Genomic DNA, 72,089 nt, shown 5'->3' with positions numbered 1-72,089 from the left:
ACACATACACCCTTTTTGGCCAACCAAGCAAGCTTGCAAAGGAAATCTGCACTACAATGAAGTCTCACTTCCCCCCGGTCAAAAGGGCCATCTGAAAAAAGTGTAAAATCCAGAAAGACAGGACAGGCCATGGAGAACTGGGAGCCTTGTTATGCTGATGGGCGGGATGTAAATTGCCAACAGCCACTCGGGAGAAGTGTATGGTGTTTCCTGAAACATCTAAAAAACAAAGCAACAGAGCCTAGGGCACTTCCACTTATGGTCCTATAGCTTAGGGAAATTAAAATCAAAAAGACACAGCCACCCCAAAGTTTGGGACGCCTCTGTTTACAAGAACCTCATTTACCGTACAAGTTCAATATCACAGAAAGTGAAAAATGGATAAAGAACTTGTGGTACTTACGTACAATGCAGTATCACTCAACAATGAAATCTATGTCATCAGGCCCGTAGCAGCACAATGAGTGGATTCAGGTATGATGATTCTAACTGAAATAAGTCACACAGAAAAAGAAACATCATAAGATATCACTAATACACAGAATGTAAACTTGGCTACACAGGAACTGAATTCCAAAACAGAACAGGGTCTCAAATTTAGAAAACCAACTTATGCTTGCTTAAGGGTAAAGGTGAGTTGGGGTGCTGCATAAAACCAGAGATTGAAATGAGCACAGATAAAGTTCCTTAAGCCAAATATGGAATAGACAAGAGCTACTCCTTGCTCAACGAAATGGACTCAACACCGCATATTAAACGACTAAGAATGTACCTGACTAGTAAGTATCTTAAAACCTATGGATTGCTATGTCTCCGAAAGAGAATCAAGCATGTGTACAGGGGCATAAACGCAGCAGTGATAGGATTGGAGAGGTTCGGTGAGCAAATGAAGACCCTTTGAAGTCATATTGCATGGTACCCATTCCAGGGGTTTCAACTACCCAGGTTTAAGGTATTCTTCCTTCAGCTAAAACATTCATGTGGAACCCAGAGTATGATCAACCATGTGAACGGGAGACGTGTTCAAATATGTCTCAGTTTTCGTACCCTGGTACTCGGGTGCAACATTCCAGACACTTTACTAACACCCTCCCGACTTGGAGAGTCAGTCACTTTAACCTCCTGTTTGGCCCAGTTTGCAATTTCTGCGGAAGATGAACAGGAATAGCGAGAACCAATGAGAGACTAGCTGGAGGTGTCTGGACGGGCAAATTTAACTCTCATTTCCCACCAGGAAGAGGAATTAACCAAAGGCTCAGCGTGCCGTGCCGGAACCAGATTAGGGCCTGAAGCCATCCTGCGGTGTTGCGGCCAGGTCACAAGAAAGCAAGTTGAAGAAAGGAGCTCAGGGGCACTGTAATTCACAAACCTGCAGAGTTATAAATGACAGCTATCGTCCAAAAATATACTGAAGTAAGGCTGCCAAGAGGACTTGAAAGCGGGGCAGAATTGCAGGAAACCGATTTCAGGAGGTAGACTGGAATTGCATTGAAAGCATAGGAAAAGAGGCAGAACGTCCACAATGATGCACTTGGCCAAAAAGGGTGTATGCGTTTTTTCCTGAATATATTCAGGAAAAAACGCATACGCCTTTTTTGGCCAACCAAGCAAGCTTGCAAAGGAAATCTGCACTACAATGAAGTCTCACTTCCCCCCGGTCAAAAGGGCCATCTGAAAAAAGTGTAAAATCCAGAAAGGCAGGACAGGCCATGGAGAACTGGGAGCCTTGTTATGCTGATGGGCGGGATGTAAATTGCCAACAGACACTCGGGAGAAGTGTACGGTGTTTCCTGAAACATCTAAAAAACAAAGCAACAGAGCCTAGGGCACTTCCACTTATGGTCCTATAGCTTAGGGAAATTAAAATCAAAAAGACACAGCCACCCCAAAGTTTGGGACGCCTCTGTTTACAAGAACCTCGTTTACAGTACAAGTTCAACATCGCAGAAAGTGAAAAATGGATAAAGAAGTTGTGGTATTTACTTACAAAGCAATATCACTCAGCAATGAAATCTATGTCATCAGGCCCTTAGCAGCACAATGAGTGGATTCAGGTATGATGATTCTAACTGAAATAAGTCACACAGAAAAAGAAACATCATAAGATATCAGTAATACACGGAATGTAAACTTGGCTACACAGGAACTGAATTACAGAACAGAACAGGGTCTCAAATTTAGAAAACCAACTTATGCTTGCTTAAGCGGAAAGGTGAGTTGGGGTGCTGCATAAAACCAGAGATCGAAATGAGCACAGATAAAGTTCCTTAAGCCAAATATGGAATAGACAAGAGCTACTCCTTGCTCAACGAAATGGACTCAACACCCCATATTAAACGCCTAAGAATGTACCTGACTAGTAAGTATCTTAAAACCTATGGATTGCTATGTCTCCGAAAGAGAATCAAGCATGTGTACAGGGGCATAAACGCAGCAGTGATAGGATTGGAGAGGTTCGGTGAGCAAATGAAGACCCTCTGAAGTCATATTGCATGGTACCCATTCCACGGGTTTCAACTACCCAGGTTTAAGGTATTCTTCCTTCAGCTAAAACATGCATGTTGAACCTAGAGTATGATCAACCATGTGATCGGGAGACGTGTTCAAATATGTCTCAGTTTTCCTCCCCTGGTACTCGGGTGCAACATTCCAGACGCTTTACTAACACCCTCCCGACTTGGAGAGTCAGTCCCTTTAACCTCCTGTTTGGCCCAGTTTGCAATTTCTGCGGAAGATGAACAGGAATAGCGAGAACCAATGAGAGACTAGCTGGAGGTGTCTGGACGGGCAAATTTAACTCTCATTTCCCACCAGGAAGAGGAATTAACCAAAGGCTCAGCGTGCCGTGACGGAACCAGATTAGGGCCTGAAGCCATCCTGCGGTGTTGCGGCCAGGTCACAAGAAAGCGAGTTGAAGAAAGGAGCTCAGGGGCACTGTAATTCACAAACCTGCAGAGTTGTTAATGACAGCTATCGTCCAAAAATATACTGAAGTAAGGCTGCCAAGAGGACTTGAAGCAGGGGTAGAATTGCAGGAAACCGATTTCAGGAGGTAGACTGGAATTGCATTGAAGGCATAGGAAAAGAGGCAGAACGTCCACAATGATGCACTTGGCCAAAAAGGGCGTATGCATTTTTACCTGAATATATTCAGGAAAAAACGCATACGCCCTTTTTGGCCAACCAAGCAAGCTTGCAAAGGAAATCTGCACTACAATGAAGTCTCACTTCCCCCCGGTCAAAAGGGCCATCTGAAAAAAGTGTAAAATCCAGAAAGGCAGGACAGGCCATGGAGAACTGGGAGCCTTGTTATGCTGATGGGCGGGATGTAAATTGCCAACAGACACTCGGGAGAAGTGTATGGTTTTTCCTGAAACATTTAAAAAACAAAGCAACAGAGCCTAGGGCACTTCCACTTATGGTCCTATAGCTTAGGGAAATTAAAATCAAAAAGACACAGCCACCCCAAAGTTTGGAACGCCTCTGTTTACAAGAACCTCATTTACAGTACAAGTTCAACATCGCAGAAAGTGAAAAATGGATAAAGAAGTTGTGGTATTTACGTACAATGCAGTATCACTCAGCAATGAAATCTATGTCATCAGGCCCGTAGCAGCATAATGAGTGGATTCAGGTAAGATGATTCTAACTGAAATAAGTGACACAGAAAAAGAAACATCATAAGATATCACTAATACACGGAATGTAAACTTGGCTACACAGGAACTGAATTCCAAAACAGAACAGGGTCTCAAATTTAGAAAACCAACTTATGCTTGCTTAAGGGGAAAGGTGAGTTGGGGTGCTGCATAAAACCAGAGATTGAAATGAGCACAGATAAAGTTCCTTAAGCCAAATATGGAATAGACAAGAGCTACTCCTTGCTCAACGAAATGGACTCAACACCCCATATTAAACGCCTAAGAATGTACCTGACTAGTAAGTATCTTAAAACCTATGGATTGCTATGTCTCCGAAAGAGAATCAAGCGTGTGTACAGGGGCATAAACGCAGCAGTGATAGGATTGGAGAGGTTCGGTGAGCAAATGAAGACCCTTTGAAGTCATATTGCATGGTACCCATTCCACGGGTCTCAACTCTCCAGGTTTAAGGTATTCTTCCTTCAGCTAAAACATGCATGTGGAACCCAGAGTATGATCAACCGTGTGAACGGGAGACGTGTTCAAATATGTCTCAGTTTTCCTCCCCTGGTACTCGGGTGCAACATTCCAGACGCTTTACTAACACTCTCCCCACTTGGAGAGTCAGCGCCTTTAACCTCCTGTTTGGCCCAGTTTGCAATTTCTGCGGAAGATGAACAGGAATAGCGAGAACCAATGAGAGACTAGCTGGAGGTGTCTGGACGGGCAAATTTAACTCTCATTTCCCACCAGGAAGAGGAATTAACCAAAGGCTCAGCATGCCGTGCCGGAACCAGATTAGGGCCTGAAGCCATCCTGCGGTGTTGCGGCCAGGTCACAAGAAAGCGAGTTGAAGAAAGGAGCTCAGGGGCACTGTAATTCACAAATCTGCAGAGTTGTAAATGACAGCTATCGTCCAAAAATATACTGAAGTAAGGCTGCCAAGAGGACTTGAAGCAGGGGCAGAATTGCAGGAAACCGATTTCAGGAGGTAGACTGGAATTGCATTGAAGGCATAGGAAAAGAGGCAGAACGTCCACAATGATGCACTTGGCCAAAAAGGGCGTATGCATTTTTACCTGAATATATTCAGGAAAAAACGCATACGCCCTTTTTGGCCAACCAAGCAAGCTTGCAAAGGAAATCTGCACTACAATGAAGTCTCACTTCCCCCCGGTCAAAAGGGCCATCTGAAAAAAGTGTAAAATCCAGAAAGGCAGGACAGGCCATGGAGAACTGGGAGCCTTGTTATGCTGATGGGCGGGATGTAAATTGCCAACAGACACTCGGGAGAAGTGTATGGTTTTTCCTGAAACATCTAAAAAACAAAGCAACAGAGCCTAGGGCACTTCCACTTATGGTCCTATAGCTTAGGGAAATTAAAATCAAAAAGACACAGCCACCCCAAAGTTTGGAACGCTTCTGTTTACAAGAACCTCATTTACAGTACAAGTTCAACATTGCAGAAAGTGAAAAATGGATAAAGAAGTTGTGGTATTTACGTACAATGCAGTATCACTCAGCAATGAAATCTATGTCATCAGGCCCGTAGCAGCATAATGAGTGGATTCAGGTAAGATGATTCTAACTGAAATAAGTGACACAGAAAAAGAAACATCATAAGATATCACTAATACACGGAATGTAAACTTGGCTACACAGGAACTGAATTCCAAAACAGAACAGGGTCTCAAATTTAGAAAACCAACTTATGCTTGCTTAAGGGGAAAGGTGAGTTGGGGTGCTGCATAAAACCAGAGATTGAAATGAGCACAGATAAAGTTCCTTAAGCCAAATATGGAATAGACAAGAGCTACTCCTTGCTCAACGAAATGGACTCAACACCCCATATTAAACGCCTAAGAATGTACCTGACTAGTAAGTATCTTAAAACCTATGGATTGCTATGTCTCCGAAAGAGAATCAAGCGTGTGTACAGGGGCATAAACGCAGCAGTGATAGGATTGGAGAGGTTCGGTGAGCAAATGAAGACCCTTTGAAGTCATATTGCATGGTACCCATTCCACGGGTCTCAACTCTCCAGGTTTAAGGTATTCTTCCTTCAGCTAAAACATGCATGTGGAACCCAGAGTATGATCAACCGTGTGAACGGGAGACGTGTTCAAATATGTCTCAGTTTTCCTCCCCTGGTACTCGGGTGCAACATTCCAGACGCTTAACTAACACTCTCCCCACTTGGAGAGTCAGCGCCTTTAACCTCCTCTTTGGCCCAGTTTGCAATTTCTGCGGAAGATGAACAGGAATAGCGAGAACCAATGAGAGACTAGCTGGAGGTGTCTGGACGGGCAAATTTAACTCTCATTTCCCACCAGGAAGAGGAAATAACCAAAGGCTCATCGTGCCGTGACGGAACCAGATTAGGGCCTGAAGCCATCCTGCGGTGTTGCGGCCAGCTCAAAAGAAAGCGAGTTGAAGAAAGGAGCTCAGGGGCACTGTAATTCACAAACCTGCAGAGTTATAAATGACAGCTATCGTCCAAAAATATACTAAAGTAAGGCTGCCAAGAGGACTTGAAAGCGGGGCAGAATTGCAGGAAACCGATTTCAGGAGGTAGACTGGAATTGCATTGAAAGCATAGGAAAAGAGGCAGAACATCCACAATGATGCACTTGGCCAAAAAGGACGTATGCATTTTTTCCTGAATATATTCAGGAAAAAACGCATACGTCCTTTTTGGCCAACTAAGCAAACTTGCAAAGGAAATTGGCACTACAATGAAGTCTCACTTCCCCCCGGTCAAAAGGGCAATCTGAAAAAAGTGTAAAATCCAGAAAGGCAGGACAGGCCATGGAGAACTGGGAGCCTTGTTATGCTGATGGGCGGGATGTAAATTGCCAACAGACACTCGGGAGAAGTGTATGGTGTTTCCTGAAACATCTAAAAAACAAAGCAACAGAGCCTAGGGCACTTCCACTTATGGTCCTATAGCTTAGGGAAATTAAAATCAAAAAGACACAGCCACCCCAAAGTTTGGGACGCCTCTGTTTACAAGAACCTCGTTTACAGTACAAGTTCAACATCGCAGAAAGTGAAAAATGGATAATGAAGTTGCGGTATTTACTTACAAATCAATATCACTCAGCAAAGAAATCTATGTCATCAGGCCCTTAGCAGCACAATGAGTGGATTCAGGTATGATGATTCTAACTGAAATAAGTCACACAGAAAAAGAAACATCATAAGATATCAGTAATACACGGAATGTAAACTTGGCTCCACAGGAACTGAATTACAGAACAGAACAGGGTCTCAAATTTAGAAAACCAACTTATGCTTGCTTAAGGGGAAAGGTGAGTTGGGGTGATGCATAAAACCAGAGATTGAAATGAGCACAGATAAAGTTCCTTAAGCCAAATATGGAATAGACAAGAGCTACTCCTTGCTCAACGAAATGGACCCAACACCCCATATTAAACGCCTAAGAATGTACCTGACTAGTAAGTATCTTAAAACCTATGGATTCTTATGTCTCCGAAAGAGAATCAAGCATGTGTACAGGGGCATAAATGCAGCAGTGATAGGATTGGAGAGGTTCGGTGAGCAAATGAAGACCCTTTGAAGTCATATTGCATGGTACCCATTCCACGGGTTTCAACTACCCAGGTTTAAGGTATTCTTCCTTCAGCTAAAACATGCATGTGGAACCTAGAGTATGATCAACCATGTGATCGGGAGACGTGTTCAAATATGTCTCAGTTTTCCTCCCCTGGTACTCGGGTGCAACATTCCAGACGCTTTACTAACACTCTCCCGACTTGGAGAATCAGTGCCTTTAACCTCCTGTTTGGCCCAGTTTGCAATTTCTGCGGAAGATGAACAGGAATAGCGAGAACCAATGAGAGACTAGCTGGAGGTGTCTGGACGGGCAAATTTAACTCTCATTTCCCACCAGGAAGAGGAAATAACCAAAGGCTCAGCGTGCCGTGCCGGAACCAGATTAAGGCCTGAAGCCATCCTGCGGTGTTGCGGCCAGGTCACAAGAAAGCGAGTTGAAGAAAGGAGCTCAGGGGCACTGTAATTCACAAACCTGCAGAGTTATAAATGACAGCTATCATCCAAAAATATACTGAAGTAAGGCTGCCAAGAGGACTTGAAAGCGGGGCAGAATTGCAGGAAACCGATTTCAGGAGGTAGACTGGAATTGCATTGAAAGCATAGGAAAAGAGGCAGAACGTCCACAATGATGCACTTGGCCAAAAAGGGCGTATGCGTTTTTTCCTGAATATATTCAGGAAAAAACGCATACGCCCTTTTTGGCCAACCAAGCAAACTTGCAAAGGAAATCTGCACTACAATGAAGTCTCACTTCCCCCCGGTCCAAAGGGCCATCTGAAAAAAGTGTAAAATCCAGAAAGGCAGGACAGGCCATGGAGAACTGGGAGCCTTGTTATGCTGATGGGCGGGATGTAAATTGCCAACAGACACTCGGGAGAAGTGTATGGTGTTTCCTGAAACATCTAAAAAACAAAGCAACAGAGCCTAGGGCACTTCCACTTATGGTCCTATAGCTTAGGGAAATTAAAATCAAAAAGACACAGCCACCCCAAAGTTTGGGACGCCTCTGTTTACAAGAACCTCGTTTTCCGTACAAGTTCAATATCACAGAAAGTGAAAAATGGATAAAGAACTTGTGGTACTTACGTACAATGCAGTATCACTCAGCAATGAAATCTATGTCATCAGGCCCGTAGCAGCATAATGAGTGGATTCAGGTACGATGATTCTAACTGAAATAAGTCACACAGAAAAAGAAACATCATAAGATATCACTAATACACGGAATGTAAACTTGGCTACACAGGAACTGAATTCCAAAACAGAACTGGGTCTCAAATTTAGAAAACCAACTTATGCTTGCTTAAGGGGAAAGGTGAGTTGGGGTGCTGCATAAAACCAGAGATTGAAATGAGCACAGATAAAGTTCCTTAAGCCAAATATGGAATAGACAAGAGCTACTCCTTGCTCAACGAAATGGACTCAACACCCCATATTAAACGCCTAAGAATGTACCTGACTAGTAAGTATCTTAAAACCTATGGATTGCTATGTCTCCGAAAGAGAATCAAGCGTGTGTACAGGGGCATAAACGCAGCAGTGATAGGATTGGAGAGGTTCGGTGAGCAAATGAAGACCCTTTGAAGTCATATTGCATGGTACCCATTCCACGGGTCTCAACTCTCCAGGTTTCAGGGATTCTTCCTTCAGCTAAAACATGCATGTGGAACCCAGAGTATGATCAACCGTGTGAACGGGAGACATGTTCAAATATGTCTCAGTTTTCCTCCCCTGGTACTCGGGTGCAACATTCCAGACGCTTTACTAACACTCTCCCCACTTGGAGAGTCAGCGCCTTTAACCTCCTGTTTGGCCCAGTTTGCAATTTCTGCGGAAGATGAACAGGAATAGCGAGAACCAATGAGAGACTAGCTGGAGGTGTCTGGACGGGCAAATTTAACTCTCATTTCCCACCAGGAAGAGGAATTAACCAAAGGCTCAGCATGCCATGCCGGAACCAGATTAGGGCCTGAAGCCATCCTGCGGTGTTGCGGCCAGGTCACAAGAAAGCGAGTTGAAGAAAGGAGCTCAGGGGCACTGTAATTCACAAATCTGCAGAGTTGTAAATGACAGCTATCGTCCAAAAATATACTGAAGTAAGGCTGCCAAGAGGACTTGAAGCAGGGGCAGAATTGCAGGAAACCGATTTCAGGAGGTAGACTGGAATTGCATTGAAGGCATAGGAAAAGAGGCAGAACGTCCACAATGATGCACTTGGCCAAAAAGGGCGTATGCATTTTTACCTGAATATATTCAGGAAAAAACGCATACGCCCTTTTTGGCCAACCAAGCAAGCTTGCAAAGGAAATCTGCACTACAATGAAGTCTCACTTCCCCCCGGTCAAAAGGGCCATCTGAAAAAAGTGTAAAATCCAGAAAGGCAGGACAGGCCATGGAGAACTGGGAGCCTTGTTATGCTGATGGGCGGGATGTAAATTGCCAACAGACACTCGGGAGAAGTGTATGGTGTTTCCTGAAACATCTAAAAAACAAAGCAACAGAGCCTAGGGCACTTCCACTTATGGTCCTATAGCTTAGGGAAATTAAAATCAAAAAGACACAGCCACCCCAAAGTTTGGAACGCCTCTGTTTACAAGAACCTCGTTTCCCGTACAAGTTCAATATCACAGAAAGTGAAAAATGGATAAAGAACTTGTGGTACTTACGTACAATGCAGTATCACTCAGCAATGAAATCTATGTCATCAGGCCCTTAGCAGCACAATGAGTGGATTCAGGTATGATGATTCTAACTGAAATAAGTCACACAGAAAAAGAAACATCATAAGATATCAGTAATACACGGAATGTAAACTTGGCTCCACAGGAACTGAATTACAGAACAGAACAGGGTCTCAAATTTAGAAAACCAACTTATGCTTGCTTAAGGGGAAAGGTGAGTTGGGGTGATGCATGAAACCAGAGATTGAAATGAGCACAGATAAAGTTCCTTAAGCCAAATATGGAATAGACAAGAGCTACTCCTTGCTCAACGAAATGGACCCAACACCCCATATTAAACGCCTAAGAATGTACCTGACTAGTAAGTATCTTAAAACCTATGGATTCTTCTGTCTCCGAAAGAGAATCAAGCATGTGTACAGGGGCATAAACGCAGCAGTGATAGGATTGGAGAGGTTCGGTGAGCAAATGAAGACCCTTTGAAGTCATATTGCATGGTACCCATTCCACGGGTTTCAACTACCCAGGTTTAAGGTATTCTTCCTTCAGCTAAAACATGCATGTGGAACCTAGATTATGATCAACCATGTGATCGGGAGACGTGTTCAAATATGTCTCAGTTTTCCTCCCCTGGTACTCGGGTGCAACATTCCAGACGCTTTACTAACACTCTCCCGACTTGGAGAGTCAGTCCCTTTAACCTCCTGTTTGGCCCAGTTTGCAATTTCTGCGGAAGATGAACAGGAATAGCGAGAACCAATGAGAGACTAGCTGGAGGTGTCTGGATGGGCAAATTTAACTCTCATTTCCCACCAGGAAGAGGAATTAACCAAAGGCTCAGCGTGCCGTGCCGGAACCAGATTAGGGCCTGAAGCCATCCTGCGGTGTTGCGGCCAGCTCAAAAGAAAGCGAGTTGAAGAAAGGAGCTCAGGGGCACTGTAATTCACAAACCTGCAGAGTTATAAATGACAGCTATCGTCCAAAAATATACTGAAGTAAGGCTGCCAAGAGGACTTGAAAGCGGGGCAGAATTGCAGGAAACCGATTTCAGGAGGTAGACTGGAATTGCATTGAAAGCATAGGAAAAGAGGCAGAACGTCCACAATGATGCACTTGGCCAAAAAGGGCGTATGTGTTTTTTCCTGAATATATTCAGGAAAAAACGCATACGCCCTTTTTGGCCAACAAAGCAAACTTGCAAAGGAAATCTGCACTACAATGAAGTCTCACTTCCCCCCGGTCAAAAGGGCCATCTGAATAACGTGTAAAATCCAGAAAGGCAGGACAGGCCATAGAGAACTGGGAGCCTTGTTATGCTGATGGGCGGGATGTAAATTGCCAACAGACACTCGGGAGAAGTGTATGGTGTTTCCTGAAACATCTAAAAAACAAAGCAACAGAGCCTAGGGCACTTCCACTTATGGTCCTATAGCTTAGGGAAATTAAAATAAAAAAGACACAGCCACCCCAAAGTTTGGGACGCCTCTGTTTACAAGAACCTCGTTTACCGTACAAGTTCAATATCACAGAAAGTGAAAAATGGATAAAGAACTTGTGGTACTTACGTACAATGCAGTATCACTCAGCAATGAAATCTATGTCATCAGGCCCGTAGCAGCATAATGAGTGGATTCAGGTACGATGATTCTAACTGAAATAAGTCACAAAGAAAAAGAAACATCATAAGATATCACTAATACACGGAATGTAAACTTGGCTACACAGGAACTGAATTCCAAAACAGAACAGGGTCTCAAATTTAGAAAACCAACTTATGCTTGCTTAAGGGGAAAGGTGAGTTGGGGTGCTGCATAAAACCAGAGATTGAAATGAGCACAGATAAAGTTCCTTAAGCCAAATATGGAATAGACAAGAGCTACTCCTTGCTCAACGAAATGGACTCAACACCCCATATTAAACGCCTAAGAATGTACCTGACTAGTAAGTATCTTAAAACCTATGGATTGCTATGTCTCCGAAAGAGAATCAAGCGTGTGTACAGGGGCATAAACGCAGCAGTGATAGGATTGGAGAGGTTCGGTGAGCAAATGAAGACCCTTTGAAGTCATATTGCATGGTACCCATTCCACGGGTCTCAACTCTCCAGGTTTCAGGGATTCTTCCTTCAGCTAAAACATGCATGTGGAACCCAGAGTATGATCAACCGTGTGAACGGGAGACGTGTTCAAATATGTCTCAGTTTTCCTACCCTGGTACTCGGGTGCAACATTCCAGACGCTTTACTAACACTCTCCCCACTTGGAGAGTCAGCGCCTTTAACCTCCTGTTTGGCCCAGTTTGCAATTTCTGTGGAAGATGAACAGGAATAGCGAGAACCAATGAGAGACTAGCTGGAGGTGTCTGGACGGGCAAATTTAACTCTCATTTCCCACCAGGAAGAGGAATTAACCAAAGGCTCAGAGTGCCGTGCCGGAACCAGATTAGGGCCTGAAGCCATCCTGCGGTGTTGCGGCCAGGTCACAAGAAAGCGAGTTGAAGAAAGGAGCTCAGGGGCACTGTAATTCACAAACCTGCAGAGTTATAAATGACAGCTATCATACAAAAATATACTGAAGTAAGGCTGCCAAGAGGACTTGAAAGCGGGGCAGAATTGCAGGAAACCGATTTCAGGAGGTAGACTGGAATTGCATTGAAAGCATAGGAAAAGAGGCAGAACGTCCACAATGATGCACTTGGCCAAAAAGGGCGTATGTGTTTTTTCCTGAATATATTCAGGAAAAAACGCATACGCCATTTTTGGCCAACCAAGGAAACTTGCAAAGGAAATCTGCACTACAATGAAGTCTCACTTCCCCCCGGTCAAAAGGGCCATCTGAATAAAGTGTAAAATCCAGAAAGGCAGGACAGGCCATGGAGAACTGGGAGCCTTGTTATGCTGATGGGCGGGATGTAAATTGCCAACAGACACTCGGGAGAAGTGTATGGTGTTTCCTGAAACATCTAAAAAACAAAGCAACAGAGCCTAGGGCACTTCCACTTATGGTCCTATAGCTTAGGGAAATTAAAATCAAAAAGACACAGCCACCCCAAAGTTTGGGACGCCTCTGTTTACAAGAACCTCATTTACCGTACAAGTTCAATATCACAGAAAGTGAAAAATGGATAAAGAACTTGTGGTACTTACGTACAATGCAGTATCACTCAGCAATGAAATCTATGTCATCAGGCCCGTAGCAGCATAATGAGTGGATTCAGGTAAGATGATTCTAACTGAAATAAGTGACACAGAAAAAGAAACATCATAAGATATCACTAATACACGGAATGTAAACTTGGCTACACAGGAACTGAATTCCAAAACAGAACAGGGTCTCAAATTTAGAAAACCAACTTATGCTTGCTTAAGGGGAAAGGTGAGTTGGGGTGCTGCATAAAACCAGAGATTGAAATGAGCACAGATTAAGTTCCTTAAGCCAAATATGGAATAGACAAGAGCTACTCCTTGCTCAACGAAATGGACTCAACACCCCATATTAAACGCCTAAGAATGTACCTGACTAGTAAGTATCTTAAAACCTATGGATTGCTATGTCTCCGAAAGAGAATCAAGCGTGTGTACAGGGGCATAAACGCAGCAGTGATAGGATTGGAGAGGTTCGGTGAGCAAATGAAGACCCTTTGAAGTCATATTGCATGGTACCCATTCCACGGGTCTCAACTCTCCAGGTTTAAGGTATTCTTCCTTCAGCTAAAACATGCATGTGGAACCCAGAGTATGATCAACCGTGTGATCGGGAGACGTGTTCAAATATGTCTCAGTTTTCCTCCCCTGGTACTCGGGTGCAACATTCCAGACGCTTTACTAACACTCTCCCGACTTGGAGAGTCAGCGCCTTTAACCTCCTGTTTGGCCCAGTTTGCAATTTCTGCGGAAGATGAACAGGAATAGCGAGAACCAATGAGAGACTAGCTGGAGGTGTCTGGACGGGCAAATTTAACTCTCATTTCCCACCAGGAAGAGAAAATAACCAAAGGCTCATCGTGCCGTGACGGAACCAGATTAGGGCCTGAAGCCATCCTGCGGTGTTGCGGCCAGCTCACAAGAAAGCGAGTTGAAGAAAGGAGCTCAGGGGCACTGTAATTCACAAACCTGCAGAGTTATAAATGACAGCTATCGTCCAAAAATATACTGAATTAAGGCTGCCAAGAGGACTTGAAAGCGGGGCAGAATTGCAGGAAACCGATTTCAGGAGGTAGACTGGAATTGCATTGAAAGCATAGGAAAAGAGGCAGAACATCCACAATGATGCACTTGGCCAAAAAGGACGTATGCATTTTTTCCTGAATATATTCAGGAAAAAACGCATACGTCCTTTTTGGCCAACTAAGCAAACTTGCAAAGGAAATCTGCACTACAATGAAGTCTCACTTCCCCCCGGTCAAAAGGGCCATCTGAAAAAAGTGTAAAATCCAGAAAGGCAGGACAGGCCATGGAGAACTGGCAGCCTTGTTATGCTGATGGGCGGGATGTAAATTGCCAACAGACACTCGGGAGAAGTGTATGGTGTTTCCTGAAACATCTAAAAAACAAAGCAACAGAGCCTAGGGCACTTCCACTTATGGTCCTATAGCTTAGGGAAATTAAAATCAAAAAGACACAGCCACCCCAAAGTTTGGGATGCCTCTGTTTACAAGAACCTCGTTTACAGTACAAGTTCAACATCGCAGAAAGTGAAAAATGGATAATGAAGTTGTGGTATTTACTTACAAATCAATATCACTCAGCAATGAAATCTATGTCATCAGGCCCTTAGCAGCGCAATGAGTGGATTCAGGTATGATGATTCTAACTGAAATAAGTCACACAGAAAAAGAAACATCATAAGATATCAGTAATACACGGAATGTAAACTTGGCTCCACAGGAACTGAATTACAGAACAGAACAGGGTCTCAAATTTAGAAAACCAACTTATGCTTGCTTAAGGGTAAAGGTGAGTTGGGGTGATGCATAAAACCAGAGATTGAAATGAGCACAGATAAAGTTCCTTAAGCCAAATATGGAATAGACAAGAGCTACTCCTTGCTCAACGAAATGGACCCAACACCCCATATTAAACGCCTAAGAATGTACCTGACTAGTAAGTATCTTAAAACCTATGGATTCTTATGTCTCTGAAAGAGAATCAAGCATGTGTACAGGGGCATAAACGCAGCAGTGATAGGATTGGAGAGGTTCGGTGAGCAAATGAAGACCCTTTGAAGTCATATTGCATGGTACCCATTCCACGGGTCTCAACTCTCCAGGTTTCAGGGATTCTTCCTTCAGCTAAAACATGCATGTGGAACCCAGAGTATGATCAACCGTGTGAACGGGAGACGTGTTCAAATATGTCTCAGTTTTCCTCCCCTGGTACTCGGGTGCAACATTCCAGACGCTTTACTAACACTCTCCCCACTTGGAGAGTCAGCGCCTTTAACCTCCTGTTTGGCCCAGTTTGCAATTTCTGCGGAAGATGAACAGGAATAGCGAGAACCAATGAGAGACTAGCTGGAGGTGTCTGGACGGGCAAATTTAACTCTCATTTCCCACCAGGAAGAGGAATTAACCAAAGGCTCAGCGTGCGGTGCCGGAACCAGATTAGGGCCTGAAGCCATCCTGCGGTGTTGCGGCCAGGTCACAAGAAAGCGAGTTGAAGAAAGGAGCTCAGGGGCACTGTAATTCACAAACCTGCAGAGTTATAAATGACAGCTATCGTCCAAAAATATACTGAAGTAAGGCTGCCAAGAGGACTTGAAAGCAGGGCAGAATTGCAGGAAACCGATTTCAGGAGGTAGACTGGAATTGCATTGAAGGCATAGGAAAAGAGGCAGAACGTCCACAATGATGCACTTGGCCAAAAAGGGCGTATGCATTTTTACCTGAATATATTCAGGAAAAAACGCATACGCCCTTTTTGGCCAACCAAGCAAGCTTGCAAAGGAAATCTGCACTACAATGAAGTCTCACTTCCCCCCGGTCAAAAGGGCCATCTGAAAAAAGTGTAAAATCCAGAAAGGCAGGACAGGCCATGGAGAACTGGGAGCCTTGTTATGCTGATGGGTGGGATGTAATTTGCCAACAGACACTCGGGAGAAGTGTATGGTTTTTCCTGAAACATCTAAAAAACAAAGCAACAGAGCCTAGGGCACTTCCACTTATGGTCCTATAGCTTAGGGAAATTAAAATCAAAAAGACACAGCCACCCCAAAGTTTGGAACGCCTCTGTTTACAAGAACCTCGTTTCCCGTACAAGTTCAATATCACAGAAAGTGAAAAATGGATAAAGAACTTGTGGTACTTACGTACAATGCAGTATCACTCAGCAATGAAATCTATGTCATCAGGCCCTTAGCAGCACAATGAGTGGATTCAGGTATGATGATTCTAACTGAAATAAGTCACACAGAAAAAGAAACATCATAAGATATCACTAATACACGGAATGTAAACTTGGCTACACAGGAACTGAATTACAGAACAGAACAGGGTCTCAAATTTAGAAAACCAACTTATGCTTGCTTAAGGGGAAAGGTGAGTTGGGGTGATGCATAAAACCAGAGATTGAAATGAGCACAGATAAAGTTCCTTAAGCCAAATATGGAATAGACAAGAGCTACTCCTTGCTCAACGAAATGGACCCAACACCCCATATTAAACGCCTAAGAATGTACCTGACTAGTAAGTATCTTAAAACCTATGGATTCTTATGTCTCCGAAAGAGAATCAAGCATGTGTACAGGGGCATAAACACAGCAGGGATAGGATTGGAGAGGTTCGGTGAGCAAATGAAGACCCTTTGAAGTCATATTGCATGGTACCCATTCCACGGGTTTCAACTACCCAGGTTTAAGGTATTCTTCCTTCAGCTAAAACATGCATGTGGAACCTAGATTATGATCAACCATGTGATCGGGAGACGTGTTCAAATATGTCTCAGTTTTCCTCCCCTGGTACTCGGGTGCAACATTCCAGACGCTTTACTAACACTCTCCCGACTTGGAGAGTCAGTCCCTTTAACCTCCTGTTTGGCCCAGTTTGCAATTTCTGCGGAAGATGAACAGGAATAGCGAGAACCAATGAGAGACTAGCTGGAGGTGTCTGGACGGGCAAATTTAACTCTCATTTCCCACCAGGAAGAGGAATTAACCAAAGGCTCAGCGTGCCGTGCCGTAACAAGATTAGGGCCTGAAGCCATCCTGCGGTGTTGCGGCCAGCTCAAAAGAAAGCGAGTTGAAGAAAGGAGCTCAGGGGCACTGTAATTCACAAACCTGCAGAGTTATAAATGACAGCTATCGTCCAAAAATATACTGAAGTAAGGCTGCCAAGAGGACTTGAAAGCGGGGCAGAATTGCAGGAAACCGATTTCAGGAGGTAGACTGGAATTGCATTGAAAGCATAGGAAAAGAGGCAGAACGTCCACAATGATGCACTTGGCCAAAAAGGGCGTATGTGTTTTTTCCTGAATATATTCAGGAAAAAACGCATACGCCCTTTTTGGCCACAAAGCAAACTTGCAAAGGAAATCTGCACTACAATGAAGTCTCACTTCCCCCCGGTCAAAAGGGCCATCTGAATAACGTGTAAAATCCAGAAAGGCAGGACAGGCCATGGAGAACTGGGAGCCTTGTTATGCTGATGGGCGGGATGTAAATTGCCAACAGACACTCGGGAGAAGTGTATGGTGTTTCCTGAAACATCTAAAAAACAAAGCAACAGAGCCTAGGGCACTTCCACTTATGGTCCTATAGCTTAGGGAAATTAAAATCAAAAAGACACAGCCACCCCAAAGTTTGGGACGCCTCTGTTTACAAGAACCTCGTTTACCGTACAAGTTCAATATCACAGAAAGTGAAAAATGGATAAAGAACTTGTGGTACTTACGTACAATGCAGTATCACTCAGCAATGAAATCTATGTCATCAGGCCCGTAGCAGCATAATGAGTGGATTCAGGTACGATGATTCTAACTGAAATAAGTCACAAAGAAAAAGAAACATCATAAGATATCACTAATACACGGAATGTAAACTTGGCTACACAGGAACTGAATTCCAAAACAGAACAGGGTCTCAAATTTAGAAAACCAACTTATGCTTGCTTAAGGGGAAAGGTGAGTTGGGGTGCTGCATAAAACCAGAGATTGAAATGAGCACAGATAAAGTTCCTTAAGCCAAATATGGAATAGACAAGAGCTACTCCTTGCTCAACGAAATGGACTCAACACCCCATATTAAACGCCTAAGAATGTACCTGACTAGTAAGTATCTTAAAACCTATGGATTGCTATGTCTCCGAAAGAGAATCAAGCGTGTGTACAGGGGCATAAACGCAGCAGTGATAGGATTGGAGAGGTTCGGTGAGCAAATGAAGACCCTTTGAAGTCATATTGCATGGTACCCATTCCACGGGTCTCAACTCTCCAGGTTTCAGGGATTCTTCCTTCAGCTAAAACATGCATGTGGAACCCAGAGTATGATCAACCGTGTGAACGGGAGACGTGTTCAAATATGTCTCAGTTTTCCTACCCGGGTACTCGGGTGCAACATTCCAGACGCTTTACTAACACTCTCCCCACTTGGAGAGTCAGCGCCTTTAACCTCCTGTTTGGCCCAGTTTGCAATTTCTGCGGAAGATGAACAGGAATAGCGAGAACCAATGAGAGACTAGCTGGAGGTGTCTGGACGGGCAAATTTAACTCTCATTTCCCACCAGGAAGAGGAATTAACCAAAGGCTCAGCGTGCCGTGCCGGAACCAGATTAGGGCCTGAAGCCATCCTGCGGTGTTGCGGCCAGGTCACAAGAAAGCGAGTTGAAGAAAGGAGCTCAGGGGCACTGTAATTCACAAACCTGCAGAGTTATAAATGACAGCTATCATACAAAAATATACTGAAGTAAGGCTGCCAAGAGGACTTGAAAGCGGGGCAGAATTGCAGGAAACTGATTTCAGGAGGTAGACTGGAATTGCATTGAAAGCATAGGAAAAGAGGCAGAACGTCCACAATGATGCACTTGGCCAAAAAGGGCGTATGTGTTTTTTCCTGAATATATTCAGGAAAAAACGCATACGCCATTTTTGGCCAACCAAGGAAACTTGCAAAGGAAATCTGCACTACAATGAAGTCTCACTTCCCCCCGGTCAAAAGGGCCATCTGAATAAAGTGTAAAATCCAGAAAGGCAGGACAGGCCATGGAGAACTGGGAGCCTTGTTATGCTGATGGGCGGGATGTAAATTGCCAACAGACACTCGGGAGAAGTGTATGGTGTTTCCTGAAACATCTAAAAAACAAAGCAACAGAGCCTAGGGCACTTCCACTTATGGTCCTATAGCTTAGGGAAATTAAAATCAAAAAGACACAGCCACCCCAAAGTTTGGGACGCCTCTGTTTACAAGAACCTCATTTACCGTACAAGTTCAATATCACAGAAAGTGAAAAATGGATAAAGAACTTGTGGTACTTACGTACAATGCAGTATTACTCAGCAATGAAATCTATGTCATCAGGCCCGTAGCAGCATAATGAGTGGATTCAGGTAAGATGATTCTAACTGAAATAAGTGACACAGAAAAAGAAACATCATAAGATATCACTAATACACGGAATGTAAACTTGGCTACACAGGAACTGAATTCCAAAACAGAACAGGGTCTCAAATTTAGAAAACCAACTTATGCTTGCTTAAGGGGAAAGGTGAGTTGGGGTGCTGCATAAAACCAGAGATTGAAATGAGCACAGATTAAGTTCCTTAAGCCAAATATGGAATAGACAAGAGCTACTCCTTGCTCAACGAAATGGACTCAACACCCCATATTAAACGCCTAAGAATGTACCTGACTAGTAAGTATCTTAAAACCTATGGATTGCTATGTCTCCGAAAGAGAATCAAGCGTGTGTACAGGGGCATAAACGCAGCAGTGATAGGATTGGAGAGGTTCGGTGAGCAAATGAAGACCCTTTGAAGTCATATTGCATGGTACCCATTCCACGGGTCTCAACTCTCCAGGTTTAAGGTATTCTTCCTTCAGCTAAAACATGCATGTGGAACCCAGAGTATGATCAACCGTGTGATCGGGAGACGTGTTCAAATATGTCTCAGTTTTCCTCCCCTGGTACTCGGGTGCAACATTCCAGACGCTTTACTAACACTCTCCCCACTTGGAGAGTCAGCGCCTTTAACCTCCTGTTTGGCCCAGTTTGCAATTTCTGCGGAAGATGAACAGGAATAGCGAGAACCAATGAGAGACTAGCTGGAGGTGTCTGGACGGGCAAATTTAACTCTCATTTCCCACCAGGAAGAGAAAATAACCAAAGGCTCATCGTGCCGTGACGGAACCAGATTAGGGCCTGAAGCCATCCTGCGGTGTTGCGGCCAGCTCACAAGAAAGCGAGTTGAAGAAAGGAGCTCAGGGGCACTGTAATTCACAAACCTGCAGAGTTATAAATGACAGCTATCGTCCAAAGATATACTGAATTAAGGCTGCCAAGAGGACTTGAAAGCGGGGCAGAATTGCAGGAAACCGATTTCAGGAGGTAGACTGGAATTGCATTGAAAGCATAGGAAAAGAGGCAGAACATCCACAATGATGCACTTGGCCAAAAAGGACGTATGCATTTTTTCCTGAATATATTCAGGAAAAAACGCATACGTCCTTTTTGGCCAACTAAGCAAACTTGCAAAGGAAATCTGCACTACAATGAAGTCTCACTTCCCCCCGGTCAAAAGGGCCATCTGAAAAAAGTGTAAAATCCAGAAAGGCAGGACAGGCCATGGAGAACTGGGAGCCTTGTTATGCTGATGGGCGGGATGTAAATTGCCAACAGACACTCGGGAGAAGTGTATGGTGTTTCCTGAAACATCTAAAAAACAAAGCAACAGAGCCTAGGGCACTTCCACTTATGGTCCTATAGCTTAGGGAAATTAAAATCAAAAAGACACAGCCACCCCAAAGTTTGGGATGCCTCTGTTTACAAGAACCTCGTTTACAGTACAAGTTCAACATCGCAGAAAGTGAAAAATGGATAATGAAGTTGTGGTATTTACTTACAAATCAATATCACTCAGCAATGAAATCTATGTCATCAGGCCCTTAGCAGCGCAATGAGTGGATTCAGGTATGATGATTCTAACTGAAATAAGTCACACAGAAAAAGAAACATCATAAGATATCAGTAATACACGGAATGTAAACTTGGCTCCACAGGAACTGAATTACAGAACAGAACAGGGTCTCAAATTTAGAAAACCAACTTATGCTTGCTTAAGGGGAAAGGTGAGTTGGGGTGATGCATAAAACCAGAGATTGAAATGAGCACAGATAAAGTTCCTTAAGCCAAATATGGAATAGACAAGAGCTACTCCTTGCTCAACGAAATGGACCCAACACCCCATATTAAACGCCTAAGAATGTACCTGACTAGTAAGTATCTTAAAACCTATGGATTCTTATGTCTCCGAAAGAGAATCAAGCATGTGTACAGGGGCATAAACGCAGCAGTGATAGGATTGGAGAGGTTCGGTGAGCAAATGAAGACCCTTTGAAGTCATATTGCATGGTACCCATTCCACGGGTTTCAACTACCCAGGTTTAAGGTATTCTTCCTTCAGCTAAAACATGCATGTGGAACCTAGAGTATGATCAACCATGTGATCGGGAGACGTGTTCAAATATGTCTCAGTTTTCCTCCCCTGGTACTCGGGTGCAACATTCCAGACGCTTTACTAACACTCTCCCGACTTGGAGAGTCAGTCCCTTTAACCTCCTGTTTGGCCCAGTTTGCAATTTCTGCGGAAGATGAACAGGAATAGCGAGAACCAATGAGAGACTAGCTGGAGGTGTCTGGACGGGCAAATTTAACTCTCATTTCCCACCAGGAAGAGGAATTAACCAAAGGCTCAGCGTGCCGTGCCGTAACAAGATTAGGGCCTGAAGCCATCCTGCGGTGTTGCAGCCAGCTCAACAGAAAGCGAGTTGAAGAAAGGAGCTCAGGGGCACTGTAATTCACAAACCTGCAGAGTTATAAATGACAGCTATCGTCCAAAAATATACTGAAGTAAGGCTGCCAAGAGGACTTGAAAGCGGGGCAGAATTGCAGGAAACCGATTTCAGGAGGTAGACTGGAATTGCATTGAAAGCATAGGAAAAGAGGCAGAACGTCCACAATGATGCACTTGGCCAAAAAGGGCGTATGTGTTTTTTCCTGAATATATTCAGGAAAAAACGCATACGCCCTTTTTGGCCAACAAAGCAAACTTGCAAAGGAAATCTGCACTACAATGAAGTCTCACTTCCCCCCGGTCAAAAGGGCCATCTGAATAACGTGTAAAATCCAGAAAGGCAGGACAGGCCATGGAGAACTGGGAGCCTTGTTATGCTGATGGGCGGGATGTAAATTGCCAACAGACACTCGGGAGAAGTGTATGGTGTTTCCTGAAACATCTAAAAAACAAAGCAACAGAGCCTAGGGCACTTCCACTTATGGTCCTATAGCTTAGGGAAATTAAAATCAAAAAGACACAGCCACCCCAAAGTTTGGGACGCCTCTGTTTACAAGAACCTCGTTTACCGTACAAGTTCAATATCACAGAAAGTGAAAAATGGATAAAGAACTTGTGGTACTTACGTACAATGCAGTATCACTCAGCAATGAAATCTATGTCATCAGGCCCGTAGCAGCATAATGAGTGGATTCAGGTACGATGATTCTAACTGAAATAAGTCACACAGAAAAAGAAACATCATAAGATATCACTAATACACGGAATGTAAACTTGGCTACACAGGAACTGAATTCCAAAACAGAACAGGGTCTCAAATTTAGAAAACCAACTTATGCTTGCTTAAGGGGAAAGGTGAGTTGGGGTGCTGCATAAAACCAGAGATTGAAATGAGCACAGATAAAGTTCCTTAAGCCAAATATGGAATAGACAAGAGCTACTCCTTGCTCAACGAAATGGACTCAACACCCCATATTAAACGCCTAAGAATGTACCTGACTAGTAAGTATCTTAAAACCTATGGATTGCTATGTCTCCGAAAGAGAATCAAGCGTGTGTACAGGGGCATAAACGCAGCAGTGATAGGATTGGAGAGGTTCGGTGAGCAAATGAAGACCCTTTGAAGTCATATTGCATGGTACCCATTCCACGGGTCTCAACTCTCCAGGTTTCAGGGATTCTTCCTTCAGCTAAAACATGCATGTGGAACCCAGAGTATGATCAACCGTGTGAACGGGAGACGTGTTCAAATATGTCTCAGTTTTCCTCCCCTGGTACTCGGGTGCAACATTCCAGACGCTTTACTAACACTCTCCCTACTTGGAGAGTCAGCGCCTTTAACCTCCTGTTTGGCCCAGTTTGCAATTTCTGCGGAAGATGAACAGGAATAGCGAGAACCAATGAGAGACTAGCTGGAGATGTCTGGACGGGCAAATTTAACTCTCATTTCCCACCAGGAAGAGGAAATAACCAAAGGCTCATCGTGCCGTGACGGAACCAGATTAGGGCCTGAAGCCATCCTGCGGTGTTGCGGCCAGCTCAAAAGAAAGCGAGTTGAAGAAAGGAGCTCAGGGGCACTGTAATTCACAAACCTGCAGAGTTATAAATGACAGCTATCGTCCAAAAATATACTAAAGTAAGGCTGCCAAGAGGACTTGAAAGCGGGGCAGAATTGCAGGAAACCGATTTCAGGAGGTAGACTGGAATTGCATTGAAAGCATAGGAAAAGAGGCAGAACATCCACAATGATGCACTTGGCCAAAAAGGACGTATGCATTTTTTCCTGAATATATTCAGGAAAAAACGCATACGTCCTTTTTGGCCAACTAAGCAAACTTGCAAAGGAAATCTGCACTACAATGAAGTCTCACTTCCCCCCGGTCAAAAGGGCCATCTGAAAAAAGTGTAAAATCCAGAAAGGCAGGACAGGCCATGGAGAACTGGGAGCCTTGTTATGCTGATGGGCGGGATGTAAATTGCCAACAGACACTCGGGAGAAGTGTATGGTGTTTCCTGAAACATCTAAAAAACAAAGCAACAGAGCCTAGGGCACTTCCACTTATGGTCCTATAGCTTAGGGAAATTAAAATCAAAAAGACACAGCCACCCCAAAGTTTGGGACGCCTCTGTTTACAAGAACCTCGTTTACAGTACAAGTTCAACTTCGCAGAAAGTGAAAAATGGATAATGAAGTTGTGGTATTTACTTACAAATCAATATCACTCAGCAATGAAATCTATGTCATCAGGCCCTTAGCAGCACAATGAGTGGATTCAGGTATGATGATTCTAACTGAAATAAGTCACACAGAAAAAGAAACATCATAAGATATCAGTAATACACGGAATGTAAACTTGGCTCCACAGGAACTGAATTACAGAACAGAACAGGGTCTCAAATTTAGAAAACCAACTTATGCTTGCTTAAGGGGAAAGGTGAGTTGGGGTGATGCATAAAACCAGAGATTGAAATGAGCACAGATAAAGTTCCTTAAGCCAAATATGGAATAGACAAGAGCTACTCCTTGCTCAACGAAATGGACCCAACACCCCATATTAAACGCCTAAGAATGTACCTGACTAGTAAGTATCTTAAAACCTATGGATTCTTATGTCTCCGAAAGAGAATCAAGCATGTGTACAGGGGCATAAACGCAGCAGTGATAGGATTGGAGAGGTTCGGTGAGCAAATGAAGACCCTTTGAAGTCATATTGCATGGTACCCATTCCACGGGTTTCAACTACCCAGGTTTAAGGTATTCTTCCTTCAGCTAAAACATGCATGTGGAACCTAGAGTATGATCAACCATGTGATCGGGAGACGTGTTCAAATATGTCTCAGTTTTCCTCCCCTGGTACTCGGGTGCAACATTCCAGACGCTTTACTAACACTCTCCCGACTTGGAGAATCAGTCCCTTTAACCTCCTGTTTGGCCCAGTTTGCAATTTCTGCGGAAGATGAACAGGAATAGCGAGAACCAATGAGAGACTAGCTGGAGGTGTCTGGACGGGCAAATTTAACTCTCATTTCCCACCAGGAAGAGGAAATAACCAAAGGCTCAGCGTGCCGTGCCGGAACCAGATTAAGGCCTGAAGCCATCCTGCGGTGTTGCGGCCAGGTCACAAGAAAGCGAGTTGAAGAAAGGAGCTCAGGGGCACTGTAATTCACAAACCTGCAGAGTTATAAATGACAGCTATCATCCAAAAATATACTGAAGTAAGGCTGCCAAGAGGACTTGAAAGCGGGGCAGAATTGCAGGAAACCGATTTCAGGAGGTAGACTGGAATTGCATTGAAAGCATAGGAAAAGAGGCAGAACGTCCACAATGATGCACTTGGCCAAAAAGGGCGTATGTGTTTTTTCCTGAATATATTCAGGAAAAAACGCATACGCCCTTTTTGGCCAACAAAGCAAACTTGCAAAGGAAATCTGCACTACAATGAAGTCTCACTTCCCCCCGGTCAAAAGGGCCATCTGAATAAAGTGTAAAATCCAGAAAGGCAGGACAGGCCATGGAGAACTGGGAGCCTTGTTATGCTGATGGGCGGGATGTAAATTGCCAACAGACACTCGGGAGAAGTGTATGGTGTTTCCTGAAACATCTAAAAAACAAAGCAACAGAGCCTAGGGCACTTCCACTTATGGTCCTATAGCTTAGGGAAATTAAAATCAAAAAGACACAGCCACCCCAAAGTTTGGGACGCCTCTGTTTACAAGAACCTCGTTTCCCGTACAAGTTCAATATCACAGAAAGTGAAAAATGGATAAAGAACTTGTGGTACTTACGTACAATGCAGTATCACTCAGCAATGAAATCTATGTCATCAGGCCCGTAGCAGCATAACGAGTGGATTCAGGTACGATGATTCTAACTGAAATAAGTCACACAGAAAAAGAAACATCATAAGATATCACTAATACACAGAATGTAAACTTGGCTACACAGGAACTGAATTCCAAAACAGAACAGGGTCTCAAATTTAGAAAACCAACTTATGCTTGCTTAAGGGGAAAGGTGAGTTGGGGTGCTGCATAAAACCAGAGATTGAAATGAGCACAGATTAAGTTCCTTAAGCCAAATATGGAATAGACAAGAGCTACTCCTTGCTCAACGAAATGGACTCAACACCCCATATTAAACTCCTAAGAATGTACCTGACTAGTAAGTATCTTAAAACCTATGGATTGCTATGTCTCCGAAAGAGAATCAAGCGTGTGTACAGGGGCATAAACGCAGCAGTGATAGGATTGGAGAGGTTCGGTGAGCAAATGAAGACCCTTTGAAGTCATATTGCATGGTACCCATTCCACGGGTCTCAACTCTCCAGGTTTCAGGGATTCTTCCTTCAGCTAAAACATGCATGTGGAACCCAGAGTATGATCAACCGTGTGAACGGGAGACGTGTTCAAATATGTCTCAGTTTTCCTCCCCTGGTACTCGGGTGCAACATTCCAGACGCTTTACTAACACTCTCCCTACTTGGAGAGTCAGCGCCTTTAACCTCCTGTTTGGCCCAGTTTGCAATTTCTGCGGAAGATGAACAGGAATAGCGAGAACCAATGAGAGACTAGCTGGAGGTGTCTGGACGGGCAAATTTAACTCTCATTTCCCACCAGGAAGAGGAAATAACCAAAGGCTCATCGTGCCGTGCCGGAACCAGATTAGGGCCTGAAGCCATCCTGCGGTGTTGCGGCCAGGTCACAAGAAAGCGAGTTGAAGAAAGGAGCTCAGGGGCACTGTAATTCACAAACCTGCAGAGTTATAAATGACAGCTATCGTCCAAAAATATACTAAAGTAAGGCTGCCAAGAGGACTTGAAAGCGGGGCAGAATTGCAGGAAACCGATTTCAGGAGGTAGACTGGAATTGCATTGAAAGCATAGGAAAAGAGGCAGAATATCCACAATGATGCACTTGGCCAAAAAGGACGTATGCATTTTTTCCTGAATATATTCAGGAAAAAACGCATACGTCCTTTTTGGCCAACTAAGCAAACTTGCAAAGGAAATCTGCACTACAATGAAGTCTCACATCCCCCCGGTCAAAAGGGCCATCTGAAAAAAGTGTAAAATCCAGAAAGGCAGGACAGGCCATGGAGAACTGGGAGCCTTGTTATGCTGATGGGCGGGATGTAAATTGCCAACAGACACTCGGGAGAAGTGTATGGTGTTTCCTGAAACATCTAAAAAACAAAGCAACAGAGCCTAGGGCACTTCCACTTATGGTCCTATAGCTTAGGGAAATTAAAATCAAAAAGACACAGCCACCCCAAAGTTTGGGACGCCTCTGTTTACAAGAACCTCATTTACCGTACAAGTTCAATATCACAGAAAGTGAAAAATGGATGAAGAAGTTGTGGTACTTACGTACAATGCAGTATCACTCAGCAATGAAATCTATGTCATCAGGCCCTTAGCAGCACAATGAGTGGATTCAGGTATGATGATTCTAACTGAAATAAGTCACACAGAAAAAGAAACATCATAAGATATCAGTAATACACGGAATGTAAACTTGGCTCCACAGGAACTGAATTACAGAACAGAACAGGGTCTCAAATTTAGAAAACCAACTTATGCTTTCTTAAGGGGAAAGGTGAGTTGGGGTGATGCATAAAACCAGAGATTGAAATGAGCACAGATAAAGTTCCTTAAGCCAAATATGGAATAGACAAGAGCTACTCCTTGCTCAACGAAATGGACTCAACACCCCATATTAAACGCCTAAGAATGTACCTGACTAGTAAGTATCTTAAAACCTATGGATTGCTATGTCTCCGAAAGAGAATCAAGCGTGTGTACAGGGGCATAAACGCAGCAGTGATAGGATTGGAGAGGTTCGGTGAGCAAATGAAGACCCTTTGAAGTCATATTGCATGGTACCCATTAAACGGGTCTCAACTCTCCAGGTTTAAGGTATTCTTCCTTCAGCTAAAACATGCATGTGGAACCCAGAGTATGATCAACCGTGTGAACGGGAGACGTGTTCAAATATGTCTCAGTTTTCCTCCCCTGGTACTCGGGTGCAACATTCCAGACGCTTTACTAACACTCTCCCCACTTGGAGAGTCAGCGCCTTTAACCTCCTGTTTGGCCCAGTTTGCAATTTCTGCGGAAGATGAACAGGAATAGCGAGAACCAATGAGAGACTAGCTGGAGGTGTCTGGACGGGCAAATTTAACTCTCATTTCCCACCAGGAAGAGGAAATAACCAAAGGCTCAGAGTGCCGTGCCGGAACCAGATTAGGGCCTGAAGCCATCCTGCGGTGTTGCGGCCAGCTCAAAAGAAAGCGAGTTGAAGAAAGGAGCTCAGGGGCACTGTAATTCACAAACCTGCAGAGTTATAAATGACAGCTATCGTCCAAAAATATACTAAAGTAAGGCTGCCAAGAGGACTTGAAAGCGGGGCAGAATTGCAGGAAACCGATTTCAGGAGGTAGACTGGAATTGCATTGAAAGCATAGGAAAAGAGGCAGAACATCCACAATGATGCACTTGGCCAAAAAGGACGTATGCATTTTTTCCTGAATATATTCAGGAAAAAACGCATACGTCCTTTTTGGCCAACTAAGCAAACTTGCAAAGGAAATCTGCACTACAATGAAGTCTCACTTCCCCCCAGTCAAAAGGGCCATCTGAAAAAAGTGTAAAATCCAGAAAGGCAGGACAGGCCATGGAGAACTGGGAGCCTTGTTATGCTGATGGGCGGGATGTAAATTGCCAACAGCCACTCGGGAGAAGTGTATGGTGTTTCCTGAAACATCTAAAAAACAAAGCAACAGAGCCTAGGGCACTTCCACTTATGGTCCTATAGCTTAGGGAAATTAAAATCAAAAAGACACAGCCACCCCAAAGTTTGGGACGCCTCTGTTTACAAGAACCTCGGTTACGATACAAGTTCAATATCGCAAAGAGCGAATAATGGATAAAGAAGTTGTGGTACTTACGTACAATGCAATATCACTCAGCAATGAAATCTCTGTCTTCAGACACGTAGAAGCATAATGAGTGGATTCAGGTATGATGATTTTATCTGAAATAAGTCACACAGAAAAAGAAACATCATAAGATATCACTAATACACGGAATGTAAACTTGGCTACACAGGAACTGAATTCCAAAACAGAACAGGGTCTCAAATTTAGAAAACCAACTTATGCTTGCTTAAGGGTAAAGGTGAGTTGGGGTGCTGCATAAAACCAGAGATTGAAATGAGCACAGATAAAGTTCCTTAAGCCAAATATGGAATAGACAAGAGCTACTCCTTGCTCAACGAAATGGACTCAACACCCCATATTAAATGCCTAAGAATGTACCTGACTAGTAAGTATCTTAAAACCTATGGATTGCTATGTCTCCGAAAGAGAATCAAGCATGTGTACAGGGGCATAAACGCAGCAGTGATAGGATTGGAGAGGTTCGGTGAGCAAATGAAGACCCTTTGAAGTCATATTGCATGGTACCCATTCCACGGGTTTCAACTACCCAGGTTTAAGGTATTCTTCCTTCAGCTAAAACATGCATGTGGAACCTAGAGTATGATCAACCATGTGATCGGGAGACGTGTTCAAATATGTCTCAGTTTTCGTACCCTGGTACTCGGGTGCAACATTCCAGACGCTTTACTAACACCCTCCCGACTTGGAGAGTCAGTCCCTTTAACCTCCTGTTTGGCCCAGTTTGCAATTTCTGTGGAAGATGAACAGGAATAGCGAGAACCAATGAGAGACTAGCTGGAGGTGTCTGGACGGGCAAATTTAACTCTCATTTCCCACCAGGAAGAGGAATTAACCAAAGGCTCAGCGTGCCGTGCCGGAACCAGATTAGGGCCTGAAGCCATCCTGCGGTGTTGCGGCCAGCTCAAAAGAAAGCGAGTTGAAGAAAGGAGCTCAGGGGCACTGTAATTCACAAACCTGCAGAGTTATAAATGACAGCTATCGTCCAAAAATATACTGAAGTAAGGCTGCCAAGAGGACTTGAAAGCGGGGCAGAATTGCAGGAAACCGATTTCAGGAGGCAGACTGGAATTGCATTGAAAGCATAGGAAAAGAGGCAGAACGTCCACAATGATGCACTTGGCCAAAAAGGGCGTATGCGTTTTTTCCTGAATATATTCAGGAAGAAACGCATACGCCCTTTTTGGCCAACCAAGCAAGCTTGCAAAGGAAATCTGCACTACAATGAAGTCTCACTTCCCCCCGGTCAAAAGGGCCATCTGAAAAAAGTGTAAAATCCAGAAAGACAGGACAGGCCATGGAGAACTGGGAGCCTTGTTATGCTGATGGGCGGGATGTAAATTGCCAACAGACACTCGGGAGAAGTGTATGGTGTTTCCTGAAACATCTAAAAAACAAAGCAACAGAGCCTAGGGCACTTCCACTTATGGTCCTATAGCTTAGGGAAATTAAAATCAAAAAGACACAGCCACCCCAAAGTTTGGGACGCCTCTGTTTACAAGAACCTCGTTTACAGTACAAGTTCAACATCGCAGAAAGTGAAAAATGGATAAAGAAGTTGTGGTATTTACTTACAAAGCAATATCACTCAGCAATGAAATCTATGTCATCAGGCCCTTAGCAGCACAATGAGTGGATTCAGGTATGATGATTCTAACTGAAATAAGTCACACAGAAAAAGAAACATCATAAGATATCAGTAATACACGGAATGTAAACTTGGCTACACAGGAACTGAATTACAGAACAGAACAGGGTCTCAAATTTAGAAAACCAACTTATGCTTGCTTAAGGGTAAAGGTGAGTTGGGGTGCTGCATAAAACCAGAGATTGAAATGAACACAGATAAAGTTCCTTAAGCCAAATATGGAATAGACAAGAGCTACTCCTTGCTCAACGAAATGGACTCAACACCGCATATTAAATGCCTAAGAATGTACCTGACTAGTAAGTATCTTAAAACCTATGGATTGCTATGTCTCCGAAAGAGAATCAAGCATGTGTACAGGGGCATAAACGCAGCAGTGATAGGATTGGAGAGGTTCGGTGAGCAAATGAAGACCCTTTGAAGTCATATTGCATGGTACCCATTCCACGGGTTTCAACTACCCAGGTTTAAGGTATTCTTCCTTCAGCTAAAACATGCATGTGGAACCTAGAGTATGATCAACCATGTGATCGGGAGACGTGTTCAAATATGTCTCAGTTTTCGTACCCTGGTACTCGGGTGCAACATTCCAGACGCTTTACTAACACCCTCCCGACTTGGAGAGTCAGTCCCTTTAACCTCCTGTTTGGCCCAGTTTGCAATCTCTGCGGAAGATGAACAGGAATAGCGAGAACCAATGAGAGACTAGCTGGAGGTGTCTGGACGGGCAAATTTAACTCTCATTTCCCACCAGGAAGAGGAATTAACCAAAGGCTCAGCGTGCCGTGCCGGAACCAGATTAGGGCCTGAAGCCATCCTGCGGTGTTGCGGCCAGGTCACAAGAAAGCGAGTTGAAGAAAGGAGCTCAGGGGCACTGTAATTCACAAACCTGCAGAGTTATAAATGACAGCTATCGTCCAAAAATATACTGAAGTAAGGCTGCCAAGAGGACTTGAAAGCGGGGCAGAATTGCAGGAAACCGATTTCAGGAGGTAGACTGGAATTGCATTGAAAGCATAGGAAAAGAGGCAGAACGTCCACAATGATGCACTTGGCCAAAAAGGGCGTATGCGTTTTTTCCTGAATATATTCAGGAAAAAACGCATACGCCCTTTTTGGCCAACCAAGCAAGCTTGCAAAGGAAATCTGCACTACAATGAAGTCTCACTTCCCCCCGGTCAAAAGGGCCATCTGAAAAAAGTGTAAAATCCAGAAAGGCAGGACAGGCCATGGAGAACTGGGAGCCTTGTTATGCTGATGGGCGGGATGTAAATTGCCAACAGACACTCGGGAGAAGTGTATGGTGTTTCCTGAAACATCTAAAAAACAAAGCAACAGAGCCTAGGGCACTTCCACTTATGGTCCTATAGCTTAGGGAAATTAAAATCAAAAAGACACATCCACCCCAAAGTTTGGGACGCCTCTGTTTACAAGAACCTCGTTTACAGTACAAGTTCAACATCGCAGAAAGTGAAAAATGGATAAAGAAGTTGTGGTATTTACTTACAAAGCAATATCACTCAGCAATGAAATCTATGGCATCAGGCCCTTAGCAGCACAATGAGTAGATTCAGGTATGATGATTCTAACTGAAATAAGTCACACAGAAAAAGAAACATCATAAGATATCAGTAATACACGGAATGTAAACTTGGCTACACAGGAACTGAATTACAGAACAGAACAGGGTCTCAAATTTAGAAAACCAACTTATGCTTGCTTAAGGGTAAAGGTGAGTTGGGGTGCTGCATAAAACCAGAGATTGAAATGAGCACAGATAAAGTTCCTTAAGCCAAATATGGAATAGACAAGAGCTACTCCTTGCTCAACGAAATGGACTCAACACGCCATATTAAACGCCTAAGAATGTACCTGACTAGTAAGTATCTTAAAACCTATGGATTGCTATGTCTCCGAAAGAGAATCAAGCATGTGTACAGGGGCATAAACGCAGCAGTGATAGGATTGGAGAGGTTCGGTGAGCAAATGAAGACCCTTTGAAGTCATATTGCATGGTACCCATTCCACGGGTTTCAACTACCCAGGTTTAAGGTATTCTTCCTTCAGGTAAAACATGCATGTGGAACCTAGAGTATGATCAACCATGTGATCGGGAGACGTGTTCAAATATGTCTCAGTTTTCGTACCCTGGTACTCGGGTGCAACATTCCAGACGCTTTACTAACACCCTCCCGACTTGGAGAGTCAGTCCCTTTAACCTCCTGTTTGGCCCAGTTTGCAATCTCTGCGGAAGATGAACAGGAATAGCGAGAACCAATGAGAGACTAGCTGGAGGTGTCTGGACGGGCAAATTTAACTCTCATTTCCCACCAGGAAGAGGAATTAACCAAAGGCTCAGCGTGCCGTGCCGGAACCAGATTAGGGCCTGAAGCCATCCTGCGGTGTTGCGGCCAGCTCAAAAGAAAGCGAGTTGAAGAAAGGAGCTCAGGGGCACTGTAATTCACAAACCTGCAGAGTTATCAATGACAGCTATCGTCCAAAAATATACTGAAGTAAGGCTGCCAAGAGGACTTGAAAGCGGGGCAGAATTGCAGGAAACCGATTTCAGGAGGTAGACTGGAATTGCATTGAAAGCATAGGAAAAGAGGCAGAACGTCCACAATGATGCACTTGGCCAAAAAGGGCGTATGCGTTTTTTCCTGAATATATTCAGGAAAAAACGCATACGCCCTTTTTGGCCAACCAAGCAAGCTTGCAAAGGAAATCTGCACTACAATGAAGTCTCACTTCCCCCCGGTCAAAAGGGCCATCTGAAAAAAGTGTAAAATCCAGAAAGGCAGGACAGGCCATGGAGAACTGGGAGCCTTGTTATGCTGATGGGCGGGATGTAAATTGCCAACAGACACTCGGGAGAAGTGTATGGTGTTTCCTGAAACATCTAAAAAACAAAGCAACAGAGCCTAGGGCACTTCCACTTATGGTCCTATAACTTAGGGAAATTAAAATCAAAAAGACACAGCCACCCCAAAGTTTGGGACGCCTCTGTTTACAAGAACCTCGTTTACAGTACAAGTTCAACATCGCAGAAAGTGAAAAATGGATAAAGAAGTTGTGGTATTTACTTACAAAGCAATATCACTCAGCAATGAAATCTATGTCATCAGGCCCTTAGCAGCACAATGAGTGGATTCAGGTATGATGATTCTAACTGAAATAAGTCACACAGAAAAAGAAACATCATAAGATATCAGTAATACACGGAATGTAAACTTGGCTACACAGGAACTGAATTACAGAACACAACAGGGTCTCAAATTTAGAAAACCAACTTATGCTTTCTTAATGGTAAAGGTGAGTTTGGGTGCTGCATAAAACCAGAGATTGAAATGAGCACAGATAAAGTTCCTTAAGCCAAATATGGAATAGACAAGAGCTACCTCTTGCTCAACGAAATGGACTCAACACCGCATATTAAATGCCTAAGAATGTACCTGACTAGTAAGTATCTTAAAACCTATGGATTGCTATGTCTCCGAAAGAGAATCAAGCATGTGTACAGGGGCATAAACGCAGCAGTGATAGGATTGGAGAGGTTCGGTGAGCAAATGAAGACCCTTTGAAGTCATATTGCATGGTTCCCATTCCACGGGTTTCAACTACCCAGGTTTAAGGTATTCTTCCTTCAGCTAAAACATGCATGTGGAACCTAGAGTATGATCAACCATGTGATCGGGAGACGTGTTCAAATATGTCTCAGTTTTCGTACCCTGGTACTCGGGTGCAACATTCCAGACGCTTTACTAACACCCTCCCGACTTGGAGAGTCAGTCCCTTTAACCTCCTGTTTGGCCCAGTTTGCAATTTCTGCGGAAGATGAACAGGAATAGCGAGAACCAATGAGAGACTAGCTGGAGGTGTCTGGACGGGCAAATTTAACTCTCATTTCCCACCAGGAAGAGGAATTAACCAAAGGCTCAGCGTGCCGTGCCGGAACCAGATTAGGGCCTGAAGCCATCCTGCGGTGTTGCGGCCAGCTCAAAAGAAAGCGAGTTGAAGAAAGGAGCTCAGGGGCACTGTAATTCACAAACCTGCAGAGTTATAAATGACAGCTATCGTCCAAAAATATACTGAAGTAAGGCTGCCAAGAGGACTTGAAAGCGGGGCAGAATTGCAGGAAACCGATTTCAGGAGGCAGACTGGAATTGCATTGAAAGCATAGGAAAAGAGGCAGAACGTCCACAATGATGCACTTGGCCAAAAAGGGCATATGCGTTTTTTCCTGAATATATTCAGGAAGAAACGCATACGCCCTTTTTGGCCAACCAAGCAAGCTTGCAAAGGAAATCTGCACTACAATGAAGTCTCACTTCCCCCCGGTCAAAAGGGCCATCTGAAAAAAGTGTAAAATCCAGAAAGACAGGACAGGCCATGGAGAACTGGGAGCCTTGTTATGCTGATGGGCGGGATGTAAATTGCCAACAGACACTCGGGAGAAGTGTATGGTGTTTCCTGAAACATCTAAAAAACAAAGCAACAGAGCCTAGGGCACTTCCACTTATGGTCCTATAGCTTAGGGAAATTAAAATCAAAAAGACACAGCCACCCCAAAGTTTGGGACACCTCTGTTTACAAGAACCTCGTTTACAGTACAAGTTCAACATTGCAGAAAGTGAAAAATGGATAAAGAAGTTGTGGTATTTACTTACAAAGCAATATCACTCAGCAATGAAATCTATGTCATCAGGCCCTTAGCAGCACAATGAGTGGATTCAGGTATGATGATTCTAACTGAAATAAGTCACACAGAAAAAGAAACATCATAAGATATCAGTAATACACGGAATGTAAACTTGGCTACACAGGAACTGAATTACAGAACAGAACAGGGTCTCAAATTTAGAAAACCAACTTATGCTTGCTTAAGGGTAAAGGTGAGTTGGGGTGCTGCATAAAACCAGAGATTGAAATGAACACAGATAAAGTTCCTTGAGCCAAATATGGAATAGACAAGAGCTACTCCTTGCTCAACGAAATGGACTCAACACCGCATATTAAATGCCTAAGAATGTACCTGACTAGTAAGTATCTTAAAACCTATGGATTGCTATGTCTCCGAAAGAGAATCAAGCATGTGTACAGGGGCATAAACGCAGCAGTGATAGGATTGGAGAGGTTCGGTGAGCAAATGAAGACCCTTTGAAGTCATATTGCATGGTACCCATTCCACGGGTTTCAACTACCCAGGTTTAAGGTATTCTTCCTTCAGCTAAAACATGCATGTGGAACCTAGAGTATGATCAACCATGTGATCGGGAGACGTGTTCAAATATGTCTCAGTTTTCGTACCCTGGTACTCGGGTGCAACATTCCAGACGCTTTACTAACACCCTCCCGACTTGGAGAGTCAGTCCCTTTAACCTCCTGTTTGGCCCAGTTTGCAATCTCTGCGGAAGATGAACAGGAATAGCGAGAACCAATGAGAGACTAGCTGGAGGTGTCTGGACGGGCAAATTTAACTCTCATTTCCCACCAGGAAGAGGAATTAACCAAAGGCTCAGCGTGCCGTGCCGGAACCAGATTAGGGCCTGAAGCCATCCTGCGGTGTTGCGGCCAGGTCACAAGAAAGCGAGTTGAAGAAAGGAGCTCAGGGGCACTGTAATTCACAAACCTGCAGAGTTATAAATGACAGCTATCGTCCAAAAATATACTGAAGTAAGGCTGCCAAGAGGACTTGAAAGCGGGGCAGAATTGCAGGAAACCGATTTCAGGAGGTAGACTGGAATTGCATTGAAAGCATAGGAAAAGAGGCAGAACGTCCACAATGATGCACTTGGCCAAAAAGGGCGTATGCGTTTTTTCCTGAATATATTCAGGAAAAAACGCATACGCCCTTTTTGGCCAACCAAGCAAGCTTGCAAAGGAAATCTGCACTACAATGAAGTCTCACTTCCCCCCGGTCAAAAGGGCCATCTGAAAAAAGTGTAAAATCCAGAAAGGCAGGACAGGCCATGGAGAACTGGGAGCCTTGTTATGCTGATGGGCGGGATGTAAATTGCCAACAGACACTCGGGAGAAGTGTATGGTGTTTCCTGAAACATCTAAAAAACAAAGCAACAGAGCCTAGGGCACTTCCACTTATGGTCCTATAGCTTAGGGAAATTAAAATCAAAAAGACACAGCCACCCCAAAGTTTGGGACGCCTCTGTTTACAAGAACCTCGTTTACAGTACAAGTTCAACATCGCAGAAAGTGAAAAATGGATAAAGAAGTTGTGGTATTTACTTACAAAGCAATATCACTCAGCAATGAAATCTATGGCATCAGGCCCTTAGCAGCACAATGAGTAGATTCAGGTATGATGATTCTAACTGAAATAAGTCACACAGAAAAAGAAACATCATAAGATATCAGTAATACACGGAATGTAAACTTGGCTACACAGGAACTGAATTACAGAACAGAACAGGGTCTCAAATTTAGAAAACCAACTTATGCTTGCTTAAGGGTAAAGGTGAGTTGGGGTGCTGCATAAAACCAGAGATTGAAATGAGCACAGATAAAGTTCCTTAAGCCAAATATGGAATAGACAAGAGCTACTCCTTGCTCAACGAAATGGACTCAACACGCCATATTAAACGCCTAAGAATGTACCTGACTAGTAAGTATCTTAAAACCTATGGATTGCTATGTCTCCGAAAGAGAATCAAGCATGTGTACAGGGGCATAAACGCAGCAGTGATAGGATTGGAGAGGTTCGGTGAGCAAATGAAGACCCTTTGAAGTCATATTGCATGGTACCCATTCCACGGGTTTCAACTACCCAGGTTTAAGGTATTCTTCCTTCAGGTAAAACATGCATGTGGAACCTAGAGTATGATCAACCATGTGATCGGGAGATGTGTTCAAATATGTCTCAGTTTTCGTACCCTGGTACTCGGGTGCAACATTCCAGATGCTTTACTAACACCCTCCCGACTTGGAGAGTCAGTCCCTTTAACCTCCTGTTTGGCCCAGTTTGCAATTTCTGCGGAAGATGAACAGGAATAGCGAGAACCAATGAGAGACTAGCTGGAGGTGTCTGGACGGGCAAATTTAACTCTCATTTCCCACCAGGAAGAGGAATTAACCAAAGGCTCAGCGTGCCGTGCCGGAACCAGATTAGGGCCTGAAGCCATCCTGCGGTGTTGCGGCCAGCTCAAAAGAAAGCGAGTTGAAGAAAGGAGCTCAGGGGCACTGTAATTCACAAACCTGCAGAGTTATAAATGACAGCTATCGTCCAAAAATATACTGAAGTAAGGCTGCCAAGAGGACTTGAAAGCGGGGCAGAATTGCAGGAAACCGATTTCAGGAGGTAGACTGGAATTGCATTGAAAGCATAGGAAAAGAGGCAGAACGTCCACAATGATGAACTTGGCCAAAAAGGGCGTACGCGTTTTTTCCTGAATATATTCAGGAAAAAACGCATACGCCCTTTTTGGCCAACCAAGCAAACTTGCAAAGGAAATCTGCACTACAATGAAGTCTCACTTCCCCCCGGTCAAAAGGGCCATCTGAAAAAAGTGTAAAATCCAGAAAGGCAGGACAGGCCATGGAGAACTGGGAGCCTTGTTATGCTGATGGGCGGGATGTAAATTGCCAACAGACACTCGGGAGAAGTGTATGGTGTTTCCTGAAACATCTAAAAAACAAAGCAACAGAGCCTAGGGCACTTCCACTTATGGTCCTATAGCTTAGGGAAATTAAAATTAAAAAGACACAGCCACCCCAAAGTTTGGGATGCCTCTGTTTACAAGAACCTCGTTTACAGTACAAGTTCAACATCGCAGAAAGTGAAAAATGGATAAAGAAGTTGTGGTATTTACTTACAAAGCAATATCACTCAGCAATGAAATCTATGTCATCAGGCCCTTAGCAGCACAATGAGTGGATTCAGGTATGATGATTCTAACTGAAATAAGTCACACAGAAAAAGAAACATCATAAGATATCAGTAATACACGGAATGTAAACTTGGCTACACAGGAACTGAATTACAGAACAGAACAGGGTCTCAAATTTAGAAAACCAACTTATGCTTTCTTAAGGGTAAAGGTGAGTTGGGGTGCTGCATAAAACCAGAGATTGAAATGAGCACAGATAAAGTTCCTTAAGCCAAATATGGAATAGACAAGAGCTACTCCTTGCTCAACGAAATGGACTCAACACCGCATATTAAATGCCTAAGAATGTACCTGACTAGTAAGTATCTTAAAACCTATGGATTGCTATGTCTCCGAAAGAGAATCAAGCATGTGTACAGGGGCATAAACGCAGCAGTGATAGGATTGGAGAGGTTCGGTGAGCAAATGAAGACCCTTTGAAGTCATATTGCATGGTACCCATTCCACGGGTTTCAACTACCCAGGTTTAAGGTATTCTTCCTTCAGCTAAAACATGCATGTGGAACCTAGAGTATGATCAACCATGTGATCGGGAGACGTGTTCAAATATGTCTCAGTTTTCGTACCCTGGTACTCGGGTGCAACATTCCAGACGCTTTACTAACACCCTCCCGACTTGGAGAGTCAGTCCCTTTAACCTCCTGTTTGGCCCAGTTTGCAATCTCTGCGGAAGATGAACAGGAATAGCGAGAACCAATGAGAGACTAGCTGGAGGTGTCTGGACGGGCAAATTTAACTCTCATTTCCCACCAGGAAGAGGAATTAACCAAAGGCTCAGCGTGCCGTGCCGGAACCAGATTAGGGCCTGAAGCCATCCTGCGGTGTTGCGGCCAGCTCAAAAGAAAGCGAGTTGAAGAAAGGAGCTCAGGGGCACTGTAATTCACAAACCTGCAGAGTTATCAATGACAGCTATCGTCCAAAAATATACTGAAGTAAGGCTGCCAAGAGGACTTGAAAGCGGGGCAGAATTGCAGGAAACCGATTTCAGGAGGTAGACTGGAATTGCATTGAAAGCATAGGAAAAGAGGCAGAACGTCCACAATGATGCACTTGGCCAAAAAGGGCGTATGCGTTTTTTCCTGAATATATTCAGGAAAAAACGCATACGCCCTTTTTGGCCAACCAAGCAAGCTTGCAAAGGAAATCTGCACTACAATGAAGTCTCACTTCCCCCCGGTCAAAAGGGCCATCTGAAAAAAGTGTAAAATCCAGAAAGGCAGGACAGGCCATGGAGAACTGGGAGCCTTGTTATGCTGATGGGCGGGATGTAAATTGCCAACAGACACTCGGGAGAAGTGTATGGTGTTTCCTGAAACATCTAAAAAACAAAGCAACAGAGCCTAGGGCACTTCCACTTATGGTCCTATAACTTAGGGAAATTAAAATCAAAAAGACACAGCCACCCCAAAGTTTGGGACGCCTCTGTTTACAAGAACCTCGTTTACAGTACAAGTTCAACATCGCAGAAAGTGAAAAATGGATAAAGAAGTTGTGGTATTTACTTACAAAGCAATATCACTCAGCAATGAAATCTATGTCATCAGGCCCTTAGCAGCACAATGAGTGGATTCAGGTATGATGATTCTAACTGAAATAAGTCACACAGAAAAAGAAACATCATAAGATATCAGTAATACACGGAATGTAAACTTGGCTACACAGGAACTGAATTACAGAACACAACAGGGTCTCAAATTTAGAAAACCAACTTATGCTTTCTTAATGGTAAAGGTGAGTTTGGGTGCTGCATAAAACCAGAGATTGAAATGAGCACAGATAAAGTTCCTTAAGCCAAATATGGAATAGACAAGAGCTACCTCTTGCTCAACGAAATGGACTCAACACCGCATATTAAATGCCTAAGAATGTACCTGACTAGTAAGTATCTTAAAACCTATGGATTGCTATGTCTCCGAAAGAGAATCAAGCATGTGTACAGGGGCATAAACGCAGCAGTGATAGGATTGGAGAGGTTCGGTGAGCAAATGAAGACCCTTTGAAGTCATATTGCATGGTTCCCATTCCACGGGTTTCAACTACCCAGGTTTAAGGTATTCTTCCTTCAGCTAAAACATGCATGTGGAACCTAGAGTATGATCAACCATGTGATCGGGAGACGTGTTCAAATATGTCTCAGTTTTCGTACCCTGGTACTCGGGTGCAACATTCCAGACGCTTTACTAACACCCTCCCGACTTGGAGAGTCAGTCCCTTTAACCTCCTGTTTGGCCCAGTTTGCAATTTCTGCGGAAGATGAACAGGAATAGCGAGAACCAATGAGAGACTAGCTGGAGGTGTCTGGACGGGCAAATTTAACTCTCATTTCCCACCAGGAAGAGGAATTAACCAAAGGCTCAGCGTGCCGTGCCGGAACCAGATTAGGGCCTGAAGCCATCCTGCGGTGTTGCGGCCAGCTCAAAAGAAAGCGAGTTGAAGAAAGGAGCTCAGGGGCACTGTAATTCACAAACCTGCAGAGTTATAAATGACAGCTATCGTCCAAAAATATACTGAAGTAAGGCTGCCAAGAGGACTTGAAAGCGGGGCAGAATTGCAGGAAACCGATTTCAGGAGGCAGACTGGAATTGCATTGAAAGCATAGGAAAAGAGGCAGAACGTCCACAATGATGCACTTGGCCAAAAAGGGCGTATGCGTTTTTTCCTGAATATATTCAGGAAAAAACGCATACGCCCTTTTTGGCCAACCAAGCAAGCTTGCAAAGGAAATCTGCACTACAATGAAGTCTCACTTCCCCCCGGTCAAAAGGGCCATCTGAAAAAAGTGTAAAATCCAGAAAGGCAGGACAGGCCATGGAGAACTGGGAGCCTTGTTATGCTGATGGGCGGGATGTAAATTGCCAACAGACACTCGGGAGAAGTGTATGGTGTTTCCTGAAACATCTAAAAAACAAAGCAACAGAGCCTAGGGCATTTCCACTTATGGTCCTATAGCTTAGGGAAATTAAAATCAAAAAGACACAGCCACCCCAAAGTTTGGGACGCCTCTGTTTACAAGAACCTCGTGTACAGTACAAGTTCAACATCGCAGAAAGTGAAAAATGGATAAAGAAGTTGTGGTATTTACTTACAAAGCAATATCACTCAGCAATGAAATCTATGTCATCAGGCCCTTAGCAGCACAATGAGTGGATTCAGGTATGATGATTCTAACTGAAATAAGTCACACAGAAAAAGAAACATCATAAGATATCAGTAATACACGGAATGTAAACTTGGCTACACAGGAACTGAATTACAGAACAGAACAGGGTCTCAAATTTAGAAAACCAACTTATGCTTGCTTAAGGGTAAAGGTGAGTTGGGGTGCTGCATAAAACCAGAGATTGAAATGAGCACAGATAAAGTTCCTTAAGCCAAATATGGAATAGACAAGAGCTACCTCTTGCTGAACGAAATGGACTCAACACCCCATATTAAACGCCTAAGAATGTACCTGACTAGTAAGTATCTTAAAACCTATGGATTGCTATGTCTCCGAAAGAGAATCAAGCATGTGTACAGGGGCATAAACGCAGCAGTGATAGGATTGGAGAGGTTCGGTGAGCAAATGAAGACCCTTTGAAGTCATATTGCATGGTACCCATTCCACGGGTTTCAACTACCCAGGTTTAAGGTATTCTTCCTTCAGCTAAAACATGCATGTGGAACCTAGAGTATGATCAACCATGTGATCGGGAGACGTGTTCAAATATGTCTCAGTTTTCATACCCTGGTACTCGGGTGCAACATTCCAGACGCTTTACTAACACCCTCCCGACTTGGAGAGTCAGTCCCTTTAACCTCCTGTTTGGCCCAGTTTGCAATTTCTGCGGAAGATGAACAGGAATAGCGAGAACCAATGAGAGACTAGCTGGAGGTGTCTGGACGGGCAAATTTAACTCTCATTTCCCACCAGGAAGAGGAATTAACCAAAGGCTCAGCGTGCCGTGCCGGAACCAGATTAGGGCCTGAAGCCATCCTGCGGTGTTGCGGCCAGCTCAAAAGAAAGCGAGTTGAAGAAAGGAGCTCAGGGGCACTGTAATTCACAAACCTGCAGAGTTATAAATGACAGCTATCGTCCAAAAATATACTGAAGTAAGGCTGCCAAGAGGACTTGAAAGCGGGGCAGAATTGCAGGAAACCGATTTCAGGAGGCAGACTGGAATTGCATTGAAAGCATAGGAAAAGAGGCAGAACGTCCACAATGATGCACTTGGCCAAAAAGGGCGTATGCGTTTTATCCTGAATATATTCAGGAAGAAACGCATACGCCCTTTTTGGCCAACCAAGCAAGCTTGCAAAGGAAATCTGCACTACAATGAAGTCTCACTTCCCCCCGGTCAAAAGGGCCATCTGAAAAAAGTGTAAAATCCAGAAAGACAGGACAGGCCATGGAGAACTGGGAGCCTTGTTATGCTGATGGGCGGGATGTAAATTGCCAACAGACACTCGGGAGAAGTGTATGGTGTTTCCTGAAACATCTAAAAAACAAAGCAACAGAGCCTAGGGCACTTCCACTTATGGTCCTATAGCTTAGGGAAATTAAAATCAAAAAGACACAGCCACCCCAAAGTTTGGGACGCCTCTGTTTACAAGAACCTCGTTTACAGTACAAGTTCAACATCGCAGAAAGTGAAAAATGGATAAAGAAGTTGTGGTATTTACTTACAAAGCAATATCACTCAGCAATGAAATCTATGTCATCAGGCCCTTAGCAGCACAATGAGTGGATTCAGGTATGATGATTCTAACTGAAATAAGTCACACAGAAAAAGAAACATCATAAGATATCAGTAATACACGGAATGTAAACTTGGCTACACAGGAACTGAATTACAGAACAGAACAGGGTCTCAAATTTAGAAAACCAACTTATGCTTGCTTAAGGGTAAAGGTGAGTTGGGGTGCTGCATAAAACCAGAGATTGAAATGAACACAGATAAAGTTCCTTGAGCCAAATATGGAATAGACAAGAGCTACTCCTTGCTCAACGAAATGGACTCAACACCGCATATTAAATGCCTAAGAATGTACCTGACTAGTAAGTATCTTAAAACCTATGGATTGCTATGTCTCCGAAAGAGAATCAAGCATGTGTACAGGGGCATAAACGCAGCAGTGATAGGATTGGAGAGGTTCGGTGAGCAAATGAAGACCCTTTGAAGTCATATTGCATGGTACCCATTCCACGGGTTTCAACTACCCAGGTTTAAGGTATTCTTCCTTCAGCTAAAACATGCATGTGGAACCTAGAGTATGATCAACCATGTGATCGGGAGACGTGTTCAAATATGTCTCAGTTTTCGTACCCTGGTACTCGGGTGCAACATTCCAGACGCTTTACTAACACCCTCCCGACTTGGAGAGTCAGTCCCTTTAACCTCCTGTTTGGCCCAGTTTGCAATCTCTGCGGAAGATGAACAGGAATAGCGAGAACCAATGAGAGACTAGCTGGAGGTGTCTGGACGGGCAAATTTAACTCTCATTTCCCACCAGGAAGAGGAATTAACCAAAGGCTCAGCGTGCCGTGCCGGAACCAGATTAGGGCCTGAAGCCATCCTGCGGTGTTGCGGCCAGGTCACAAGAAAGCGAGTTGAAGAAAGGAGCTCAGGGGCACTGTAATTCACAAACCTGCAGAGTTATAAATGACAGCTATCGTCCAAAAATATACTGAAGTAAGGCTGCCAAGAGGACTTGAAAGCGGGGCAGAATTGCAGGAAACCGATTTCAGGAGGTAGACTGGAATTGCATTGAAAGCATAGGAAAAGAGGCAGAACGTCCACAATGATGCACTTGGCCAAAAAGGGCGTATGCGTTTTTTCCTGAATATATTCAGGAAAAAACGCATACGCCCTTTTTGGCCAACCAAGCAAGCTTGCAAAGGAAATCTGCACTACAATGAAGTCTCACTTCCCCCCGGTCAAAAGGGCCATCTGAAAAAAGTGTAAAATCCAGAAAGGCAGGACAGGCCATGGAGAACTGGGAGCCTTGTTATGCTGATGGGCGGGATGTAAATTGCCAACAGACACTCGGGAGAAGTGTATGGTGTTTCCTGAAACATCTAAAAAACAAAGCAACAGAGCCTAGGGCACTTCCACTTATGGTCCTATAGCTTAGGGAAATTAAAATCAAAAAGACACAGCCACCCCAAAGTTTGGGACGCCTCTGTTTACAAGAACCTCGTTTACAGTACAAGTTCAACATCGCAGAAAGTGAAAAATGGATAAAGAAGTTGTGGTATTTACTTACAAAGCAATATCACTCAGCAATGAAATCTATGGCATCAGGCCCTTAGCAGCACAATGAGTAGATTCAGGTATGATGATTCTAACTGAAATAAGTCACACAGAAAAAGAAACATCATAAGATATCAGTAATACACGGAATGTAAACTTGGCTACACAGGAACTGAATTACAGAACAGAACAGGGTCTCAAATTTAGAAAACCAACTTATGCTTGCTTAAGGGTAAAGGTGAGTTGGGGTGCTGCATAAAACCAGAGATTGAAATGAGCACAGATAAAGTTCCTTAAGCCAAATATGGAATAGACAAGAGCTACTCCTTGCTCAACGAAATGGACTCAACACGCCATATTAAACGCCTAAGAATGTACCTGACTAGTAAGTATCTTAAAACCTATGGATTGCTATGTCTCCGAAAGAGAATCAAGCATGTGTACAGGGGCATAAACGCAGCAGTGATAGGATTGGAGAGGTTCGGTGAGCAAATGAAGACCCTTTGAAGTCATATTGCATGGTACCCATTCCACGGGTTTCAACTACCCAGGTTTAAGGTATTCTTCCTTCAGGTAAAACATGCATGTGGAACCTAGAGTATGATCAACCATGTGATCGGGAGACGTGTTCAAATATGTCTCAGTTTTCGTACCCTGGTACTCGGGTGCAACATTCCAGATGCTTTACTAACACCCTCCCGACTTGGAGAGTCAGTCCCTTTAACCTCCTGTTTGGCCCAGTTTGCAATTTCTGCGGAAGATGAACAGGAATAGCGAGAACCAATGAGAGACTAGCTGGAGGTGTCTGGACGGGCAAATTTAACTCTCATTTCCCACCAGGAAGAGGAATTAACCAAAGGCTCAGCGTGCCGTGCCGGAACCAGATTAGGGCCTGAAGCCATCCTGCGGTGTTGCGGCCAGCTCAAAAGAAAGCGAGTTGAAGAAAGGAGCTCAGGGGCACTGTAATTCACAAACCTGCAGAGTTATAAATGACAGCTATCGTCCAAAAATATACTGAAGTAAGGCTGCCAAGAGGACTTGAAAGCGGGGCAGAATTGCAGGAAACCGATTTCAGGAGGTAGACTGGAATTGCATTGAAAGCATAGGAAAAGAGGCAGAACGTCCACAATGATGAACTTGGCCAAAAAGGGCGTACGCGTTTTTTCCTGAATATATTCAGGAAAAAACGCATACGCCCTTTTTGGCCAACCAAGCAAACTTGCAAAGGAAATCTGCACTACAATGAAGTCTCACTTCCCCCCGGTCAAAAGGGCCATCTGAAAAAAGTGTAAAATCCAGAAAGGCAGGACAGGCCATGGAGAACTGGGAGCCTTGTTATGCTGATGGGCGGGATGTAAATTGCCAACAGACACTCGGGAGAAGTGTATGGTGTTTCCTGAAACATCTAAAAAACAAAGCAACAGAGCCTAGGGCACTTCCACTTATGGTCCTATAACTTAGGGAAATTAAAATCAAAAAGACACAGCCACCCCAAAGTTTGGGACGCCTCTGTTTACAAGAACCTCGTTTACAGTACAAGTTCAACATCGCAGAAAGTGAAAAATGGATAAAGAAGTTGTGGTATTTACTTACAAAGCAATATCACTCAGCAATGAAATCTATGTCATCAGGCCCTTAGCAGCACAATGAGTGGATTCAGGTATGATGATTCTAACTGAAATAAGTCACACAGAAAAAGAAACATCATAAGATATCAGTAATACACGGAATGTAAACTTGGCTACACAGGAACTGAATTACAGAACACAACAGGGTCTCAAATTTAGAAAACCAACTTATGCTTTCTTAATGGTAAAGGTGAGTTTGGGTGCTGCATAAAACCAGAGATTGAAATGAGCACAGATAAAGTTCCTTAAGCCAAATATGGAATAGACAAGAGCTACCTCTTGCTCAACGAAATGGACTCAACACCGCATATTAAATGCCTAAGAATGTACCTGACTAGTAAGTATCTTAAAACCTATGGATTGCTATGTCTCCGAAAGAGAATCAAGCATGTGTACAGGGGCATAAACGCAGCAGTGATAGGATTGGAGAGGTTCGGTGAGCAAATGAAGACCCTTTGAAGTCATATTGCATGGTTCCCATTCCACGGGTTTCAACTACCCAGGTTTAAGGTATTCTTCCTTCAGCTAAAACATGCATGTGGAACCTAGAGTATGATCAACCATGTGATCGGGAGACGTGTTCAAATATGTCTCAGTTTTCGTACCCTGGTACTCGGGTGCAACATTCCAGACGCTTTACTAACACCCTCCCGACTTGGAGAGTCAGTCCCTTTAACCTCCTGTTTGGCCCAGTTTGCAATTTCTGCGGAAGATGAACAGGAATAGCGAGAACCAATGAGAGACTAGCTGGAGGTGTCTGGACGGGCAAATTTAACTCTCATTTCCCACCAGGAAGAGGAATTAACCAAAGGCTCAGCGTGCCGTGCCGGAACCAGATTAGGGCCTGAAGCCATCCTGCGGTGTTGCGGCCAGCTCAAAAGAAAGCGAGTTGAAGAAAGGAGCTCAGGGGCACTGTAATTCACAAACCTGCAGAGTTATAAATGACAGCTATCGTCCAAAAATATACTGAAGTAAGGCTGCCAAGAGGACTTGAAAGCGGGGCAGAATTGCAGGAAACCGATTTCAGGAGGCAGACTGGAATTGCATTGAAAGCATAGGAAAAGAGGCAGAACGTCCACAATGATGCACTTGGCCAAAAAGGGCGTATGCGTTTTTTCCTGAATATATTCAGGAAAAAACGCATACGCCCTTTTTGGCCAACCAAGCAAGCTTGCAAAGGAAATCTGCACTACAATGAAGTCTCACTTCCCCCCGGTCAAAAGGGCCATCTGAAAAAAGTGTAAAATCCAGAAAGGCAGGACAGGCCATGGAGAACTGGGAGCCTTGTTATGCTGATGGGCGGGATGTAAATTGCCAACAGACACTCGGGAGAAGTGTATGGTGTTTCCTGAAACATCTAAAAAACAAAGCAACAGAGCCTAGGGCATTTCCACTTATGGTCCTATAGCTTAGGGAAATTAAAATCAAAAAGACACAGCCACCCCAAAGTTTGGGACGCCTCTGTTTACAAGAACCTCGTGTACAGTACAAGTTCAACATCGCAGAAAGTGAAAAATGGATAAAGAAGTTGTGGTATTTACTTACAAAGCAATATCACTCAGCAATGAAATCTATGTCATCAGGCCCTTAGCAGCACAATGAGTGGATTCAGGTATGATGATTCTAACTGAAATAAGTCACACAGAAAAAGAAACATCATAAGATATCAGTAATACACGGAATGTAAACTTGGCTACACAGGAACTGAATTACAGAACAGAACAGGGTCTCAAATTTAGAAAACCAACTTATGCTTGCTTAAGGGTAAAGGTGAGTTGGGGTGCTGCATAAAACCAGAGATTGAAATGAGCACAGATAAAGTTCCTTAAGCCAAATATGGAATAGACAAGAGCTACCTCTTGCTGAACGAAATGGACTCAACACCCCATATTAAACGCCTAAGAATGTACCTGACTAGTAAGTATCTTAAAACCTATGGATTGCTATGTCTCCGAAAGAGAATCAAGCATGTGTACAGGGGCATAAACGCAGCAGTGATAGGATTGGAGAGGTTCGGTGAGCAAATGAAGACCCTTTGAAGTCATATTGCATGGTACCCATTCCACGGGTTTCAACTACCCAGGTTTAAGGTATTCTTCCTTCAGCTAAAACATGCATGTGGAACCTAGAGTATGATCAACCATGTGATCGGGAGACGTGTTCAAATATGTCTCAGTTTTCATACCCTGGTACTCGGGTGCAACATTCCAGACGCTTTACTAACACCCTCCCGACTTGGAGAGTCAGTCCCTTTAACCTCCTGTTTGGCCCAGTTTGCAATTTCTGCGGAAGATGAACAGGAATAGCGAGAACCAATGAGAGACTAGCTGGAGGTGTCTGGACGGGCAAATTTAACTCTCATTTCCCACCAGGAAGAGGAATTAACCAAAGGCTCAGCGTGCCGTGCCGGAACCAGATTAGGGCCTGAAGCCATCCTGCGGTGTTGCGGCCAGCTCAAAAGAAAGCGAGTTGAAGAAAGGAGCTCAGGGGCACTGTAATTCACAAACCTGCAGAGTTATAAATGACAGCTATCGTCCAAAAATATACTGAAGTAAGGCTGCCAAGAGGACTTGAAAGCGGGGCAGAATTGCAGGAAACTGATTTCAGGAGGTAGACTGGAATTGCATTGAAAGCATAGGAAAAGAGGCAGAACGTCCACAATGATGCACTTGGCCAAAAAGGGCGTATGCGTTTTTTCCTGAATATATTCAGGAAAAAACGCATACGCCCTTTTTGGCCAACCAAGCAAGCTTGCAAAGGAAATCTGCACTACAATGAAGTCTCCCTTCCCCCCGGTCAAAAGGGCCATCTGAAAAAAGTGTAAAATCCAGAAAGGCAGGACAGGCCATGGAGAACTGGGAGCCTTGTTATGCTGATGGGCGGGATGTAAATTGCCAACAGACACTCGGGAGAAGTGTATGGTGTTTCCTGAAACATCTAAAAAACAAAGCAACAGAGCCTAGGGCACTTCCACTTATGGTCCTATAGCTTAGGGAAATTAAAATCAAAAAGACACAGCCACCCCAAAGTTTGGGACGCCTCTGTTTACAAGAACCTCGTGTACAGTACAAGTTCAACATCGCAGAAAGTGAAAAATGGATAAAGAAGTTGTGGTATTTACTTACAAAGCAATATCACTCAGCAATGAAATCTATGTCATCAGGCCCTTAGCAGCACAATGAGTGGATTCAGGTATGATGATTCTAACTGAAATAAGTCACACAGAAAAAGAAACATCATAAGATATCAGTAATACACGGAATGTAAACTTGGCTACACAGGAACTGAATTACAGAACAGAACAGGGTCTCAAATTTAGAAAACCAACTTATGCTTTCTTAAGGGTAAAGGTGAGTTGGGGTGCTGCATAAAACCAGAGATTGAAATGAGCACAGATAAAGTTCCTTAAGCCAAATATGGAATAGACAAGAGCTACCTCTTGCTCAACGAAATGGACTCAACACCGCATATTAAATGCCTAAGAATGTACCTGACTAGTAAGTATCTTAAAACCTATGGATTGCTATGTCTCCGAAAGAGAATCAAGCATGTGTACAGGGGCATAAACGCAGCAGTGATAGGATTGGAGAGGTTCGGTGAGCAAATGAAGACCCTTTGAAGTCATATTGCATGGTACCCATTCCACGGGTTTCAACTACCCAGGTTTAAGGTATTCTTCCTTCAGCTAAAACATGCATGTGGAACCTAGAGTATGATCAACCATGTGATCGGGAGACGTGTTCAAATATGTCTCAGTTTTCGTACCCTGGTACTCGGGTGCAACATTCCAGACGCTTTACTAACACCCTCCCGACTTGGAGAGTCAGTCCCTTTAACCTCCTGTTTGGCCCAGTTTGCAATTTCTGCGGAAGATGAACAGGAATAGCGAGAACCAATGAGAGACTAGCTGGAGGTGTCTGGACGGGCAAATTTAACTCTCATTTCCCACCAGGAAGAGGAATTAACCAAAGGCTCAGCGTGCCGTGCCGGAACCAGATTAGGGCCTGAAGCCATCCTGCGGTGTTGCGGCCAGCTCAAAAGAAAGCGAGTTGAAGAAAGGAGCTCAGGGGCACTGTAATTCACAAACCTGCAGAGTTCTCAATGACAGCTATCGTCCAAAAATATACTGAAGTAAGGCTGCCAAGAGGACTTGAAAGCGGGGCAGAATTGCAGGAAACCGATTTCAGGAGGCAGACTGGAATTGCATTGAAAGCATAGGAAAAGAGGCAGAACGTCCACAATGATGCACTTGGCCAAAAAGGGCGTATGCGTTTTTTCCTGAATATATTCAGGAAAAAACGCATACGCCCTTTTTGGCCAACCAAGCAAGCTTGCAAAGGAAATCTGCACTACAATGAAGTCTCACTTCCCCCCGGTCAAAAGGGCCATCTGAAAAAAGTGTAAAATCCAGAAAGGCAGGACAGGCCATGGAGAACTGGGAGCCTTGTTATGCTGATGGGCGGGATGTAAATTGCCAACAGACACTCGGGAGAAGTGTATGGTGTTTCCTGAAACATCTAAAAAACAAAGCAACAGAGCCTAGGGCACTTCCACTTATGGTCCTATAGCTTAGGGAAATTAAAATCAAAAAGACACAGCCACCCCAAAGTTTGGGACGCCTCTGTTTACAAGAACCTCGTGTACAGTACAAGTTCAACATCGCAGAAAGTGAAAAATGGATAAAGAAGTTGTGGTATTTACTTACAAAGCAATATCACTCAGCAATGAAATCTATGTCATCAGGCCTTTAGCAGCACAATGAGTGGATTCAGGTATGATGATTCTAACTGAAATAAGTCACACAGAAAAAGAAACATCATAAGATATCAGTAATACACGGAATGTAAACTTGGCTACACAGGAACTGAATTACAGAACAGAACAGGGTCTCAAATTTAGAAAACCAACTTATGCTTTCTTAAGGGTAAAGGTGAGTTGGGGTGCTGCATAAAACCAGAGATTGAAATGAGCACAGATAAAGTTCCTTAAGCCAAATATGGAATAGACAAGAGCTACCTCTTGCTCAAGGAAATGGACTCAACACCGCATATTAAATGCCTAAGTATGTACCTGACTAGTAAGTATCTTAAAACCTATGGATTGCTATGTCTCCGAAAGAGAATCAAGCATGTGTACAGGGGCATAAACGCAGCAGTGATAGGATTGGAGAGGTTCGGTGAGCAAATGAAGACCCTTTGAAGTCATATTGCATGGTACCCATTCCACGGGTTTCAACTACCCAGGTTTAAGGTATTCTTCCTTCAGCTAAAACATGCATGTGGAACCTAGAGTATGATCAACCATGTGATCGGGAGACGTGTTCAAATATGTCTCAGTTTTCGTACCCTGGTACTCGGGTGCAACATTCCAGACGCTTTACTAACACCCTCCCGACTTGGAGAGTCAGTCCCTTTAACCTCCTGTTTGGCCCAGTTTGCAATTTCTGCGGAAGATGAACAGGAATAGCGAGAACCAATGAGAGACTAGCTGGAGGTGTCTGGACGGGCAAATTTAACTCTCATTTCCCACCAGGAAGAGGAATTAACCAAAGGCTCAGCGTGCCGTGCCGGAACCAGATTAGGGCCTGAAGCCATCCTGCGGTGTTGCGGCCAGCTCAAAAGAAAGCGAGTTGAAGAAAGGAGCTCAGGGGCACTGTAATTCACAAACCTGCAGAGTTATAAATGACAGCTATCGTCCAAAAATATACTGAAGTAAGGCTGCCAAGAGGACTTGAAAGCAGGGCAGAATTGCAGGAAACCGATTTCAGGAGGCAGACTGGAATTGCATTGAAAGCATAGGAAAAGAGGCAGAACGTCCACAATGATGCACTTGGCCAAAAAGGGCGTATGCGTTTTTTCCTGAATATATTCAGGAAAAAACGCATACGCCCTTTTTGGCCAACCAAGCAAGCTTGCAAAGGAAATCTGCACTACAATGAAGTCTCACTTCCCCCCGGTCAAAAGGGCCATCTGAAAAAAGTGTAAAATCCAGAAAGGCAGGACAGGCCATGGAGAACTGGGAGCCTTGTTATGCTGATGGGCGGGATGTAAATTGCCAACAGACACTCGGGAGAAGTGTATGGTGTTTCCTGAAACATCTAAAAAACAAAGCAACAGAGCCTAGGGCACTTCCACTTATGGTCCTATAGCTTAGGGAAATTAAAATCAAAAAGACACAGCCACGCCAAAGTTTGGGACGCCTCTGTTTACAAGAACCTCGTGTACAGTACAAGTTCAACATCGCAGAAAGTGAAAAATGGATAAAGAAGTTGTGGTATTTACTTACAAAGCAATATCACTCAGCAATGAAATCTATGTCATCAGGCCCTTAGCAGCACAATGAGTGGATTCAGGTATGATGATTCTAACTGAAATAAGTCACACAGAAAAAGAAACATCATAAGATATCAGTAATACACGGAATGTAAACTTGGCTACACAGGAACTGAATTACAGAACAGAACAGGGTCTCAAATTTAGAAAACCAACTTATGCTTTCTTAAGGGTAAAGGTGAGTTGGGGTGCTGCATAAAACCAGAGATTGAAATGAGCACAGATAAAGTTCCTTAAGCCAAATATGGAATAGACAAGAGCTACCTCTTGCTCAACGAAATGGACTCAACACCGCATATTAAATGCCTAAGAATGTACCTGACTAGTAAGTATCTTAAAACCTATGGATTGCTATGTCTCCGAAAGAGAATCAAGCATGTGTACAGGGGCATAAACGCAGCAGTGATAGGATTGGAGAGGTTCGGTGAGCAAATGAAGACCCTTTGAAGTCATATTGCATGGTACCCATTCCACGGGTTTCAACTACCCAGGTTTAAGGTATTCTTCCTTCAGCTAAAACATGCATGTGGAACCTAGAGTATGATCAACCATGTGATCGGGAGACGTGTTCAAATATGTCTCAGTTTTCGTACCCTGGTACTCGGGTGCAACATTCCAGACGCTTTACTAACACCCTCCCGACTTGGAGAGTCAGTCCCTTTAACCTCCTGTTTGGCCCAGTTTGCAATTTCTGCGGAAGATGAACAGGAATAGCGAGAACCAATGAGAGACTAGCTGGAGGTGTCTGGACGGGCAAATTTAACTCTCATTTCCCACCAGGAAGAGGAATTAACCAAAGGCTCAGCGTGCCGTGCCGGAACCAGATTAGGGCCTGAAGCCATCCTGCGGTGTTGCGGCCAGCTCAAAAGAAAGCGAGTTGAAGAAAGGAGCTCAGGGGCACTGTAATTCACAAACCTGCAGAGTTATAAATGACAGCTATCGTCCAAAAATATACTGAAGTAAGGCTGCCAAGAGGACTTGAAAGCAGGGCAGAATTGCAGGAAACCGATTTCAGGAGGCAGACTGGAATTGCATTGAAAGCATAGGAAAAGAGGCAGAACGTCCACAATGATGCACTTGGCCAAAAAGGGCGTATGCGTTTTTTCCTGAATATATTCAGGAAAAAACGCATACGCCCTTTTTGGCCAACCAAGCAAGCTTGCAAAGGAAATCTGCACTACAATGAAGTCTCACTTCCCCCCGGTCAAAAGGGCCATCTGAAAAAAGTGTAAAATCCAGAAAGGCAGGACAGGCCATGGAGAACTGGGAGCCTTGTTATGCTGATGGGCGGGATGTAAATTGCCAACAGACACTCGGGAGAAGTGTATGGTGTTTCCTGAAACATCTAAAAAACAAAGCAACAGAGCCTAGGGCACTTCCACTTATGGTCCTATAGCTTAGGGAAATTAAAATCAAAAAGACACAGCCACCCCAAAGTTTGGGACGCCTCTGTTTACAAGAACCTCGTGTACAGTACAAGTTCAACATCGCAGAAAGTGAAAAATGGATAAAGAAGTTGTGGTATTTACTTACAAAGCAATATCACTCAGCAATGAAATCTATGTCATCAGGCCCTTAGCAGCACAATGAGTGGATTCAGGTATGATGATTCTAACTGAAATAAGTCACACAGAAAAAGAAACATCATAAGATATCAGTAATACACGGAATGTAAACTTGGCTCCACAGGAACTGAATTACAGAACAGAACAGGGTCTCAAATTTAGAAAACCAACTTATGCTTGCTTAAGGGTAAAGGTGAGTTGGGGTGCTGCATAAAACCAGAGATTGAAATGAGCACAGATAAAGTTCCTTAAGCCAAATATGGAATAGACAAGAGCTACCTCTTGCTCAACGAAATGGACTCAACACCGCATATTAAATGCCTAAGAATGTACCTGACTAGTAAGTATCTTAAAACCTATGGATTGCTATGTCTCCGAAAGAGAATCAAGCATGTGTACAGGGGCATAAACGCAGCAGTGATAGGATTGGAGAGGTTCGGTGAGCAAATGAAGACCCTTTGAAGTCATATTGCATGGTACCCATTCCACGGGTTTCAACTACCCAGGTTTAAGGTATTCTTCCTTCAGCTAAAACATGCATGTGGAACCTAGAGTATGATCAACCATGTGATCGGGAGACGTGTTCAAATATGTCTCAGTTTTCGTACCCTGGTACTCGGGTGCAACATTCCAGACGCTTTACTAACACCCTCCCGACTTGGAGAGTCAGTCCCTTTAACCTCCTGTTTGGCCCAGTTTGCAATTTCTGCGGAAGATGAACAGGAATAGCGAGAACCAATGAGAGACTAGCTGGAGGTGTCTGGACGGGCAAATTTAACTCTCATTTCCCACCAGGAAGAGGAATTAACCAAAGGCTCAGCGTGCCGTGCCGGAACCAGATTAGGGCCTGAAGCCATCCTGCGGTGTTGCGGCCAGCTCAAAAGAAAGCGAGTTGAAGAAAGGAGCTCAGGGGCACTGTAATTCACAAACCTGCAGAGTTATAAATGACAGCTATCGTCCAAAAATATACTGAAGTAAGGCTGCCAAGAGGACTTGAAAGCGGGGCAGAATTGCAGGAAACTGATTTCAGGAGGTAGACTTGAATTGCATTGAAAGCATAGGAAAAGAGGCAGAACGTCCACAATGATGCACTTGGCCAAAAAGGGCGTATGCGTTTTTTCCTGAATATATTCAGGAAAAAACGCATACGCCCTTTTTGGCCAACCAAGCAAGCTTGCAAAGGAAATCTGCACTACAATGAAGTCTCACTTCCCCCCGGTCAAAAGGGCCATCTGAAAAAAGTGTAAAATCCAGAAAGGCAGGACAGGCCATGGAGAACTGGGAGCCTTGTTATGCTGATGGGCGGGATGTAAATTGCGAACAGACACTCGGGAGAAGTGTATGGTGTTTCCTGAAACATCTAAAAAACAAAGCAACAGAGCCTAGGGCACTTCCACTTATGGTCCTATAGCTTAGGGAAATTAAAATCAAAAAGACACAGCCACCCCAAAGTTTGGGACGCCTCTGTTTACAAGAACCTCGTGTACAGTACAAGTTCAACATCGCAGAAAGTGAAAAATGGATAAAGAAGTTGTGGTATTTACTTACAAAGCAATATCACTCAGCAATGAAATCTATGTCATCAGGCCCTTAGCAGCACAATGAGTGTATTCAGGTATGATGATTCTAACTGAAATAAGTCACACAGAAAAAGAAACATCATAAGATATCAGTAATACACGGAATGTAAACTTGGCTACACAGGAACTGAATTACAGAACAGAACAGGGTCTCAAATTTAGAAAACCAACTTATGCTTTCTTAAGGGTAAAGGTGAGTTGGGGTGCTACATAAAACCAGAGATTGAAATGAGCACAGATAAAGTTCCTTAAGCCAAATATGGAATAGACAAGAGCTACCTCTTGCTCAACGAAATGGACTCAACACCGCATATTAAATGCCTAAGAATGTACCTGACTAGTAAGTATCTTAAAACCTATGGATTGCTATGTCTCCGAAAGAGAATCAAGCATGTGTACAGGGGCATAAACGCAGCAGTGATAGGATTGGAGAGGTTCGGTGAGCAAATGAAGACCCTTTGAAGTCATATTGCATGGTACCCATTCCACGGGTTTCAACTACCCAGGTTTAAGGTATTCTTCCTTCAGGTAAAACATGCATGTGGAACCTAGAGTATGATCAACCATGTGATCGGGAGACGTGTTCAAATATGTCTCAGTTTTTGTACCCTGGTACTCGGGTGCAACATTCCAGACGCTTTACTAACACCCTCCCGACTTGGAGAGTCAGTCCCTTTAACCTCCTGTTTGGCCCAGTTTGCAATTTCTGCGGAAGATGAACAGGAATAGCGAGAACCAATGAGAGACTAGCTGGAGGTGTCTGGACGGGCAAATTTAACTCTCATTTCCCACCAGGAAGAGGAATTAACCAAAGGCTCAGCTTGCCGTGCCGGAACCAGATTAGGGCCTGAAGCCATCCTGCGGTGTTGCGGCCAGCTCAAAAGAAAGCGAGTTGAAGAAAGGAGCTCAGGGGCACTGTAATTCACAAACCTGCAGAGTTATAAATGACAGCTATCGTCCAAAAATATACTGAAGTAAGGCTGCCAAGAGGACTTGAAAGCAGGGCAGAATTGCAGGAAACCGATTTCAGGAGGCAGACTGGAATTGCATTGAAAGCATAGGAAAAGAGGCAGAACGTCCACAATGATGCACTTGGCCAAAAAGGGCGTATGCGTTTTTTCCTGAATATATTCAGGAAAAAACGCATACGCCCTTTTTGGCCAACCAAGCAAGCTTGCAAAGGAAATCTGCACTACAATGAAGTCTCCCTTCCCCCCGGTCAAAAGGGCCATCTGAAAAAAGTGTAAAATCCAGAAAGGCAGGACAGGCCATGGAGAACTGGGAGCCTTGTTATGCTGATGGGCGGGATGTAAATTGCCAACAGACACTCGGGAGAAGTGTATGGTGTTTCCTGAAACATCTAAAAAACAAAGCAACAGAGCCTAGGGCACTTCCACTTATGGTCCTATAGCTTAGGGAAATTAAAATCAAAAAGACACAGCCACCCCAAAGTTTGGGACGCCTCTGTTTACAAGAACCTCGTGTACAGTACAAGTTCAACATCGCAGAAAGTGAAAAATGGATAAAGAAGTTGTGGTATTTACTTACAAAGCAATATCACTCAGCAATGAAATCTATGTCATCAGGCCCTTAGCAGCACAATGAGTGGATTCAGGTATGATGATTCTAACTGAAATAAGTCACACAGAAAAAGAAACATCATAAGATATCAGTAATACACGGAATGTAAACTTGGCTACACAGGAACTGAATTACAGAACACAACAGGGTCTCAAATTTAGAAAACCAACTTATGCTTTCTTAAGGGTAAAGGTGAGTTGGGGTGCTGCATAAAACCAGAGATTGAAATGAGCACAGATAAAGTTCCTTAAGCCAAATATGGAATAGACAAGAGCTACCTCTTGCTCAACGAAATGGACTCAACACCGCATATTAAATGCCTAAGAATGTACCTGACTAGTAAGTATCTTAAAACCTATGGATTGCTATGTCTCCGAAAGAGAATCAAGCATGTGTACAGGGGCATAAACGCAGCAGTGATAGGATTGGAGAGGTTCGGTGAGCAAATGAAGACCCTTTGAAGTCATATTGCATGGTACCCATTCCACGGGTTTCAACTACCCAGGTTTAAGGTATTCTTCCTTCAGCTAAAACATGCATGTGGAACCTAGAGTATGATCAACCATGTGATCGGGAGACGTGTTCAAATATGTCTCAGTTTTCGTACCCTGGTACTCGGGTGCAACATTCCAGACGCTTTACTAACACCCTCCCGACTTGGAGAGTCAGTCCCTTTAACCTCCTGTTTGGCCCAGTTTGCAATTTCTGCGGAAGATGAACAGGAATAGCGAGAACCAATGAGAGACTAGCTGGAGGTGTCTGGACGGGCAAATTTAACTCTCATTTCCCACCAGGAAGAGGAATTAACCAAAGGCTCAGCGTGCCGTGCCGGAACCAGATTAGGGCCTGAAACCATCCTGCGGTGTTGCGGCCAGCTCAAAAGAAAGCGAGTTGAAGAAAGGAGCTCAGGGGCACTGTAATTCACAAACCTGCAGAGTTCTCAATGACAGCTATCGTCCAAAAATATACTGAAGTAAGGCTGCCAAGAGGACTTGAAAGCGGGGCAGAATTGCAGGAAACCGATTTCAGGAGGCAGACTGGAATTGCATTGAAAGCATAGGAAAAGAGGCAGAACGTCCACAATGATGCACTTGGCCAAAAAGGGCGTATGCGTTTTTTCCTGAATATATTCAGGAAAAAACGCATACGCCCTTTTTGGCCAACCAAGCAAGCTTGCAAAGGAAATCTGCACTACAATGAAGTCTCACTTCCCCCCGGTCAAAAGGGCCATCTGAAAAAAGTGTAAAATCCAGAAAGGCAGGACAGGCCATGGAGAACTGGGAGCCTTGTTATGCTGATGGGCGGGATGTAAATTGCCAACAGACACTCGGGAGAAGTGTATGGTGTTTCCTGAAACATCTAAAAAACAAAGCAACAGAGCCTAGGGCACTTCCACTTATGGTCCTATAGCTTAGGGAAATTAAAATAAAAAAGACACAGCCACCCCAAAGTTTGGGACGCCTCTGTTTACAAGAACCTCGTGTACAGTACAAGTTCAACATCGCAGAAAGTGAAAAATGGATAAAGAAGTTGTGGTATTTACTTACAAAGCAATATCACTCAGCAATGAAATCTATGTCATCAGGCCTTTAGCAGCACAATGAGTGGATTCAGGTATGATGATTCTAACTGAAATAAGTCACACAGAAAAAGAAACATCATAAGATATCAGTAATACACGGAATGTAAACTTGGCTACACAGGAACTGAATTACAGAACAGAACAGGGTCTCAAATTTAGAAAACCAACTTATGCTTTCTTAAGGGTAAAGGTGAGTTGGGGTGCTGCATAAAACCAGAGATTGAAATGAGCACAGATAAAGTTCCTTAAGCCAAATATGGAATAGACAAGAGCTACCTCTTGCTCAAGGAAATGGACTCAACACCGCATATTAAATGCCTAAGTATGTACCTGACTAGTAAGTATCTTAAAACCTATGGATTGCTATGTCTCCGAAAGAGAATCAAGCATGTGTACAGGGGCATAAACGCAGCAGTGATAGGATTGGAGAGGTTCGGTGAGCAAATGAAGACCCTTTGAAGTCATATTGCATGGTACCCATTCCACGGGTTTCAACTACCCAGGTTTAAGGTATTCTTCCTTCAGCTAAAACATGCATGTGGAACCTAGAGTATGATCAACCATGTGATCGGGAGACGTGTTCAAATATGTCTCAGTTTTCGTACCCTGGTACTCGGGTGCAACATTCCAGACGCTTTACTAACACCCTCCCGACTTGGAGAGTCAGTCCCTTTAACCTCCTGTTTGGCCCAGTTTGCAATTTCTGCGGAAGATGAACAGGAATAGCGAGAACCAATGAGAGACTAGCTGGAGGTGTCTGGACGGGCAAATTTAACTCTCATTTCCCACCAGGAAGAGGAATTAACCAAAGGCTCAGCGTGCCGTGCCGGAACCAGATTAGGGCCTGAAGCCATCCTGCGGTGTTGCGGCCAGCTCAAAAGAAAGCGAGTTGAAGAAAGGAGCTCAGGGGCACTGTAATTCACAAACCTGCAGAGTTATAAATGACAGCTATCGTCCAAAAATATACTGAAGTAAGGCTGCCAAGAGGACTTGAAAGCAGGGCAGAATTGCAGGAAACCGATTTCAGGAGGCAGACTGGAATTGCATTGAAAGCATAGGAAAAGAGGGAGAACGTCCACAATGATGCACTTGGCCAAAAAGGGCGTATGCGTTTTTTCCTGAATATATTCAGGAAAAAACGCATACGCCCTTTTTGGCCAACCAAGCAAGCTTGCAAAGGAAATCTGCACTACAATGAAGTCTCACTTCCCCCCGGTCAAAAGGGCCATCTGAAAAAAGTGTAAAATCCAGAAAGGCAGGACAGGCCATGGAGAACTGAGAGCCTTGTTATGCTGATGGGCGGGATGTAAATTGCCAACAGACACTCGGGAGAAGTGTATGGTGTTTCCTGAAACATCTAAAAAACAAAGCAACAGAGCCTAGGGCACTTCCACTTATGGTCCTATAGCTTAGGGAAATTAAAATCAAAAAGACACAGCCACCCCAAAGTTTGGGACGCCTCTGTTTACAAGAACCTCATGTACAGTACAAGTTCAACATCGCAGAAAGTGAAAAATGGATAAAGAAGTTGTGGTATTTACTTACAAAGCAATATCACTCAGCAATGAAATCTATGTCATCAGGCCCTTAGCAGCACAATGAGTGGATTCAGGTATGATGATTCTAACTGAAATAAGTCACACAGAAAAAGAAACATCATAAGATATCAGTAATACACGGAATGTAAACTTGGCTACACAGGAACTGAATTACAGAACAGAACAGGGTCTCAAATTTAGAAAACCAACTTATGCTTTCTTAAGGGTAAAGGTGAGTTGGGGTGCTGCATAAAACCAGAGATTGAAATGAGCACAGATAAAGTTCCTTAAGCCAAATATGGAATAGACAAGAGCTACCTCTTGCTCAACGAAATGGACTCAACACCGCATATTAAATGCCTAAGAATGTACCTGACTAGTAAGTATCTTAAAACCTATGGATTGCTATGTCTCCGAAAGAGAATCAAGCATGTGTACAGGGGCATAAACGCAGCAGTGATAGGATTGGAGAGGTTCGGTGAGCAAATGAAGACCCTTTGAAGTCATATTGCATGGTACCCATTCCACGGGTTTCAACTACCCAGGTTTAAGGTATTCTTCCTTCAGCTAAAACATGCATGTGGAACCTAGAGTATGATCAACCATGTGATCGGGAGACGTGTTCAAATATGTCTCAGTTTTCGTACCCTGGTACTCGGGTGCAACATTCCAGACGCTTTACTAACACCCTCCCGACTTGGAGAGTCAGTCCCTTTAACCTCCTGTTTGGCCCAGTTTGCAATTTCTGCGGAAGATGAACAGGAATAGCGAGAACCAATGAGAGACTAGCTGGAGGTGTCTGGACGGGCAAATTTAACTCTCATTTCCCACCAGGAAGAGGAATTAACCAAAGGCTCAGCGTGCCGTGCCGGAACCAGATTAGGGCCTGAAGCCATCCTGCGGTGTTGCGGCCAGCTCAAAAGAAAGCGAGTTGAAGAAAGGAGCTCAGGGGCACTGTAATTCACAAACCTGCAGAGTTATAAATGACAGCTATCGTCCAAAAATATACTGAAGTAAGGCTGCCAAGAGGACTTGAAAGCAGGGCAGAATTGCAGGAAACCGATTTCAGGAGGCAGACTGGAATTGCATTGAAAGCATAGGAAAAGAGGCAGAACGTCCACAATGATGCACTTGGCCAAAAAGGGCGTATGCGTTTTTTCCTGAATATATTCAGGAAAAAACGCATACGCCCTTTTTGGCCAACCAAGCAAGCTTGCAAAGGAAATCTGCACTACAATGAAGTCTCACTTCCCCCCGGTCAAAAGGGCCATCTGAAAAAAGTGTAAAATCCAGAAAGGCAGGACAGGCCATGGAGAACTGGGAGCCTTGTTATGCTGATGGGCGGGATGTAAATTGCCAACAGACACTCGGGAGAAGTGTATGGTGTTTCCTGAAACATCTAAAAAACAAAGCAACAGAGCCTAGGGCACTTCCACTTATGGTCCTATAGCTTAGGGAAATTAAAATCAAAAAGACACAGCCACCCCAAAGTTTGGGACGCCTCTGTTTACAAGAACCTCGTGTACAGTACAAGTTCAACATCGCAGAAAGTGAAAAATGGATAAAGAAGTTGTGGTATTTACTTACAAAGCAATATCACTCAGCAATGAAATCTATGTCATCAGGCCCTTAGCAGCACAATGAGTGGATTCAGGTATGATGATTCTAACTGAAATAAGTCACACAGAAAAAGAAACATCATAAGATATCAGTAATACACGGAATGTAAACTTGGCTCCACAGGAACTGAATTACAGAACAGAACAGGGTCTCAAATTTAGAAAACCAACTTATGCTTGCTTAAGGGTAAAGGTGAGTTGGGGTGCTGCATAAAACCAGAGATTGAAATGAGCACAGATAAAGTTCCTTAAGCCAAATATGGAATAGACAAGAGCTACCTCTTGCTCAACGAAATGGACTCAACACCGCATATTAAATGCCTAAGAATGTACCTGACTAGTAAGTATCTTAAAACCTATGGATTGCTATGTCTCCGAAAGAGAATCAAGCATGTGTACAGGGGCATAAACGCAGCAGTGATAGGATTGGAGAGGTTCGGTGAGCAAATGAAGACCCTTTGAAGTCATATTGCATGGTACCCATTCCACGGGTTTCAACTACCCAGGTTTAAGGTATTCTTCCTTCAGCTAAAACATGCATGTGGAACCTAGAGTATGATCAACCATGTGATCGGGAGACGTGTTCAAATATGTCTCAGTTTTCGTACCCTGGTACTCGGGTGCAACATTCCAGACGCTTTACTAACACCCTCCCGACTTGGAGAGTCAGTCCCTTTAACCTCCTGTTTGGCCCAGTTTGCAATTTCTGCGGAAGATGAACAGGAATAGCGAGAACCAATGAGAGACTAGCTGGAGGTGTCTGGACGGGCAAATTTAACTCTCATTTCCCACCAGGAAGAGGAATTAACCAAAGGCTCAGCGTGCCGTGCCGGAACCAGATTAGGGCCTGAAGCCATCCTGCGGTGTTGCGGCCAGCTCAAAAGAAAGCGAGTTGAAGAAAGGAGCTCAGGGGCACTGTAATTCACAAACCTGCAGAGTTATAAATGACAGCTATCGTCCAAAAATATACTGAAGTAAGGCTGCCAAGAGGACTTGAAAGCGGGGCAGAATTGCAGGAAACTGATTTCAGGAGGTAGACTGGAATTGCATTGAAAGCATAGGAAAAGAGGCAGAACGTCCACAATGATGCACTTGGCCAAAAAGGGCGTATGCGTTTTTTCCTGAATATATTCAGGAAAAAACGCATACGCCCTTTTTGGCCAACCAAGCAAGCTTGCAAAGGAAATCTGCACTACAATGAAGTCTCACTTCCCCCCGGTCAAAAGGGCCATCTGAAAAAAGTGTAAAATCCAGAAAGGCAGGACAGGCCATGGAGAACTGGGAGCCTTGTTATGCTGATGGGCGGGATGTAAATTGCGAACAGACACTCGGGAGAAGTGTATGGTGTTTCCTGAAACATCTAAAAAACAAAGCAACAGAGCCTAGGGCACTTCCACTTATGGTCCTATAGCTTAGGGAAATTAAAATCAAAAAGACACAGCCACCCCAAAGTTTGGGACGCCTCTGTTTACAAGAACCTCGTGTACAGTACAAGTTCAACATCGCAGAAAGTGAAAAATGGATAAAGAAGTTGTGGTATTTACTTACAAAGCAATATCACTCAGCAATGAAATCTATGTCATCAGGCCCTTAGCAGCACAATGAGTGTATTCAGGTATGATGATTCTAACTGAAATAAGTCACACAGAAAAAGAAACATCATAAGATATCAGTAATACACGGAATGTAAACTTGGCTACACAGGAACTGAATTACAGAACAGAACAGGGTCTCAAATTTAGAAAACCAACTTATGCTTTCTTAAGGGTAAAGGTGAGTTGGGGTGCTACATAAAACCAGAGATTGAAATGAGCACAGATAAAGTTCCTTAAGCCAAATATGGAATAGACAAGAGCTACCTCTTGCTCAACGAAATGGACTCAACACCGCATATTAAATGCCTAAGAATGTACCTGACTAGTAAGTATCTTAAAACCTATGGATTGCTATGTCTCCGAAAGAGAATCAAGCATGTGTACAGGGGCATAAACGCAGCAGTGATAGGATTGGAGAGGTTCGGTGAGCAAATGAAGACCCTTTGAAGTCATATTGCATGGTACCCATTCCACGGGTTTCAACTACCCAGGTTTAAGGTATTCTTCCTTCAGGTAAAACATGCATGTGGAACCTAGAGTATGATCAACCATGTGATCGGGAGACGTGTTCAAATATGTCTCAGTTTTTGTACCCTGGTACTCGGGTGCAACATTCCAGACGCTTTACTAACACCCTCCCGACTTGGAGAGTCAGTCCCTTTAACCTCCTGTTTGGCCCAGTTTGCAATTTCTGCGGAAGATGAACAGGAATAGCGAGAACCAATGAGAGACTAGCTGGAGGTGTCTGGACGGGCAAATTTAACTCTCATTTCCCACCAGGAAGAGGAATTAACCAAAGGCTCAGCTTGCCGTGCCGGAACCAGATTAGGGCCTGAAGCCATCCTGCGGTGTTGCGGCCAGCTCAAAAGAAAGCGAGTTGAAGAAAGGAGCTCAGGGGCACTGTAATTCACAAACCTGCAGAGTTATAAATGACAGCTATCGTCCAAAAATATACTGAAGTAAGGCTGCCAAGAGGACTTGAAAGCAGGGCAGAATTGCAGGAAACCGATTTCAGGAGGCAGACTGGAATTGCATTGAAAGCATAGGAAAAGAGGCAGAACGTCCACAATGATGCACTTGGCCAAAAAGGGCGTATGCGTTTTTTCCTGAATATATTCAGGAAAAAACGCATACGCCCTTTTTGGCCAACCAAGCAAGCTTGCAAAGGAAATCTGCACTACAATGAAGTCTCCCTTCCCCCCGGTCAAAAGGGCCATCTGAAAAAAGTGTAAAATCCAGAAAGGCAGGACAGGCCATGGAGAACTGGGAGCCTTGTTATGCTGATGGGCGGGATGTAAATTGCCAACAGACACTCGGGAGAAGTGTATGGTGTTTCCTGAAACATCTAAAAAACAAAGCAACAGAGCCTAGGGCACTTCCACTTATGGTCCTATAGCTTAGGGAAATTAAAATCAAAAAGACACAGCCACCCCAAAGTTTGGGACGCCTCTGTTTACAAGAACCTCGTGTACAGTACAAGTTCAACATCGCAGAAAGTGAAAAATGGATAAAGAAGTTGTGGTATTTACTTACAAAGCAATATCACTCAGCAATGAAATCTATGTCATCAGGCCCTTAGCAGCACAATGAGTGGATTCAGGTATGATGATTCTAACTGAAATAAGTCACACAGAAAAAGAAACATCATAAGATATCAGTAATACACGGAATGTAAACTTGGCTACACAGGAACTGAATTACAGAACACAACAGGGTCTCAAATTTAGAAAACCAACTTATGCTTTCTTAAGGGTAAAGGTGAGTTGGGGTGCTGCATAAAACCAGAGATTGAAATGAGCACAGATAAAGTTCCTTAAGCCAAATATGGAATAGACAAGAGCTACCTCTTGCTCAACGAAATGGACTCAACACCGCATATTAAATGCCTAAGAATGTACCTGACTAGTAAGTATCTTAAAACCTATGGATTGCTATGTCTCCGAAAGAGAATCAAGCATGTGTACAGGGGCATAAACGCAGCAGTGATAGGATTGGAGAGGTTCGGTGAGCAAATGAAGACCCTTTGAAGTCATATTGCATGGTACCCATTCCACGGGTTTCAACTACCCAGGTTTAAGGTATTCTTCCTTCAGCTAAAACATGCATGTGGAACCTAGAGTATGATCAACCATGTGATCGGGAGACGTGTTCAAATATGTCTCAGTTTTCGTACCCTGGTACTCGGGTGCAACATTCCAGACGCTTTACTAACACCCTCCCGACTTGGAGAGTCAGTCCCTTTAACCTCCTGTTTGGCCCAGTTTGCAATTTCTGCGGAAGATGAACAGGAATAGCGAGAACCAATGAGAGACTAGCTGGAGGTGTCTGGACGGGCAAATTTAACTCTCATTTCCCACCAGGAAGAGGAATTAACCAAAGGCTCAGCGTGCCGTGCCGGAACCAGATTAGGGCCTGAAGCCATCCTGCGGTGTTGCGGCCAGCTCAAAAGAAAGCGAGTTGAAGAAAGGAGCTCAGGGGCACTGTAATTCACAAACCTGCAGAGTTCTCAATGACAGCTATCGTCCAAAAATATACTGAAGTAAGGCTGCCAAGAGGACTTGAAAGCGGGGCAGAATTGCAGGAAACCGATTTCAGGAGGCAGACTGGAATTGCATTGAAAGCATAGGAAAAGAGGCAGAACGTCCACAATGATGCACTTGGCCAAAAAGGGCGTATGCGTTTTTTCCTGAATATATTCAGGAAAAAACGCATACGCCCTTTTTGGCCAACCAAGCAAGCTTGCAAAGGAAATCTGCACTACAATGAAGTCTCACTTCCCCCCGGTCAAAAGGGCCATCTGAAAAAAGTGTAAAATCCAGAAAGGCAGGACAGGCCATGGAGAACTGGGAGCCTTGTTATGCTGATGGGCGGGATGTAAATTGCCAACAGACACTCGGGAGAAGTGTATGGTGTTTCCTGAAACATCTAAAAAACAAAGCAACAGAGCCTAGGGCACTTCCACTTATGGTCCTATAGCTTAGGGAAATTAAAATCAAAAAGACACAGCCACGCCAAAGTTTGGGACGCCTCTGTTTACAAGAACCTCGTGTACAGTACAAGTTCAACATCGCAGAAAGTGAAAAATGGATAAAGAAGTTGTGGTATTTACTTACAAAGCAATATCACTCAGCAATGAAATCTATGTCATCAGGCCCTTAGCAGCACAATGAGTGGATTCAGGTATGATGATTCTAACTGAAATAAGTCACACAGAAAAAGAAACATCATAAGATATCAGTAATACACGGAATGTAAACTTGGCTCCACAGGAACTGAATTACAGAACAGAACAGGGTCTCAAATTTAGAAAACCAACTTATGCTTTCTTAAGGGTAAAGGTGAGTTGGGGTGCTGCATAAAACCAGAGATTGAAATGAGCACAGATAAAGTTCCTTAAGCCAAATATGGAATAGACAAGAGCTACCTCTTGCTCAACGAAATGGACTCAACACCGCATATTAAATGCCTAAGAATGTACCTGACTAGTAAGTATCTTAAAACCTATGGATTGCTATGTCTCCGAAAGAGAATCAAGCATGTGTACAGGGGCATAAACGCAGCAGTGATAGGATTGGAGAGGTTCGGTGAGCAAATGAAGACCCTTTGAAGTCATATTGCATGGTACCCATTCCACGGGTTTCAACTACCCAGGTTTAAGGTATTCTTCCTTCAGCTAAAACATGCATGTGGAACCTAGAGTATGATCAACCATGTGATCGGGAGACGTGTTCAAATATGTCTCAGTTTTCGTACCCTGGTACTCGGGTGCAACATTCCAGATGCTTTACTAACACCCTCCCGACTTGGAGAGTCAGTCCCTTTAACCTCCTGTTTGGCCCAGTTTGCAATTTCTGCGGAAGATGAACAGGAATAGCGAGAACCAATGAGAGACTAGCTGGAGGTGTCTGGACGGGCAAATTTAACTCTCATTTCCCACCAGGAAGAGGAATTAACCAAAGGCTCAGCGTGCCGTTCCGGAACCAGATTAGGGCCTGAAGCCATCCTGCGGTGTTGCGGCCAGCTCAAAAGAAAGCGAGTTGAAGAAAGGAGCTCAGGGGCACTGTAATTCACAAACCTGCAGAGTTATAAATGACAGCTATCGTCCAAAAATATACTGAAGTAAGGCTGCCAAGAGGACTTGAAAGCAGGGCAGAATTGCAGGAAACCGATTTCAGGAGGCAGACTGGAATTGCATTGAAAGCATAGGAAAAGAGGGAGAACGTCCACAATGATGCACTTGGCCAAAAAGGGCGTATGCGTTTTTTCCTGAATATATTCAGGAAAAAACGCATACGCCCTTTTTGGCCAACCAAGCAAGCTTGCAAAGGAAATCTGCACTACAATGAAGTCTCACTTCCCCCCGGTCAAAAGGGCCATCTGAAAAAAGTGTAAAATCCAGAAAGGCAGGACAGGCCATGGAGAACTGAGAGCCTTGTTATGCTGATGGGCGGGATGTAAATTGCCAACAGACACTCGGGAGAAGTGTATGGTGTTTCCTGAAACATCTAAAAAACAAAGCAACAGAGCCTAGGGCACTTCCACTTATGGTCCTATAGCTTAGGGAAATTAAAATCAAAAAGACACAGCCACCCCAAAGTTTGGGACGCCTCTGTTTACAAGAACCTCATGTACAGTACAAGTTCAACATCGCAGAAAGTGAAAAATGGATAAAGAAGTTGTGGTATTTACTTACAAAGCAATATCACTCAGCAATGAAATCTATGTCATCAGGCCCTTAGCAGCACAATGAGTGGATTCAGGTATGATGATTCTAACTGAAATAAGTCACACAGAAAAAGAAACATCATAAGATATCAGTAATACACGGAATGTAAACTTGGCTACACAGGAACTGAATTACAGAACAGAACAGGGTCTCAAATTTAGAAAACCAACTTATGCTTTCTTAAGGGTAAAGGTGAGTTGGGGTGCTGCATAAAACCAGAGATTGAAATGAGCACAGATAAAGTTCCTTAAGCCAAATATGGAATAGACAAGAGCTACCTCTTGCTCAACGAAATGGACTCAACACCGCATATTAAATGCCTAAGAATGTACCTGACTAGTAAGTATCTTAAAACCTATGGATTGCTATGTCTCCGAAAGAGAATCAAGCATGTGTACAGGGGCATAAACGCAGCAGTGATAGGATTGGAGAGGTTCGGTGAGCAAATGAAGACCCTTTGAAGTCATATTGCATGGTACCCATTCCACGGGTTTCAACTACCCAGGTTTAAGGTATTCTTCCTTCAGCTAAAACATGCATGTGGAACCTAGAGTATGATCAACCATGTGATCGGGAGACGTGTTCAAATATGTCTCAGTTTTCGTACCCTGGTACTCGGGTGCAACATTCCAGACGCTTTACTAACACCCTCCCGACTTGGAGAGTCAGTCCCTTTAACCTCCTGTTTGGCCCAGTTTGCAATTTCTGCGGAAGATGAACAGGAATAGCGAGAACCAATGAGAGACTAGCTGGAGGTGTCTGGACGGGCAAATTTAACTCTCATTTCCCACCAGGAAGAGGAATTAACCAAAGGCTCAGCGTGCCGTGCCGGAACCAGATTAGGGCCTGAAGCCATCCTGCGGTGTTGCGGCCAGCTCAAAAGAAAGCGAGTTGAAGAAAGGAGCTCAGGGGCACTGTAATTCACAAACCTGCAGAGTTATAAATGACAGCTATCGTCCAAAAATATACTGAAGTAAGGCTGCCAAGAGGACTTGAAAGCAGGGCAGAATTGCAGGAAACCGATTTCAGGAGGCAGACTGGAATTGCATTGAAAGCATAGGAAAAGAGGCAGAACGTCCACAATGATGCACTTGGCCAAAAAGGGCGTATGCGTTTTTTCCTGAATATATTCAGGAAAAAACGCATACGCCCTTTTTGGCCAACCAAGCAAGCTTGCAAAGGAAATCTGCACTACAATGAAGTCTCACTTCCCCCCGGTCAAAAGGGCCATCTGAAAAAAGTGTAAAATCCAGAAAGGCAGGACAGGCCATGGAGAACTGGGAGCCTTGTTATGCTGATGGGCGGGATGTAAATTGCCAACAGACACTCGGGAGAAGTGTATGGTGTTTCCTGAAACATCTAAAAAACAAAGCAACAGAGCCTAGGGCACTTCCACTTATGGTCCTATAGCTTAGGGAAATTAAAATCAAAAAGACACAGCCACCCCAAAGTTTGGGACGCCTCTGTTTACAAGAACCTCGTGTACAGTACAAGTTCAACATCGCAGAAAGTGAAAAATGGATAAAGAAGTTGTGGTATTTACTTACAAAGCAATATCACTCAGCAATGAAATCTATGTCATCAGGCCCTTAGCAGCACAATGAGTGGATTCAGGTATGATGATTCTAACTGAAATAAGTCACACAGAAAAAGAAACATCATAAGATATCAGTAATACACGGAATGTAAACTTGGCTCCACAGGAACTGAATTACAGAACAGAACAGGGTCTCAAATTTAGAAAACCAACTTATGCTTTCTTAAGGGTAAAGGTGAGTTGGGGTGCTGCATAAAACCAGAGATTGAAATGAGCACAGATAAAGTTCCTTAAGCCAAATATGGAATAGACAAGAGCTACCTCTTGCTCAACGAAATGGACTCAACACCGCATATTAAATGCCTAAGAATGTACCTGACTAGTAAGTATCTTAAAACCTATGGATTGCTATGTCTCCGAAAGAGAATCAAGCATGTGTACAGGGGCATAAACGCAGCAGTGATAGGATTGGAGAGGTTCGGTGAGCAAATGAAGACCCTTTGAAGTCATATTGCATGGTACCCATTCCACGGGTTTCAACTACCCAGGTTTAAGGTATTCTTCCTTCAGCTAAAACATGCATGTGGAACCTAGAGTATGATCAACCATGTGATCGGGAGACGTGTTCAAATATGTCTCAGTTTTCGTACCCTGGTACTCGGGTGCAACATTCCAGATGCTTTACTAACACCCTCCCGACTTGGAGAGTCAGCGCCTTTAACCTCCTGTTTGGCCCAGTTTGCAATTTCTGCGGAAGATGAACAGGAATAGCGAGAACCAATGAGAGACTAGCTGGAGGTGTCTGGACGGGCAAATTTAACTCTCATTTCCCACCAGGAAGAGGAATTAACCAAAGGCTCAGCGTGCCGTGCCGGAACCAGATTAGGGCCTGAAGCCATCCTGCGGTGTTGCGGCCAGCTCAAAAGAAAGCGAGTTGAAGAAAGGAGCTCAGGGGCACTGTAATTCACAAACCTGCAGAGTTATAAATGACAGCTATCGTCCAAAAATATACTGAAGTAAGGCTGCCAAGAGGACTTGAAAGCAGGGCAGAATTGCAGGAAACCTATTTCAGGAGGCAGACTGGAATTGCATTGAAAGCATAGGAAAAGAGGCAGAACGTCCAAAATGATGCACTTGGCCAAAAAGTGCATATGCGTTTTTTCCTGAATATATTCAGGAAAAAACGCATACGCCCTTTTTGGCCAACCAAGCAAGCTTGCAAAGGAAATCTGCACTACAATGAAGTCTCACTTCCCCCCGGTCAAAAGGGCCATCTGAAAAAAGTGTAAAATCCAGAAAGGCAGGACAGGCCATGGAGAACTGGGAGCCTTGTTATGCTGATGGGCGGGATGTAAATTGCCAACAGACACTCGGGAGAAGTGTATGGTGTTTCCTGAAACATCTAAAAAACAAAGCAACAGAGCCTAGGGCACTTCCACTTATGGTCCTATAGCTTAGGGAAATTAAAATCAAAAAGACACAGCCACCCCAAAGTTTGGGACGCCTCTGTTTACAAGAACCTCGTTTACAGTACAAGTTCAACATCGCAGAAAGTGAAAAATGGATAAAGAAGTTGTGGTATTTACTTACAAAGCAATATCACTCAGCAATGAAATCTATGTCATCAGGCCCTTAGCAGCACAATGAGTGGATTCAGGTATGATGATTCTAACTGAAATAAGTCACACAGAAAAAGAAACATCATAAGATATCAGTAATACACGGAATGTAAACTTGGCTACACAGGAACTGAACTACAGAACAGAACAGGGTCTCAAATTTAGAAAACCAACTTATGCTTGCTTAAGGGGAAAGGTGAGTTGGGGTGCTGCATAAAACCAGAGATTGAAATGAACACAGATAAAGTTCCTTAAGCCAAATATGGAATAGACAAGAGCTACTCCTTGCTCAACGAAATGGACTCAACACCGCATATTAAATGCCTAAGAATGTACCTGACTAGTAAGTATCTTAAAACCTATGGATTGCTATGTCTCCGAAAGAGAATCAAGCATGTGTACAGGGGCATAAACGCAGCAGTGATAGGATTGGAGAGGTTCGGTGAGCAAATGAAGACCCTTTGAAGTCATATTGCATGGTACCCATTCCACGGGTTTCAACTACCCAGGTTTAAGGTATTCTTCCTTCAGCTAAAACATGCATGTGGAACCTA

This window comes from Pseudorca crassidens, unplaced genomic scaffold, assembly GCF_039906515.1.
Source record: "Pseudorca crassidens isolate mPseCra1 unplaced genomic scaffold, mPseCra1.hap1 Scaffold_46, whole genome shotgun sequence".
Classification (NCBI taxonomy): Eukaryota; Metazoa; Chordata; class Mammalia; order Artiodactyla; family Delphinidae; genus Pseudorca; species Pseudorca crassidens.
This window is presented reverse-complemented; position numbering follows the sequence as displayed.